The sequence below is a fragment of the Balaenoptera physalus genome (genome assembly GCF_965194825.1).
Source record: "Balaenoptera physalus genome assembly, chromosome: 13".
Lineage (NCBI taxonomy): Eukaryota > Metazoa > Chordata > Mammalia > Artiodactyla > Balaenopteridae > Balaenoptera > Balaenoptera physalus.
The window spans coordinates 11785642-11841154 of NC_138892.1; the positions used below are offsets into that span (position 1 = coordinate 11785642).

The following is a 55513-nucleotide window of genomic DNA, read 5'->3' on the forward strand; positions in this document are numbered from 1 at the left end:
ATAGAGGGGCTGTTAGCCACTCTCGGCCTCCAGCTTCGATTGCAGGGCAGCCTCGTTTCAAGAAACTTGAAAACCCCCTCGGAGCGTCGCCGGGTGTCCCATGACGTAACTGTAAACATCCTCCGGTGTCTTGCAGGCTAATCAGAACAGCTCGAAAAGAACAGTGACGAACTTTCCGGGTTGCCTTTGCTTTACGACTCGTGCGTTCTGCCGCCGAACCGGAAGGAAGCTGGGGAGCAGTTTACGACAGCGCCGGGCGTGTTTACGGCGCCGGCCGCTGCGCGCGCGTCTTTTCTCCTTTCCCAGTTCCTCGGACCGCAGGCGGTGCTGTGGTCTCCGGCCTGGACAATCTCTCGCCATCGGGCCCGGCTAAGGCCGTTGCAGGTGAGCAGTGTGTTTCGTAGGGTTCCGCGGACCTCCGGGGCCGAGTTGGGCGGCTCCTGGCCTTCGGGGGCCTACCGGAAGAAACCCCCGCACACCCCCTCCTGCCGCCGCTGTCCCTCCGCTGGGCGGGGCAGGACTCTGCCTTCGGGGTCCCAGGTCCGACCCCGTGCGGGGCAGAACCTTGTGGCTGAGGTCTGTGGCCCTAGACTCCGTTTAGCGGCCACGGGCTGGGCGAATGTGATCATGTCACTTAACCCAGCTGGGTCTCAGGGTCTTTTTAAAGCGGCCCACGGCTCCCTGAGCTGTTACTGAGCTGTTATGAGAGAGGTATTGGGGGTGCCAAGCTGAGCGGTGTTCGGCCCTCTCTGAGGAGTTCACGGTCCAAATGTTTCCTTTCCTTTTCTGTGAAATGGGAGGCTAGGGTGGAGTTGATTGATCTCTGATCTGAAACTCTCTACCCGCCAGGAATTGATGGGGAACGATCTGCAGTGGCTGCCATAACATACCCAGTACCGTGGCCTGCCAGCCGCAAGGCCCCTTCTGACTGCCCTGTTGGTGCCTCGTCATCCTGCCCCTGTAGCCAGTACAGCTGTCACTCCGTTTTAACTGAAAGGCTTAGTTTCTCCTATTGGTTCCATTGTGCTCACTCTTATTTTACATGCGTTGAAACCAGGTGACTTCCTCCCACTCCCACCTCCCCCAGAGAAATGCATGTCAAGCCTTGAGCCCGTTTACCTCCAGCTCTAACAAAACAAGTCGACTTTTTTAAAGTGTGTTTGGAGGTATCTTACTGTGTTATCAGTAGGGGCTGAAACCCCAGCTCTTTTCAGGCCACTGCCCAGCTTATAAAATAATGGGAAGAGTGTTGGACTTAGGGCAGGCAACCCTAGAAACCAAATCTATTTTGAAATGATGGGCAAGTCAACTGCTTGATTTGGCTGAACTGCACATTTTTAATCTCTAAAATGGGGGCAGGGGTGGGAGGGTTAGTGGTGTTGCATCTGACACGTGTAGGAGCCTGATAAACATTTAATGTGAATTGTTTTGAGACCACCACTACGCTTCCTGTAGTGTAACTTAAGTTCAAGTTGGAGGATGGAGCTCCCAGGTCATTACCTGTTGCTGTCACCCAAGTGTCCCCTCTGTAGGAAGCCTTAATCTCCCTATCATTGAACAATGAAGAGAGTTTCCTAAATTTAGTCCCCTGCACTCTTTGATTGCTGTCCAGACTCCAGAAATATTTGTGTAATGAACTTTCTCCTGGGAACTCAGCTTCTGAGCATTTTCAGGGGATTACAGTGGATGATAAATGTGTAAGTTTTTGATAGGACCTGTCAGGCGAACATCTGTCTGGAGCCCCTGGTTTTTACGCAGAGTGTGGACGCTGGAGCCAGTTTGCCTGGGTTCAAATTTTTCATCCATTAGTGTTGTGACTTTGGGCAATTTCTTGATTTCTCTGTGCCTCAGTTTTCCTATCTGGAAAGTGGGGCTAATACTGGCCCTACCTTGGGATTGTTGGGAGGAGTTAATGAATTTATGTGTGGTAAGCACTAAGAACATGCCTGGTACTCATAATGTTTATGAACATTGGTTGTATGGCCACTTTTATGAACTAAGGTTTCTGGTGGCCTCCTCAGCCTTCTGGCGGGCCATTTGCCTGACCCTGTGTCTACTTGCTCTGCATAAGGATTTTCATTGACAGAAAATCAGAAGAACAACAAAGGAAAGTTACATTTCAGGATATACTCACGGATCCTTGTTTTCTTCTCAGCACTGTGTGTAAATGTATTTTTGCAAGACTCAGGAGTAATTGTGCAGCGTTTTACAATGGAATCATTTCCAAATATGTTAATTAATACATACGGCTTTCACAATGATTCTCGGATAGAAATAAAACAAGGATCTTATGTATTTTACAGATGAAGAGACTGAGGCTTAGGGATTAAATATTGTGTGCCTGGTGAAGGTGAGAATGAGAACTACAGCATGCTTATTACACTCGAAAAAAAGTTACTACGTTTCATCAAATATGTGAGATACCACTCATTTTAAGAAGCACAATTATTTCATGTAACACCCAAGAAAGAAAAACTGCCAGTTATGATATGACACCCCATCAAGCAGAAGGTGCAGACTCATTTCAGAGGTGGTACAGTGGAAAAAATAAAAATCAATGACATATGGTACATCAGTTTTGTTAGCAGCCTTCTGAGTTTTAAGTATTCACGATATCATTTACAAGAAGACATTGAATGGGGAGTAGCTCAACAGTTGAGGGTTCTGTTTTGTGTTTTGCATTTTTAATTTTGTCATTCATGTCTTAGCTTACCTCAAATGGAAGGCTTTTTTTTAGTTTGAGGCTTTTCTTCATGGAGCTACTTATATTATTTGTATTTTTAAGGTTTTAGAAGATGGCAAAGTTCATGACACCCGTGATCCAGGACAACCCCTCAGGCTGGGGTCCCTGTGCGGTTCCCGAGCAGTTTCGGGATATGCCCTACCAGCCATTCAGCAAAGGAGACCGGCTAGGAAAGGTACTTGCCTATCAGCGGGGGTCTGAATCTTTTAACCTGTGGCTGCTACTCCAAGTTCGTTTCATTTTTATTCTCTCAAAAGCATCAGGGTTATAAGTATCCGTTATATAGTATATATAGTATCCATTATATAGTATCCACTTGGATACTTCCAGTGGTCATAGGAGAGCTGGGCTCTTAAAAAGCCATCCTGAGCCAGTCCTGACACTTCCCCACACTGTGGCCTCATTTTGGGGGGCGTTTCTGAGTGAACAGAAACCCACCTGGTTGACCTGTGCTCCATGTCTTCTTCCCTTGTTGCTCTTACTAGGTTGCAGACTGGACGGGGGCCACATACCAAGATAAGAGGTACACAAGTAAGTGTTCTCCGCCTTACTGCCCGGATCAGGGCCTTGGGGGATTGTTAGTTTTTCTGGTAACCTCCACCTGAAAGCATTCTAGGATGGGAACAAAATGCTGATAATAATTCATAGTATTTCAGGGCATATTCTGGACTGTGGAAACAATCCACATTCTTTTTGGAAATAGCCTCAACTTAGACTGTTCATTAAAGAGGTTTGGCCTATTATAGTGGGTTTTCCGCCCCCCCACTTTTGTGGAGCCATGGCCCCTTTTACAAATCTGGTGAACATGTTCCCATTTTTCACTTCATTGCAATTTATTGAACCTACGAGGCCAGTCAATGGATCCCAGTTTTAAAACTCCGGGTGTTAAGATCCTGATACAGTAAATTGGTTTCTTCCCTCTGTGCCAGTTGAGAGAGCTGGAAGTGGCTCCCTGGAATACTGAGTTAAGATTATCTGAGTCTGATGTCAGCAAGAACGTCAGTCGTAGCCCGTTAGCCACGTCTGCCTTGGGCACCTGATGATGACAGTGACGATACTTATACCGCATATTTGCCTCTCCTGAGAGAGTAGATTTTAACTCATATTCTTACAGAATAAGGCAGAGAGTGAAATGGGCTTGTCTTAAGTTCCTCAGACTCTGTCTTGACTTAGAAAGTTTTTTGGACCAGAGCTTTTCAAACTTGAATGTGCGTATGAATCAGCTGGGGATCTTATTAAAATGCTGATTCTGATTCAGTGGGTCTGGGGTGAGGCTGTGAGTCTGTACATCTAAGATGATCCCAGCCGATGGGTCAGGTCCTGAGACCACACTTTAAATAGCAGGGCTTTAGACCACCATGTATTTGTAGAGTCTGTAGGCAGTGTTGTTACACGCTGTCACCTTTGCCTCCAGATAAGTACTCCTCTCAGTTTGGAGGTGGAAGTCAGTATGCTTACTTCCATGAGGAGGATGAAACTAGTTTCCAGCTGGTGGATACAGCGCGCACACAGAAGACCGCCTACCAGCGGAATCGGATGCGATTTGCACAGGTAGGCCAAGAACCAGCAATCTGACCGTCTTGGGGCTGTCACCTGCTGCTAAAAATGCTACCGTGTGAGTACTGCTGAGAGGAGAGCATGTTATTGTGGGTCTTCTAGTGAATCCCAAGTAGCTATTCAGTGACAATTGTGCTAAAATAAACGGGTACTAAGTCCAGGGATGCATTTAAATAGTTTAGCTTTCTGTTGACCAGTAGCAAGGACATCTGTGCTAAGGATGGATGTTAGCGCTGGATTAACAAGGTGATCTGTGTCTGTTGCCTCACTTAATTGCTATGTCCAGGATTTATTAAATAGATCGTCCAGTTGGGCTGCATCTTCTTACATAAAGAGGCAAACTCAACAACTCTAATAAGAGCCAGTAAACCTACTTCATAAAAACTGTGTGTGGATATAAATCTAAGCTAATTCCAAGTACAAACATACCTCATTTTATTGTGCTTCGCCGATTTTTTTTTTTTTTTTTTTTTTTAACAAATTGAAGGTTTGTGGCAGCCCTGAATCGAGCAAGTCTTTTGGCGCCTTTTTTTCCAACAGCATTTCGCTCACTTCATGTCTCTGTGTCACATTTAAGTAATTCTCACAATATTTCAAACTTTTTCATTATTATTATATTTGTTATGGTGATCTATGATCCACGTTGGCTAATGTTACTACACTGAAGGCTCAGATGGTAGTTAACGTTTTTTAGCAATAAAGTGTTTTTTTTAATTAAGGTGTATACATTGGTTTTTTTAGAAATAGTGGTATCGCACACTAATAGCCTACAGTGTAGCGTAAACTGTATGTATAGCATAACTTTTATATGTACTGGGAAAGCAAAAAATTTGTGTGACCCGCTTTATTGTGAAACTTTATTATGGAGGTCTGGAACCAAACCCAAAGTATCTCTGAGGTATGCTTGTGCTTACTTGTAAACCCCCGGATGTTGATTCTATAAAAGCAGAGTAAAATGTGCAATTTGGGTTTGCATCCTAAACTAACTCTCATGGCCTGCCATTAGGCACTGCCAATTGTAAGCCAGATCTCCAAGATTTTAACATGGATGTTTTCTCCTGCTTCCCAGCGGAACCTCCGCAGAGACAAGGATCGACGGAACATGTTGCAGTTCAACCTGCAGACCCTGCCTAAGAGCGCCAAGCAGAAGGAGAGGTGAGGTGCCTATCCTGCCAGAACAAGATATTCTTCCAGGACCGACTGCACTCTGACAGCAGGAGGCCAGAGCAGGAGAATAGTCGTCTTCCCCACCATTGCGGGAAAACCAAAAAGTCTTCCCAGAGCCAATTAAGCCACTCTCTCAGCCCTGGTCTCATTCTCGAAGAGCTGTTAACAGCAGAGAGCATGGGCAGGAAACTGCTTGCAGAGGACGTGAGCACTGAAGGGAAACAAAGGCAGATAGGAAGCAATTTTGGAGTTTACCTGGACTCGGGTCTGCTGTGGCACGACTCCAGGGAGCCCCATTCACGCTGGGTCCTGTGAGTCCCTGGAGCTGTGTAGGACAGTAGCCCTGCCCAAGCTGGGGCTGCCAGTGGACAGCTGGATAGATGGAGTAAAATATATGCATAATACTGGTCAGTGGTGGGGGCAGTATGCCTCTCTAGCATGTCTAGTGTGCGCCCTGTTGGTCTGTTCTTTTTTTTAAGCCCCTGTTTTCCTTAAAAATCTGCACTGAAAGCACAGTTTTCCTGTCTTTCCAGAGAACGCATACGACTGCAGAAAAAATTCCAGAAACAATTTGGAGTGAGGCAGAAATGGGACCAAAAATCACAGGTAGTATATCCATATCAGAATTCTGTCCAGGAATTTGATTTTGTTTATTTGTTTGGTTTTATAACAGCTTTATTGAGGTATAGTGCACACACTATACAATTCACCCATTTAAAGTGTACATTTCAGTGATTTGTAGTGTATAGACAGAGTGCTACAACCGTTATTACAGTCCATGTCAGAAAGTTTTCATCACTCTAAAAAGAAGCCCTGTACCCTCTGCCAGTCAGCCCCTATCCTCCCCAGCCCTAGGCTGCCCCGTATCTTATTTCCTGTCTCCAGATTTGCCTGCCCCAGACATTTCATATAAATGAATCACAGCGGAATGACCTTGTGTGACTGGCTCCTTTCACCAGGCATCATGTTTTCAAGGCTAATCCATGTTGTAGCGCGTGTCAGCACTTCATTCCTTTTAATCGTCACATTCCGTTAGATGGATAGACCACATTTTGTTTATCCGTTCACCACTGATGGACATTGGGGTGGTTTTTACTTTGGGGCATTATGAATGATGCCACTGTGGACATTCCTGTACAAGTGTTTGTGTGGGCGTAGTGAGAGTAGAAGACATGTAAGCAAGCGTGAAGGTACAATTGTGGAAGTTACATTTTGCTGGACATGGTGCTTGCTGTAGCAGCAAGAATAAATAGCTGATACCCTGAGAGAAATATAAAGGAGCTGTTACAGCTCCTGTGTAAAACGTAGGAATATAGAAGAGCCGATGTTCCCAGGGTGGCATCGTTACTGGGGAGTAGAATTCCCATTTGTTTCTGAACTCTTGTCCCTTCAGTTCTCTTCTAGATTGTAAGCTCCTAAGAGTCAGGGACGCTGCTGGAAAACAGCCAGCACGTAGTAAATGTTCTGGATATATTTATTGAATAAAAGCCTTCATACTGTTAACCTGCCTTTTGCTTACGTTTTGCACTGGCTGTCATTTTTCCCCTCCAATGGTTTCCCCCAACAGAAGCCCCGAGACTCCTCAGTGGAAGTCCGCAGTGACTGGGAGGTGAAGGAGGAGATGGACTTTCCTCAGTTAATGAAGATGCGCTACTTGGAGGTGTCAGAGCCCCAGGACATGTAGGTGACATCTTTTACTACTGTCCACCACACTCTTATGTGTGTGGACCAGCTGGTGATGACTGTTGGCCTAAGCCCTAGTATTTCCAAAGGTGTTGCATAAGATTGACAAACAGGTTTTAAAAAGCAATGCCGAGAGGGGGAAAGCAGAAAGAAGTTTACTGATATTAAAACTTCATCTCCTTGGGAACTCCCTGGCGGTCCAGTGGTTAGGACTCCACACTTTCACTGCCAAGGGCACGGGTTCAATCCCTAGTCGGGGGACTAGAATCCCACAAGCTGTACGGCGCGGCCAAAAAGAAAAAAAAAACTTCAGCTCTCTTTGAACTTCCTGGCATTGTGAGCAAAAGAAGAATTAAGTTATAGAACTCTTGTTGGCAGAAAGAAATTTGCTGTTAAACTCCAGATTTCTTTCCACTTCCTGAAATCCTAAGCAAAAGAAAAAATTAAGTTCTATAGCTCTGAGGGCAGAAAGAGAAAGATAGCAGTTCTTCAAGAGTCATGAAGCTTTTGCTTAACATTTCAAAGAGCTCCTTACCTCAAAGGGCCAGTAGATGGAAATAACTCAGTGGGGAGCTGGAGCACCTGACCGGAGTCCGTGCGCCTGCTGGGGGCTCTGTAACTGCTCCTCTCCCTGTCCCGGCCTCAGCCTCCCTGCCTTTAAAATGCGGAGGCTGCGCAGAATCAGTGGTGTCCTCACTGTTCTGCGGAGCCACATCAGGAGCTGACGGGGCAGGGCCCGCAGCAGGCACCGAGAGTCTAGTCAGAGACTGTTTGCATCTCTCATACTCTAGACTTTGGGGTAAGACTTTGGATTCCGTGGCTTAACAGAAAAGAAGTAGGTGGTCTTCTTCCCCCTCACTTAGCGCGTGTTGCCTGCTCTCCCCTCAGCGAGTGCTGCGGGGCCCTGGAATACTATGACAAAGCCTTCGACCGCATCACCACGAGGAGCGAAAAGCCGCTGCGGAGCATCAAGCGCATCTTCCACACTGTCACCACCACGGACGACCCCGTCATCCGGAAGGTGGGCGCCCCCTGCCCCGCACCCGCCCGCCCATGGCGAGTGTCGAGGCCTCAGGACAGAGATGCGGGGATGCGTGTGAATCGGTTGGGCCTCGGAAGCCCCTGTAGATAAGACTCTTCTGAATCGACTTAGGATTAGATGAAAATAAGAGCACTTTGCTGGCCAGACCGTAAGTGTTGATGTTAGGTGAAGCTGGGCCCGGGTCCCAGCTCTGCCGTGCTTCCTGGCTTCACCTCTCTGAGGCCTTAGCTTTCTTACCTGTAAATCGGGGTAAATGTACTTACCTCGTGCCGCTGGGGTGGAAGCATCGGGCGGTGCCCTCCTGGGGTATAGCAGGTGCCCGGGGAGCTGCGGTTCCTCGGACCCCAGGACACAGGCTTGCTGGCTGGCTTGCTGCAGCCTTGCTCAGACACGGGTGTGGGTGTGAACGCGCCTTACAGCGGAGTCCTTCCCCCGCTGTGAATGGCCAGTTCAGCCCCAAAGTAGCCTCATGTCTCTTCTGTCCTCTGCAGCTGGCGAAGACTCAGGGGAACGTGTTTGCCACCGACGCCATCCTGGCCACACTGATGAGCTGCACCCGCTCCGTGTACTCCTGGGACATCGTCGTCCAGAGGGTCGGGTCCAAGCTCTTCTTTGACAAGAGGGACAACTCTGACTTTGGTAGGAAGCCTGTATGGGAACAACACAGAGGTGCTGAGTGTCCTTGTTGGTTCCGAGCCATCCCCTGGTCTGGAGAATGGGTAGGAGAGGGTCTGTCTCCTCACAGGCGTCAACAGCCGTGTCAGAATCCCCCTCAGCCTCCCCAGCGACAGGGGGAGGGACTGTCACCGCAGTCCCTCTTGGGGCGTCAGCCTTCGGAGTCCTCATGGTGCCCAAATACCATGCTTCTAGTTTTTATTCATTTGAATAGCACTTTCCTGACTTCTGTCATCTCTCTATACCACCTTTAGTACATACTTAATGTTTTTCTTTAGATTGATGCCTTTTTTACTTCAGCATATTTACGAAGGAAAACATACGTACGCATATATCTTACGCCATACATGTGTGTATGTGCGCACACACAATGAATGAAAACCACTCAAGAATAGCAGAGTGAAGCCAAACGTGATAATATTGCTTCTCTTTGTTGGAAAACTAATAAAATCAAACATTCTCTTGAGGAATCCAAAAAGAATGAAAAGGTTTGGCTTTCTTCCACATGATTGTGACTGAATTTAATGTTAGTGTCTCAAGTTATCCAGAAGCGCACCCTGCTCCTCCCCAGAGTGTCCCACACTCAGGGGACCCACGTTAGCAGATGGCGGTTCTTTGGAGGAAGGGTATGTGTCGTTTGGATCGCCACTGCTCCCCAAGGGGCCACGCACCTCTTCGGGGACTCTGTTTCGTGAGTGGTTGGCTATGTCACCGCTCTTGCAGACCTCCTGACGGTGAGCGAGACAGCCAACGAGCCCCCGCAAGATGAAGGCAACTCCTTCAACTCACCCCGCAACCTGGCCATGGAGGCAACCTACATCAACCACAACTTCTCCCAGCAGTGCTTGAGGATGGTGAGGCCCTGGGAGCATCTGGGAGTCCATTTTTAGCTTGTCGACTCCAGCTGCTGTTTATTGAGCATCTGCCGTGTCGTCAGCTCTGGGGTTGTGGGATTGGTTAGGACAGACGGGGTCCCTGCCTGTCACAGGAGATCCGAGCTTGGGCTTTCAGATCAGACAGCCTGACTTTGAACCCTAGATCCACCAGTTTTTAGCTTTGTGGTGTCGGGCATGTTTCTTCTCTGTAAAATTAAAATACCAATAATACTTGTTTCACATAGATACATTGTGACCTTTTCTTCAAATATCTGTGTACAAGTACACTCACTGTTTCGGAGCTGGGGTTACAGCAACCAGCCAAAGTTGCAGCCCTTCAGAAGCTTTGTTACAACGGAGGAGGAAAGATAGTAAACCCTGAGTACATATATGTTGTGACAAGTGGCTGTGTGTGCCATGGAGAAAAACTAAACAGGAGGGACGAGGTTGCTATTTAAATGAGACACCTACAGCGCGTGGGCGACAAACATAAGCACGGGGTGAACGCGAGCTGTCACATCCGTCGTGGTCTGCGGGCTGCTTGCTTGCGCTCGGAAGGGGTAAACAGATGCACAGCACGCAGTGATCCCAGAGCCCCCTCAGGAGCCAGGGACCCAGTCAGGGCTGTGACAAAGCAGAGGTGCAGGGTCTGGCTGACTGCCTCGGCGACAAGTTGCTGCCGTCTCATGACACCTCTGTCATCCTTGCAGGGGAAGGAAAGATACAACTTCCCGAACCCGAACCCGTTTGTGGAGGACGACATGGATAAGAATGAGATTGCCTCTGTGGCCTACCGGTATGTCACCTCCCTGGTGCCGTGCCCTGTGTGGGTGGTGCGTCTGAAACCCAGGATCTCAGCTGACCAAAGGAGCTCCTCCTTCCTTGCAGTTACCGCAGGTGGAAGCTCGGAGACGACATTGACCTCATTGTCCGCTGTGAGCACGACGGCGTCATGACCGGCGCCAACGGGGAGGTGTCGTTCATCAACATCAAGACCCTCAACGAGTGGGACTCCAGGGTGAGTACCATCCTATGTCTCTCCTCCCCTCGCCTCACTCAGAGAGCTACCGAGATTTTGTCTTCTGAGTTTTTCGCCTACTTACTGAGAAAGAGATCGTGTGTGTGAGGTAATTACCTTCTTCCGGTGCTTTCTGTCCCTCCGTTCCATTCCGACCTCCTGTTGATTTCTGCTCTCTGCAAGCGGGATTTTGATCTTTCCTTATGAGCCGGGCTGGCAGGTTTCCTGTAAGCCGCGCAGCTCTTCTTTTTGACCTGTTCTTTCGCTTAGCGTAGCCCCTGCCTGGTCTGCAACCTTCGGACGCCCTTTTTCCAACTCCTTCACTTACTGAAGTCAGAGATTCTCAGATAAGCTCAGATTTGGCTCTTCAGGGGGCATCTTGAAAGAATCATGTTCCCTTCGCTTTTCCTCCTCTTTCTGTTCTCTCTCAGGCTGGTGCGCCATGATTATTGGGCTGTCATCCTTTCTGAAAGTACCTGGGCTACGTGCCTGAATTTGAAATGGGTGGCAGAGCTCCTCGGTGCTGCTGTGTAGAATAAAGGATTCTCCGTGCAAGGACAGCAAGGCCGGGCCTGTGTTGAACGAGGGTCCAGTGAGATGGAGTTTGGGGGCCGTTGTGCTCTGCCTTCATTAGAGCCAAGGGATTAGCATTCCAGGCTGCTGAGTCTCACCCACAGATGCTCCTCAGCCTCCATCACCTGCTGAGAGCACACCGGAAGGTTTGCTGCGAACTTAGCTCTGGGCCAGCGGCCTTTTCTTAGACTTTCCACCATGCCCTCCCTGTAGCATTTGGTGTCGTCGTATTTTTATGGCTGTGCCCTCCGTGTTAGTACCTTCATCTAGTCTTACACGTTTCTCAACTTCCTTCACGTGTTTCCTTTGCTGGTTTCCCTCCTTTTTGACCCCCAGTGGAGCCTTCTGTTAGGGTCAGTCCCCTTTGCAAGTCATTTTGCCATAATCACTTCTTTATATAGCATGTATTCATCTTCTTTGGCTCCATAACAAAGTAACAGAAACTTGGAGGCTTAAAATGACATCCATTAGCTCATAGTTTGGTAGGTCAGAAGTCTAGCATCGTGTGGCTTGGTTCTCTGCTCAGAATATCCAAGAACTAAAGTTAAGGTTTCAGCAGAACTGAGTTCTCAGCTAGAGTTTCTGGAAGAAAATCCACTTCCAAGCTCATTCTAGTTGGCAGAATTCAGCTCCTTGCAGTTGTCAGATTGAGGTCCCCTGTTCTCTTGCCACATGTCAGCTGGGGCCGCTCAGCTTCTAGAGGCCACCCACATTTCTTTCCATGTGGTCCCCTCCACCTTCAAACCAGCAACATCAGATTCTTTTCGTGCTTGAAATCTCTGGCTTCCTCTGTGTCCAACCTCTACACCCAGATTTAAGAGACTTGCATGGTTAGGTGAGGCCCACCCAGATGGTCTTCCTGTCTTAAGGGACCTTAACTCCATCTGCAGAATCCCTTTTGACATGAGATAGCATGATCGTGGGTATTTCATCATACTCACACGTTCCATCCAGACTCCATGGTAGCAGATTCTGCAAGAGCAGGGTCACCAGGGGTCAGCTTAGAATTCTGCCTACCCCGAGCCTCATCCTTGAACTCTAAAAATGATTCCCGAAATCTATTCTGACTCCCATTCCATTGTTGGTTTTTTTCTTTTTTCTAAAATACCTTGTCCTTCCAATGTCCTTGTTTGTCGTTCCCTCTGGCTTGGCCGTCCATCAGCTTTGTCTCTCCTGCTCTCTTCAGCTCAGAGCCTCAAACGTCTCCTCCTTTGCACTCTTGAATCCTGCTGTCAGGTGCAGTCTGTCTTCTTGCTCAGCTCTGGGTCTCACTGACATCATCGCCCTAGTTTAGGGCCCTCCTCTCCTCGTGATGTCTATTATTAGCTGACCTCCCTAACTCGCTCCTCCCTCCCTTCAGTATCTCTGCCGGTTAATTGTCCGAAACACTGCTTCCTTGAGGAAGCACAGATTTGAGGAAAGGCCCTTAAAATGCCACCGCAAACTCACAAGGCTGCTGCAGGATAGTTTTAATTTTTGAAGAAAGCCCAGAGACATCTGTCAGAATACTGCCCCTAAGTGGTTTGGACCTAACTACTTAATAAAAGGAGCTCTTTAGTATTTTTTCTGGCCTAGGGTTGCCAGGAACCAAGAAAGTTCAGGAGTCTCTGCCGTGTGCCCTTCAGCCGGTCACTTCACTCTGAGGCCAGGTTCCCACATCTGCAGAAGAGGTGGTTGGAGAAGGTGGTCTCCGGGGTCTCTCTGCTTTTTGTCTGTCTCTATGCGTACACACAGTGCCAGATCCTGACCTCCTCGCTCTCTGCGGGCCTCCACGCCCACCGGGGCTAAACCGGCCCGTCTCTCCCCGCATCCCTCTCAGATCACTCCCCCTCCAGCTTCTGCCAGTGTCCTCCACGGGGGAGCTGCCAGGCTCCCATGCAAAACCCTTCCCCTCCGCACGGCAGGTGATAAACATGTGCCCTCACCACTTGTGTGGCGCTTGTTTTTTTAACTTGTGTGCGTGCGTGTCCCGGTCTGGGTGAGCTCTTGTGAAGGGAGGAGTTGCGCTCTGTTGCCTGCTGCGTGAGGGAGGGACCGAGGCCCTGCCTCTTAAAAGATAAGTCTGACCTCTGCTTTACCTGTGGGCTCGCCCCTCCCCAGCCAGGCCCACTAAGGAGTTTCTTCTCTGCCAGAAGTGGCAGCAGACCGTGGGCAGTGGGAGCCCGCCTTGGCCCCTGTAACCGGGGCTCCCCTCCTACAGCACTGTAATGGCGTTGACTGGCGTCAGAAGCTGGATTCTCAGCGAGGGGCCGTCATTGCCACCGAGCTGAAGAACAACAGCTACAAGTTGGCCCGCTGGACCTGCTGTGCTTTGCTGGCCGGATCCGAGTACCTCAAGCTTGGGTGAGATTCCCGTCCGGGAGCTCATCTTTGGAAGGGGGGGTCTGCAGGTTGGGAGACGAGGGCTGGCCTTTTCTCCTTTTTCTTGGGACAAGCATCAGGCCAGGTTGTCACCATTTAACTGATACTCGACCCCAGGCGTCGCTGTGTCTCTGTGCCCGCCTGCCCCCACCATAATACTCCTCTTCCCCTCAATAGTTACGTGTCCCGGTACCACGTGAAAGACTCCTCACGCCACGTCATCTTGGGCACCCAGCAGTTCAAGCCCAATGAGTTTGCCAGCCAGATCAACCTGAGCGTGGAGAACGCCTGGGGCATCCTGCGCTGCGTCATCGACATCTGCATGAAGCTGGAGGAGGGCAAGTACCTCATCCTCAAGGACCCCAACAAGCAGGTCATCCGCGTATATAGCCTGCCCGACGGCACCTTCAGCTCGGATGAGGACGACGAGGAGGAGGAGGAAGAGGAAGAGGAAGAAGAAGGTTTGTAGCAAGGCTCCCTCCGAAGTCTGGAGTGAGCCGTGTGCTGGCTGGGGCCCGAGCTCTGTATGCACAGTCCTCTCTAGCCTCGATGGAGACCTCTGGGAATTCCCTGAGATGTCACTTGGAGTAGCATTCAGTCTGGCTCCAGAAGCTGCTTCCAGAGCCTTTAGAGCACAAGACGGGGTCGGGGAGGAGAGTGGTCTTTTAGAGGCTAGGGCAAGGAAGAAGCATCTAGAGGAAGGCACCGGAAGTCCCTGATGTTAGCCAGTGGTCTGAGGGAGGAAAGATGCTCCAGGTGAGTTACATGGGCTTTAAGCTTTCTCACACCTGCTTCACCAGTAGGTGACTGAAGGAAATGTGAGGATCTGAAAGGTTTCACTTCTGAGTGGAGGTGTTGAAAATCATAAGCAATTCACCAGTTTGACGTGGCTTTTGTATCTTTCAGAGGAAGAAACCTAAACCAGACAGTGATGTGGAGCTGGATTCTGTGATTCTGCTGGGCCTAGGAGGGCCTTGGATACCTGGTGGAATGTTTGTCTGATTGTTGCTCTCTGCAGCTTGACAGTTGGAGTAAAGTATAAGTCTGTCTAGTCTCTTACCTTCATCGCGTGCCTATGTTATGATTGACAGCCCTTCTTCTCTGAGTAGCCCTTGGGAGAGGGAGGGTGAGATACAGCAGAGTCTCTCTGGAGTTCATAATCTGGGTTCCATCTTTTGTTCTTGAGCATTAGTAGTTTTACGTTCCTGTTAGGAGGTGAATGCCCTGGATTTTTTTGTTCTTGGAACCCCTTGAAATTATCCTTTCCTGGGGAGTGTTGTCCATTGTGAGGTCCCCGTAGGAAGTCCATTTCCACAAGCACGAGTGCCTGCTGGCTGTGTGCCAGACCCAGCTGCTGCCTTCAGAGACACACATCACTGGTGAAACATGAAGCAGGGCAGTCTTTGAAGGTTGAGGTGGGGTGGCTGCAGGTAAAGGAGATAGATTGCCTCGGAAGATTCTGATGGATGTTCCACTGTGTGGTGATCGTAGTGGTTCGTAAATTGTTTTCAAGCTTCCCTTGGGCTGGTGATGGGATCTCAAGCTGGCACCCTCAAAGAACCGTGTCACGAACAAATCAGAGCTACAGATGTTTAGTACTTGTAAACTTTTTATAAGCGGACAGTGTTCTGTCCAATGTACAGAACACTATGAAGTAATATACCGTGCCACGTGTTATACTGCATGTTCTATAAATATCTCATCGGACCCTGACACAGAACTGTAATGCTGGTGAAAGTCATACCATTATACAGATGAGAAAACTGGCTCAGCTTTTGGGTAACGGTCCTAAAGTTAACAATTTTAATCAAAATAATTGAGCCTCAGAAAGCAAGCAAAAACTTACTGGACTTTGTTGTCAGAGTTACTAGGAAAATAGAGCATAAGATGTGCTTCTTGGGGAGCTTTCATTGTAGGTGGAACGTTACAAAATGCACTTTAAAGTAGTGTGACAAGTGTCATGGGGTTTCAAGTTCCGGCTGGTACTCCCCAAGCTGCCTCCTGCAGACCCATGATGCAACCCAGCAGGATTAGCTGGAGCAAGTGGGCAGGTGGAAGTTAATTTCAGTCTCATTCTCTAAAAACATCTTACATCAGCCTCCACATGCCTCATGTCTCTCATCTATCCCCTACTTCCATCTGGTCTTGCTTGGGGCCACCAAGTTGACTGCTGTAAACAGTCCTGACTCTAAACTTTCAGTAGCATCCTGCGGCCTACAATCCAGGCTCAGCCTAGTCTGAAGGCCCTGCCGTACTTTATCAGTCCTAATTTCCCAATACAAAATACAACCAGCAGCTGTTTTAAGTACTTAATTGCCCACACCCATCCTCATAATCTTCACAGCTATTAAGTAGACCTCCCTAACTTCATTTTTGGTCTGTCTGGTTTCAATGTTTATTCAACAAATTATTATGGGCCTCCTCTATGTCAGATGCTGATGGAAGCTGTGAGGTCACTATAGTGAATAAGATCATTTCTGCTCTAATGGAGCTTTTCTCTGATGCTGATACAGACTAGGAAAAAAATAGATAAATGGCATTCCTTAGGGGGTACTTAGGTCTGCGAGCTCAAGGAAGACTTCTAGAGAAGTCCCAGTGATGATTTTTAATGAGAAGCTCCAGCCATGCAAAGCTGGAAGACCACAGGGTTTTTCCACACTAAGCACGGCTGCCTTCCCACCAGAACCCTCAGCCCCATCTCACAGGACTACTTTAACACCCCTTGAGGTTTCCTATACTTGTGCTGTGTTCTCCCCATGTAAATCTCATGCAGGATCCACATGCCACCTCTAGAAAGCCAGCCCTGGTCACCCAGTTCACTTGAATGGCAGTTCAGGGTCACCCTGTCCTCCTCCATGTTGCCTCCACTTTGGCCACCATTGCTGGGCATGAGCAGTGGATTTGTGTTTAAGTGTCTTTACACTGAGCTATCATAGGCCACTTTGTTTACGTTACCAATGATGAAATAAAAATTCACATTTTAAGGCAAGACAAGAAAAATTACAACATAAAACCTTTTCTCTGTCTTTCAACCTCCTTCCTCCCCTCTAGTGTGCATTGTGCATCCACATTATGCATTAGCCAGATCTCCCCTATGGCAGAAATGCCTGCTCAACCATAAAGATCAATTTTTCTTTTGGTGCCAGCAACTCCTTGGAAGAAAACATTCATTTCTCAATCCTGTAAGGGGTCACAGTGACCCTCCACTCGCCCTGTACTTGCAGACATCTTTGGTGAACTTTATGTACAATGCCAATATGCCATTTCCCTGAAAGACAGTGATGGGGGCAGAACAGACTGGTCAGGTGACCTGGGGAGATAAGTGGCTGCACCTAATTAAAAGTTCTTAGCTTAAATACTTATGAGTGTATTAATGTTGCTAGCTATATTACACATGTTCTGCCTATTTTATAAGAGTATTGTTTCTTGCACTACCAAATGCGTGACAGAGCCTCCAATAAAAATAATGATGACTAGGTGACTTGAAACAATTACAAACATACAATTCTATAAGATCAATGATTGTAATAGTCTAACTCTAGATATGGGAAGAAACAACAGGCGGGAACCATTTCCTGAACCATAACAGACTAGTAAGACAGGTGGTCCAGAGGCTTTTGGCTACTGTTAACAGGGCCTAGTCCAGTAACAGTACATGGAGTGGCCTATCAGTAAATTGTGCCTGGCCTGGGAATGTGCATTCCTAGCACCATGTGCCAAATCAGTCACAGAATGCCTCCCAAACCTTGGTCGAAATTAAGACTGAAAGGGAAGCAATTGTAAAATAAAGAATGTAACCTACTGCCCAGTTCTACAAGAATCAAGTCATTAGCCACTGCAGTTGCTGACCTACAATATACCCTGAAGGAATTCAGGATGAGGATTGGGAGGAGGAGCTTTTTACTCTAAGAAAAGTGGCAGAACCGGCCTTCAGGCAGATATTTATTTTCAAGAGAAAATCTTCTGAACCCAGTTTCTTGCATTTTCCCATAGAGAACTAAAACCATTAACTAAGCTGTTAATTCCTTGTGAACAGCAGCAACCTTCTACCAAGATGTGTGCTTGATTGCACATGCCCCTTCATCAAAATCACATATATGCCGGCCTCCCTCCCCTCCCGCTTCGTTACAGCCCTCGAGCTTTCTGGAAGAGCTCATAATTTGGAGTATAAATGGGGGTTTTAATGTCACACTCCACTTATTAACTGTGTGACCTTAAGCAAATCACCCCTAAATTCCATTTGGCCAGTCAGCTATTTACATTATATTGGAAACAATCCCTGGCCTTCCTGTTCTGGTGGAAGATCCAGTCAGTCCTGTTTCTTAGTAAACAATAGACAATCATTGTAGCGAACACGAGTTAATTTGTTTATCTGTCCTGGCTTCATTAACCTGGTTTCCGGTCCCAAAGTACTGACTACCCAACTAGTCTTTGGCTACCGTAATGGAGTGTAACAGCTGGGATTATCTCCAAAAGTCGTCTGCTCCCGTGCCTCCCTTACACGTGGAAAGACAGCTTTAAAGAGCCCCAAGCCACTTGCCAGATTTGATCTTCAGTCGGGCCACCACCTGCCAGCGCGCGCCGGCCGGCGGAGCAGCACGTGCGCGACTCTCGCGAGCTATCCGGAGCCCAGGACCCGGCAGCCCAGCCCGCATGACGCGCGCCGCCACGTGACCCCGCCCCTGCCATTGGCGGGGCGGGAGGGGCGGGGCCGCCGCCGTGGCGCGGGCAGGCCGAGCACGGCCTGACTTGGCTGCGGGCTGTCTACGGAGCGGCTGGGAGGTTCGAGCTCTGTGCCGGGGGTGGACTGGCGGGCCGGGGAGGCGGAAGCTGCGGGCGTGGGCACCGCGCACGCGTGGGGAGCGGCTCCCTGATTCAGCGCGCCCGAAGGAGGGTGGCCTCGCGCTGCTCCGCGAGCAGGTGTGCTGGGGCATCCCTGTCACGTGACCGAAGAGACCCGGGTGTGGGACGGGGGCCTGCAAACCACACCTCCTTCAGGCTGGAGGCCGGAGCGCGGGGGCGTGGCCAAAAAGACGTGACCCTCGAGGGTCTGGCCTTGGGAGGCCTTAGCGGGGTGTTGGGCATCCCTGGAATTAGGGGAAATTGGAGAAAACACCCAGCCTCTTATTACCATGGCAATAAGGAGTCTGGCGCCCTTGGGAACTAAGGTCCTGAGGGAGATGGAGGGGTTGGGGACTCCTGGGGGGAGCCCAGATCCGAGCTTGAAACGATGGAGTCGGGGCAAATGAATTCAGAGGTCCTTGGGTTCTGGTCCTGGCTGCGCCCCAAGTCGCAGTGAGCGCTCCGGCAAGCCCCTGCCTTTCTGGGCCCCCAGTTCCTGGCTCACGTCCGCGGGCCTCGAGGGGCCTTCGTGGTCCGAGGCCTCACCTCTCTGGTCTGCCGTAGGATGGGCCTCTCCGCCGCGGCCCTGCTGTGGGGCCTCCCAAGGCTGCTCCTGACCATCGCCCTGCACCTGGCTCTCTCCCCGTGCCCCGCCCAGGCCTCGGTGCCCACGCACCGGGACTACTGTGTCCTGGGTGCCGGGCCCGCGGGGCTGCAGATGGCCTACTTCCTGCAGCGGGCCGGCAGGGACTACGCCGTGTTCGAACGCGCCCCGGGACCGGGCAGCTTCTTCACGCGCTACCCCCGGCACCGCAAGCTCATCAGCATCAACAAGCGGTACACAGGCAAGGCCAACGCCGAGTTCAACCTCCGTCATGACTGGAACTCTCTGCTCAGCCACGACCCCCGGCTGCTCTTCAGACACTACTCCAACGCTTACTTCCCCGATGCCGGCGACATGGTGCGCTACCTGGGCGACTTCGCAGACCGGCTGGGGCTCCACGTGCTGTACAACACAACCATTGCTCACGTCACTCTGAACAAGGATCAGCGGGCCTGGAATGGCCATTACTTCATCCTGACCGACCAGAAGGGCCAGGCATACCAGTGTAGGTAAGGAACCAGGCTCCAGAGCTCACCTGCTGAAGCCAGTGCCTTCCCTGGAAGAAGGAAACCCATTGGTTGGCCCGTAGGTGTGGGAGAAATGGGAGAAAAGAGGCATTTCTGACCATCCTTGCTCCCACTGAAATCCAGTGCTAAGAGGTTCAGTTCAGCCGTCATTTCCCAAGTGTTTCCTAGAAATGTATGTACATACTTGAACATTCTGACCATTTCTTTCCTCCAGGGTTTTTCGGTCTTCAGTATCTTCACATTCACTGAAGGACTCCAACATTGGGTATTGAGCATTGTCTGAGCTTATGCACCCACAAAACCCTTTTTGTAGAGCATCTCCTAGAACTTGTGTTCCCCAAAATACATTCTGAGAAATGCTGGCAAGTGTCCAGCAAGTGTTAGACAGGCTCAGTAGGATTTCTGAACTGAATGAGAGGGAGGGCCAACAGGCAGTGCTGCCAGGATTCAGTTTTAGCTCGCTTTGACTTGGGAGAAAGCTTAGCATAGTGTAGAGAACCCAAATTCAGAGTTATATGCTATACTGTGTTCGTCTAATCCTCACAAGGACCCTTTGAAGGAGGTTCACTGATCCCCATTTTATGGATGAAGAACTGAGGCTCAGAGAAGTTAAGTAACCGGTGCTGTGTCACACAGCTAATAAGGGGCGCAGCTGCCACTTGAGCTCACATCTTCCTGACTCTGAAGCCTGTGTTCTTAACGCTGTGCCCGACTGCCTCTCCCTTCCCGGCCGTCAGCCTAGCACCTGGCTCCAGGCAGGTGCTCGATCACGGTTCATTTTCTCATGCCTTTTGCCAGAGGCTCAGCCTTGCTTCTTGCTTGTTACAGCCCAAGGAGAGAAGGGTTGGGGCAGTTTGGACCCTCGCATCTTAGGCAGCAGTGCTACGGTGTAGGGGATTCAGATGTGAGCAAGTGGACAGGCCAGAAAGCAAGGGGCCACAGAGGCTTCTCCAGGCCACCCGGTCCTGTTTTCGAAACTACCTTGTGATCAAACCGTTCCTCTGCAGGCCGACAGGGTCCAGCTCCCAGCTTGTCCACCACAGGATTGTAATCCCCACCAGCAGAAAGAGCAAGACTCTGGAATTAGGCTGACCTGTGGTCAGATTCTGGCTCTGCTGTCTAAGGAGCTGTGGAGGTCGTGGGCCCACGTGGAGCCTGCATCTCCTCGCCTGTAGAGCAGGCCGAATAACACCAATGCAGAGCTGCTTTGAGCAGTAAGATGAGGCAGAAAGCACTTAGTACAGGGCCTCGTACACAGTCACCACTCAGCAGATTCTGCATCTGCCAGGCAAGTAAGAAAGGGGGAAGCAGAACGTATAGTTTCATTTTCATGACTAGGGTGGTACTTGGTGAGGCTGCCATGTTCAAAATTAAGTGAATTATTCCATTTCTCATGGCGTCACTCTCTCCAAAGTCAGAAAGCAAAACTAATTCTCACGTTTGGTATAATCCCAGGAAGGTGTAAAGGAAACTGCACCCACTGGATCACTCAGTGAGAGGCCAGGGTAAAGTCTCCGATGCACTGGGACAGGTCAGGAGGTGGGTGAATAAATGAATGACCTGCTTTCTTTTAGGAGCCAGCAGTCTGGGTGAGGCGGGCGAGCCAGGCGGCAGGTCCAAAGAGGGATTTTCACTTCGTGGTCTCATAGCTAAGAGGCTAAGCCATCCTCCCTCTGTCCCCCACCTGCAGCGTCCTTCTCGTGGCCACCGGCTTGTCAGTCCCCAACCAGGTTGACTTCCCTGGCGCTGAATACGTGGATGGTTATGAGTCCGTGTCCGTGGATCCCAAGGACTTCGTGGGTCAGAATGTGCTGATCCTGGGCCGGGGAAACTCGGCCTTTGAGACGGCGGAGAACATCTTGGGTGTCACCAACTTTATCCACATGCTGAGCCGCTCCCGGGTCCGGCTCTCCTGGGCCACCCACTACGTCGGCGACCTCAGGTATGCTGGGCAGGTACTGTGTGTGCTGTGCTGCCAGCCCCTGACCCCCACCCTGGTCCCTGAGGCTCCCTTACCCGGCACAGACTTCTTTCTCTCTCCTGACATTCCCCTTGGGCCCCAGGGCCATCAACAATGGCCTGTTGGACACATACCAACTGAAGTCCCTGGACGGGCTGCTCGAGTCTGACCTGACGGATCTGGCCGTTGTGAAGGACCACGAGGGCAAGTTCCACGTCACCCTGAAATTCTTCCTGGAGGAAGGCAACCGGAGTGCCGACGCCGTCCCCCTCCCCCAGGACGATAACGACAACTTCGCCTTGCGCGTGGCCTACGACCGGGTCATCCGCTGCCTGGGCTGGAACTTCGACTTCTCCATTTTCAGCAAGTGAGTCCGAACGGAGGGGAGGAGCTGGATCTCTCAGCAAAGCCCTCTGGTCAAGGCCCAGGTGGACAAGGAGACGCCAGAGGGCTGGAGCAGATCCTCCTGTGCCATCAGGTCACACAGGGACCCAGAGCCCAGCCTCCAGTGCGGCTTGAATCCTGGCTCTGTCCCTGACCCACCACATCTTTAACGTGAACCTCAGTTACTCTGTCTGCTAAATGGCCATCGTCATACCCGCCTCCTAGGGTCATGGTGTGGTTAAAATTTGAGCAGGAATGTAAGCACTTAGCTCAGTGCCAAGCCTGTAAAAGGTGTTTCATACATAGCAGCGATTTTATTCACAGCCCTTTCCACTCACAGGTCCCTCCGACTCTCTGCAGGGGGTGAGCTCAGCAAGAAGTACCCCCTGGTCAAAGCCAGCTATGAGTCCAAAGGGAGCCGGGGCCTCTTTGTCCTGGGGACTGCCAGCCACTCCGTGGATTACCGGAAATCTGCTGGGGGCTTCATCCATGGATTCCGATACACAGGTGAGCCCGGCAGAGAGGGCCGCTGTCCCCAGACAGAACCGTCCCCAGGGTTTGTAAAGACACGCCTGATTCCCTTAAAGCAGCCTTAAAGGGATTACTTATCAGCAGTTGATTGTCACAAATTCCCTGTGGGGCAGGCGGCAGTGGGTTTTCTTGGTCTGAGGACACATCTAGAGAAGTACCAGATAGGGTGTAAAAGTAAGTACATCTGGGGGTGGCGTGTTACCCGCGTCACCATGATTGGCAAGGATGCTGAGCTTGGGGCTGCTAACCTGGGGAAGCAGCTGGGCGGTCTCAGGGGTGAGGCTTCATAACCTCCCTAAGCCTCTGCTGGCCCTCCCAGATGCCAGAGTTGTAAATGAGGTGAATTCTTCACCCCATAGAGCTGTTGTAAGGACTAAATAAGGTAATATCTGGAGACCGTGGAGCTGTAAAGCATTACGTACACATAGACTCTTTGGGTACCAACAAATTTCAATAAAAATTGCAACTAGATTATATCAGCTCTCTTTGAAAACTCTCGGTACTAAGGGTACCAATTTTCTGCGTTCTGGGTAGCCCGTTGGATGGGTGCTTTATTGCATGACGAGTGTTACATGGGCCAGTTAATTTGACCATGAAAACACCATAAGGGTCCTTCATCCTGATGTTTCTATATTTAATTTGATGCCTCACTTGCCTTAATGCTACTTTTTGCATTTCACTCTCCTTCCAGTTTGACAGGGAAAGATAATCATGCTTTGCTGTTGATTTCCAGATGATATGTTTATACCCCTTGCATGTGGTCAGGGAAAGAAACCGAGAACGTTAGCCGTCTGTTTACCAAAATATTTGCAAATGGAACACACACACACACACACAGAATGGGAAGAGTCATCTCTCCAGCTGTGTCCCCAGCAAGAAACACTCCTCACGTTCCCCTGCATGTCACCCTTCCTGCACCTGCTGTCCTGACAGGTACTGCCCCATCTCTCTTGCTTCCCTCTGTCCCCTCATCTTTCCCCAGCTCACATTCTTAATTCTCCCAACAGCCCCATAAGAGACATCCTGTTATTTCAATTCCATTTTTCATAGAAGGAAACTGGGGCACAGAGAAGTTAAGTCACTTACCCAAAGTCACCCAGCCAGTGGATGGCAGAGGTGGCATTTGAATCCACACCTGTCTGACTTTGAGGCTCCCAGCTGACCACTAAGCTTCAGGCAAGTGGGAAACAATCCTGGATAGACAGGCCACCAAGAGCTGTGGTGACTCCTACTAGCTGGGGACCCCACCAGAGGGAGGGGCAGTGTGACTGTACACAGTACATCCTGCCTGACCTTGCTCATCATTCAGTTGAAAAACAGGTCCCCAAGGGAGACAAGTAGAAAACAGCAAGCCAGAGTAAAGCAAGATGAAAGATGGTAACCTCAGAAGGTAGGGCCTGCTGGGAACCCTGCCCCTCCCCCTCCTGTCTCTCTCCAGTCCATCCCAGCCTCACTTGCCTGACTTGGGACCTCTTGGTCTCTCCTGACTGGTCTTCCTGCCATTGGTCCCTCTGGCTTCCCATCCAGCCACTCCGGTACCCACCAGAACACTGTTCTTTAAACAGAAGAACCTCCAGGAGCTCCCCAGCTAGGTCCTCGGCATGGCATCCAGAGTTTCGTGCAGCCGGCATCAGCTCGCCTGCCCAGCCTGGCCCTCGCCTCCTTTTCAGAATGTGCCAGTTTCTCAAGGTTTTATGTCTTTGCACCCATGCTGCTTTTGTCAGGCCCCCTTCCCACACTTCCCTAGCTGTGTAATTCCTCATCCTTTCACAAAACGCAGCATAACCTTGTTTCCTCCAGAGAACCAGATGTCTGTCTGTCTGTCTCGTGAGGCTGAACATCCTTTCCTGTGACCGTTGGTCGACCCAGTCTCCCAGCGCGTGAACTGTCTGTGTCCTCGCTGTTACCGGATTTGGGTGTTGTGTTGATTCATTTCGAGGAGCAGGCACCTGTGTGTGGTGCCCCGGTGTCACAGCTGTGTAAGGGCAGCCCCAGGTACACAGAAAATGTCCCCCTGTTGTTTGAGATGGCTGTTGCTTTTCTATCCTTCCAGAGATATACAGAGCATCTCAAAGTAGAACTTAGTAACAGATGTGGCTTTCGGCTGTGAAGGAGAGGGAGCAGTCAAAGCTTTTCCATTTGGGAGTCTCTGATAGACATGGGGACTGGGGGGAGGGGGAGAGGTTGCAGAGGAAGGCTCTAGGTCTGGTTTGGACGCATCACATGTGAGGTGACAGTGGCAGGACTTCCGTATGCAGATGGCCTAAAGCAGAAGCAGGCAGTCTCGGGCCTGGGGACCAAATCCAGCCGTGCCCGTTCATTTCGCGGTCTTCTATGGCTGCTTTCCCACCAGAGGCAGAATTGAGTCAAGTGAGAGAGACCGTCTGGGCTGCAAAGCCAGAAACTTCCCATCCAGCCCTTTTCAGAACACACGTGCAGACCCTGCTCTAAAGGCATCTTCTTGGAGCCGCGCATACAAGCGTGTCCTGAGTGCAGAGCTGGTGGGGCTCTGCGTCACCCCCCAACTCCCCGGAGGTGAAAGATAACATCTTAAGGGCAGCATGCCATTCCTCCCTCTGGCCATTTCAGTGCGTGCCGTCCACCGGCTGCTGGAGCAGCGTCATCACGGCGTCACCTGGCCCTCCACCCAGCACCCCATCACGCAGCTGGCCAGTGCCATCATCCGGCGCGTCAACGAGGCTTCTGGGCTCTACCAGATGTTCAGTGTGCTGGCCGACGTGGTCCTGTTGAAGGAGTGAGTAGTCCAGCCCTCGCCTTCCCACTGCCCCTCCCCCTCCCACCCCGTCTTGCTCTTCCCTTCCTGTTGCATGTGTGGAAGAGCCCAGTGGTTCTTTGCTAAGATGAAGATGGCTGGTGGGGTGGGCAGGGAGGGTGGGGATCAGTCTGTTCTGGGGAAATCAGTGAAATCAACACCACAAGCTCTACTGACGGACAGACAGACAGACACGTGGGTGTGCTGCAGCTTTGCCACTTTCCACCCATGTGATCTGGGGCAAGTTAGTTAGTCTCTCTGAGCCTTTCTCTCATCTGCAAAATAGAGCTAATAATACCTACCTTGCAGGACTGTAGGAAGGAGTAAAGGTAACTGGTAGAAAAGCGTCTGGTACCAAACAGATGAGCAGTGAACTGCAGTGATGACGGATCACCACCTGCGTGGGTGTAAGAGCTCCTTGGGCCAGACCATGTCGGCTCCTTATCAATCAAGTGATAAGCAGCAGATCACAGAGGACGCTCCCTGAGAAGGAAACCATGCAGAGCAGGGAAGGGAGAAGAGCTGAGGGTGGTGAGCGGTGGGGCTGGTTCTCAGAGGGAACAGCCTGGTCCAAAGCCAGTGAGTGCAGCAGCACATTAAGTTCAGGGACATGCAGGAAACTCAGCGGTGCTCAGAGCAAAACCCCCATCACCCTTGACTCCTCTCTCTTTCATACCCATTCACCGCATTCACAGCATCCGTAGGTCCCATCAGCTCTACCTTCAAACTGTGTCTAGAATCTGCCTCTCACTAGCGCCCCCACTGCCACCTTGGTCTGGACCATGAGCATCTCTCACCTGCACTGATACAGCAGCCTCTCACCTTTGACCCCATGGTCTGCTCTCAACATGGTGGCCGGAGTGATTCTTTTTTTTTTTTTTTTTGGCTGCTGGTGTGTGCAGGCTTTTTCTAGTTGCGGCGAGTTGGGGCTACTCTTCGTTGCGGAGCACGGGCTCTCAGCGTGCGGGCTTCAGTACTTGTGGCACGCAGGTTCAGCAGTTGTGGCTCGTGGGCTCTAGAGCACAGGCTCAGTAGTTGTGGCACACGGACTTAGTTGCTCCACGGCATGTGGAGTCTTCCCGGACCAGGGCTCGAACCCGTGTCCCCTGCATTGGTAGGCGGATTCTTAACCACTGTGCCACCAGGGAAGACCCAGAGTGATTCTTTTAAAACTTGAATCACTCGAATTCAGCTCTGTTCAATATCCTCCCAAGGCCCGTAGCTTCCCTTCTCAGCCCAGATGACACCCGACATTCCCATCGTGGCACACACGGCCCTCCTTGACCCGCCCCCGCCGACTTCCCCTCCCCTCCCCCTCGGCTCCACTCCAGCCACACAGGCCTTCTTCCTGTCCCTTGAACATGCCAAGGTGTTCGCTCCCTCCTAGGGCTTCTCCCTCACTGGTCTCTCAGCCTGGCTCCCCCTCTCCCCAGATACCCACTCAGGTTACTCAGCGTCTTGTCTTCTCTCCCCCGTGTAAGTCAGGGCTCAGCTGTAACAGTAATATTCAAGTGAGACGCGCAGGCCTGATGAGTGTCTGTACGCCGTTTGACGGGCGCTTCTAGGCAGGAGAGGCAGGCGCACGCACACACCACACACGCACGCACACACCACACACGCACGCACACACCACGCACACGCCACACACGCACGCACACGCCACACACGCACGCACACGCCACACGCACGCACACGCCACACACACGCCACACACGCACGCACACGCCACACACGCACACACCACACACGCACGCACACTCCTGTCACCTCTGCCGCAGCACTGAGGGTCTTACCCCCGCCGTGTTGCCCCTGTCCCCAGGAATGCCACTGCTTTTGAGTACCTGGAGGAGTTCCCCATGCAGATGCTGGCCCAGCTGGAGACAATCACAGGAAGAAGGGCCAGGCACGGGCTCTTCGTCATCAATATGGAGTACGGCCGGAACTTCTCTGGGCCCGACAAGGACGTCTTCTTTTATGACCGCTCTGTGGGGCACACGGAAGACGCCTGGCTGTCTAACTTCCTCCATCCTGTCATCTACTACTACAGGCATCTCCCCACTGGTGAGCTGGGTCTCCGCTCTCCCCCAAGCGAGGGCACTCCTCGGACCCCAGCGCCATTAAGCTGTCATGCAGCACCCTCAGCTGACAGAAGGGGGGCCGCTAGGGGCTCTGCCTAGAGCCTAAATGGGGCAGATGGTCCAAGAACGATAAATGCTATTCCCAGATTCTGGCCCACACGTCGACCTGGGCAGGCCACGTGTGGAGCGGCGTGATCACCTCCAGGCACCACGTCGTCAGAGGGGCACTGTTGTTGCTGTCTCCAAAGGAGGCTGACCGTGGAGTGGGGAGCGGGGATCTGGGGACTGACTCTTAGAAGGAACAGGGAAGGGAAGGGGAACTGGTTAGCACAGAAGGGGAGCAGGAGAGCTGGGCAGTGTCCCAGGGCCGTCCTTTCCTCGCTGTGTAACCTTGGACCATTACTTCACCCCACTGAGCTTCAGCTTGCTCGGGTGTGACATGGGGGTGGCCATGGCACCCTCCTTGTAGGATGAGGGTTAATGAGATGATACAGCACAACGCCAGCATGGTGCCCGGCACGGAGTAGCTACCGAATGATGACCAACCTGGGGAACACGACTCCTGCTTCCAAACTTGAAGGGATGTCCCCTGGAAGAGGATGATCTAAAAATAGAGGCCGTTCCAAGGGGCAGAGGTAGTGTCCACAGGTAGAAGTGACAGGAGCGCAGGTTTACGTTCACGCTAAGGAGCAGCTAATTGCAGAAGCTGCCGAGGGTGGGATGGGCCACCTCCCAGAGTTTCCCGAGGCAGGGGTGGTCATGGCTTGGTGCCCTGTGGCAGGGACACACGGAAGGGCACCCACCAGGTAGGAAACTGCACTAGAGGGGCCCTAAGACCCCTTGGATGCAGGACCCCGAGTCTCCTCACAGAAAGGCCAGTTTCAAAGCAGCCACAATAGACCTCAGTCCACGACAGTCTTAGAAGCAAACCAAGTTCAAGTGACTGGTCTTAGTTGTGCCCACTGACAGTGCAGGGGATGAGTCTGGTCTCGTCCCTCTCCCTCACGTCCACCTTCCAGACATTCGGAAGGACAGCTGAACGGGCTGACCGTGGCCCATGCAGAGGTGCATCAGGAAGGCTGAGCGCGAGGGGCTGGGGGGCAGGCACCCGGGACGTGGCCCCGGGAATGGAAGCCCCGCGCTCGGCTCTGACATGACGCCCCTTCTCCTCCCCACAGAGCAGGAGGTGAGGTTCCGCCCCGCAGGCTGGCCTCTGCCGCGGCCCACGGCCATCCACCACATCGTGGAAGATTTCCTGACGGACTGGACGGCCCCGGTGGGGCACATTCTGCCTCTGAGGCGCTTCCTGGAGAACTGCTTGGACACCGATCTCCGGAGCTTCTATGCAGGTAACTTAAGTTTCCGGAAGGACAAAGGGGCTGAGCTGGAGGGTGAAGAAGACCGGGTAGATCCGTGCCCTGTGGAACTTTAGGATGCACGTCTAGAAACCCAGACCCAAGACTTCCATCTCCTACAATGGGAGGACTCGGTGTTCACAGAAACCCCCTCCCAGTACAGCACACCTGCAAACACTGAATAAAATGTCTTTTTTAAAAAACTGGCAGGAAAATAAGGGAACTCCCCAGAGGCCAAACACCAAGAAAAGCACAAACCCACCGCTGGATGAGGGATACCTGCTGACTGTCAGTGGCCTAGAGCCCGGGTAACTGACCAGCACTTGGAGCTGGGAAGACGAGGCTGGAGCAGGGTAGGATGTCTGTACAGAGACCTTTAAATAGAGCTGGGATCTCAGTGGGTAAAGCAGAAGGCAGAAAGCACTCCCAAGAGAGTTAGAGGAGACGCACGCTTTTTGGCTCTGGGTAGGGGCGGGGGGGAATCTCCCCTGAGAATTTCCATCCACTAGGCCTCACTCATGAGTTTGGGGCCAAAGTTCACACTATCGTTGTGGTGCAGAAATCACAGAAGTCGATGTGAGTCTTCTGTGAGGACACATACCTTAAAACTAGGCCTCAAAGAATTCCCCCAGATAAAGTTCCCAGGAACATGAACTCCCAAGCAGAAATCACTTAACACGTAAGGATACAAACTACCATGAGGGAGTGTCAGCAGAAGCAACACAAAAGTAAAGTATGTCCAAAATCTGTAAGTAAATAAAATAGAGATTACTGAAAATAGAATGAAAGGGTAGGACTACCAAAATGGACTGGGCAGATTTGAGAAAGGTCCAAATAGAACTTCTGGAAATTAAAATATAAATTTGTAATTAGAAACTCAATGTCAAGGTTAGTAGCACATTAGACAGAGATGAAGGGAAAATTGGTGAACTGGATGGAAGATAGCTCTGACAGTCAAACCCAAAGAGGGACCTGGGGAGAGAAGTCTCACGATCCAGAGGGAGAACTGACCAAAACAAGCCAAATTTTTGTCTTTTTTTTTTTTAACCCCCTGAATTACCAGGATACCCACTCTTTATTTCTGTCCAGCAAACATCTGTTGAACAGTGATTGTATATCACGCACTATTCATATCAAACCAGGTTAGAGACAGTCAGTCCTTGGCCTACGGGGCAGAGAGCAAGTGTCCTTCTTTCATCCCTCAGTCTACCTTGAAATAAAAATGTATATATTAAGGGAGATGGCTTAAAACAATACTTTAAGTTAATAGTCTAAATGTATGTAGATGCTCAAACAGGGGTAATTCATAGAGCAGAGCTAAGCAGCTTTGAAGTACTAGCATTCTGCAGACATAAACTGACCATACACTTACACATGAAATTACCCACTATAGGCCTAGAGACCTCAGCTGCAAAACCTCTGTCTGTTTCTCGAGGTTTCAGGATACACAGAAATGCCAGTGCCTGTTAGGGAGTGTATTCCTACCCTGAGTTATGGCTCCTGCCGACCCATCATCACAGGCCCTGCAGCCTCCTGGCTCCTACTCCCTAGATACACTCACCAGTATAAGCCACTAAGTGTCACTGCCTTGAACTTGAAGGAATCCTCTCCACAAAGGGCCAGCTGGCAGAGGGTGGGCTTTCCCTCCACCCGGTTAGTGGGTGTGCAGCTGCTAGTTCTGGACCCAGATCTGCTGGGCTTCTCCACGCCCTGGCCCCTGCAGAAGGGGTGACGTATGTCATAGGAGGAGGTGCTTGCCGAAAGGCCACCTCACTGCCCCTCTCCGTCCTCTCCCACATCTGCTATCTTCCCTGCTCAGAGAGGATGGTCATGGACCATTCTGGCAGGGGCCCTTTGTACTGTGAGTCAGAGGTAAGGTAGGAAATAGTTTTCCTGTGGCACCTCACAGCCTGGTCACTCGTGTGAGCCTTACAGCATCCTTTTGTAATGTGCCCATTCACTGAGGCGAGAGACTCAAGATGGTTTTCTGACACTCACTCCATCTTCCCATCCTGTCTCTAAATCCCTTAGAAGATTGAGCCCACCTCTGTTTCATCCTTTCTATTCTTTAAGTCAAAGTTATATAAGTACTTGGCTAAAAGGCTTTTTTACCCACTTCCATTCCCATTCCCCAGAAGGAATGACTTCTAGCTCTTCTGGTTGTCTCTTAATATTTTTAAATAACACGTATCCACAGCTCTTTCTTCATTGATCAGATTTGACCTACACACCAACTTTCTGCTGTGGCACAGACGAGGGTTTAGCAGTTTTATCTTTATGTCCCCCACAGTGCTTAGAATCGTGCTTTACACACAGTATTTGCAGCTCAGACATTGTTGAGGGAATAAATCTTTGCAGGGAACTCTGAGCTCAAAATGGAACTGACCACCAAGTTCCCAGCCCCCCCGGGGTGGCTCCTGGAAGAGAAGGCTGAGGGGCTGCTCCCGGGTGGCTGAGCGCCCACCCCGCTGGCGCCATGCACAGCAGCATGCGGGCCTCCCACCTCTGGGAGCTGAGCCATCTCTTTGGTTTGCTTTCCTCTGGAGCCTTGTTTTTCCAAAATGTTGAGGTAGCCTCCCAGTCTTGGAACCTCAGGGAGGGATGAGATCCACGGCTACCCAGGTCAGACGTGAGATACCCAGAAAAGTCAGCTCCCAGGCTCAGGGGATGGAGGGAACCAGGTGAGGCCCCTGGGGCATTGGCACCCCCTCCCTTTGCACCTCTCCCCACACCTCTCAGCCCGACCTCCTTTTGCTTTTGTGCAGAGTCCTGTTTCCTGTTCGCCCTAACACGCCAGAAGCTGCCACCCTTTTGCCAGCAGGGGTACCTGAGAACACAGGGGCTTGTGGGAACCGAGAGCCTCCGCCAGCGCGGCGTGGAGAGCGGGCTCCTGTGGGACTATGCCACTGTGGGCCGGGGAGACAGCGGCCAGCAACCTGGCGACCACGGGCCAGGACAGCACCCTCTGGCTCCAGGGCCTCCGGTCTCGCCCTTCGACAGCAACAAAGAGGAGCTCTGATAGCCAGGTTTCTTCCGCCCAGGCCCACAGTCAGCCCTGCTCTTTCCCCACGGTTCAGTGCTCCCATCGACGTGATTGCCAGAGACACCTCAGATCATCGCAGTGACCGCACCAAAGCCACACGGAGGGCACGTAAGGGCTGAAGGGCGGCCACTCGGTGGTCTCCCCTCCTGTTCGGTTCAGGGGTGCCTGGGAAGTGGGGTCCAGGGAAAGCATCTTCTGCCAGATGGAAGGGAGCCGCCTTCCACACCGGACTTGTCTGCAAATGAGCTGTCACGGAGCACCAGGCTGGCCTCAGTTCTGTCCCCATCAAGTGCCCAGTGGTTCCTTTTCCTTCCAGTTGTCGACTTAAAAAATATTCACAACCTAAAAGTTGAGAGTTATGTTTTATTCAGCGGGAATTTTTAAGACTTCAAACCCAGGAGGCAGCATCTCAAATAACCCTGAAAGAACTGCTCCGAGGAGGTGAGGGGGGAGCCAGGTTATATAGAAGTTTTGCAACAAAGGGCAGGTGGTCTGAACATCAAAAGATTATTGTTAATTAAAGAAAACCAGATATCCCAAGTTCAGGAATTTAGCGCTTTTCTACATATGGGAAGATGCAAGAGTCTGGGCTCACTGAAATCTTTCCTTTGAAATGCACCTCAGCTGTCTGGGGCCAATATCCTATGTTTTCACATCCTGAGTTTCCTCAGGGCTCACCATAGGCAGTGGCCTCTGATGGCTGCTGGATGGCAGGTATTCTTTCCTTCCTGAGTTCCCTCAGAGCTCACCAGCTCACATCAGTGGTGGCTGCAATCGCTGATGAGTGTGACATCCTTTGTTTACTGATATAGCGGGAAATAACTCCATTTCTCAGATCCTCCTCTTGGTTGGAAATTTGACCAATATTTGGGAGACATTTCATGACCAAATTTTGTCCCACGGCACTGGGAGGCGCATCCCAGATCAGGTGAAAATTTTTGTTGATGTGTCACTCCAGGTGCTAGTTTCCAGATTAGGCCCTGTTGATATGATACTTAAAGATTCTCTGGATCGTCTGTCTTACTAGTCTACTATGATCCAGGAAATGTTTTCCCTTGTTGCTCCTTCCCGTACCTAGAATCACACTATTACAATTATTCTATAAGAGCCATAAATATTCTATAAGAGTCATTACAATTATTCTATAAGGGTCATAAAAGTCATCTGTTTCCTCAAGATGTTTAGCCATCATCAATTTTGTTGGAGGCCTGGTTACACACTGGGGACTGTAAGAGACAACAATGTTATGAAACAGACAGGATATAAGTAATGCAGCTAGTAATACTGACAAAGTCATAGTGCAGCAGGGAGACATGAAGTATAAACAATTTGGAAACAAAGAACAAATTAAAACAATTACTAGTATAACTAGTTGTAATCCAGTTGCAATAAACCATCAAGTCCACAGGAGGGCCAGCTGGAGAGGCCAAATTTTGGCAGGAACAGGTAGAGAGAAAAAGAAATATGTTTCATCTTTGTTTACAAAGGTATACCTTATCAACTTGTTGTACATCATAGCATAAGAGAAAAGGTTTTTCTGAAAAACAGATTAAAGATGGTATATTTCCCAAAGTCATAAAGTTATAAATCATATTCATCAGTTCCTTCAGTCCCATGTAATTGATTCCTGTTGATCTGGATGAAGTAATCAGGTTTTGAGTTTTGTCATTTGTTACAGAGTTCAGTGGTATTATCTAAAGGCAATCAGAAACTTATATTTGGGGACTTCCCTCCCTGGTGGCGCAGTGGTTAAGAATACACCTGCCAATGCCGAGGACATGGGTTCGAGCCCTGGTCCGGGAAGATTCCACATGCCGCAGAGCAGCTAAGCCCACGCACCACAACTACTGAGCCTGTGCTCTAGAGCCTGCAAGCCACAAATACTGAGCCTATGTGTTGCCAACTACTGAAGCCTGTGCACCTAGAACCCGTGCTCCACAGCAAGAGAAGCCACCGCAATGAGAAGCCCACGCACCGCAACGAAGAGTAGCCCCTGCTCGCTGCAACTAGAGAAAGCCCGCGCGCAGCAACAAAGACCCAACACAGCCAAAAATAAATTAATTTTTTTAAAAAAAAGAAACTTGTATTTGTTTTTTATGAGTCTTAAAAATCTTCATTTTGTAAAAGCATCAGGACAAAACTTAAAATAGTATGGTTAAAGATTTGAGTACAATGCAATTGGCAGGAAACTTGGATATTTCTGTGACATAACATTTTAGGATAATAACTAGAATTATGACTGATAACATTGTATCAGGGCATATCAGATGTTAGGGATTCCATATAAATTTTGGAATATCTATATTAATGACATTTATCCATACACTGTAACCTACGGTTCATCTCCAATCACTTGACAATGTCTCTGAAGTATTTAAACATACCAGATAAACTTAATTAGTTTAATATTCATCTCTGAGATGTCTCAGGATGTTCCTTCAAAGCATCCCAGAGTCAGCTGGAGGCTAAAAGAGCTTTAGTTGGATTTTAATATTTGGGAAGTTTGTTAAAAATATCAAAAATGTTTTAAAACACAACAGGAAAATAGGTCACTGTGAATCAGTACTTATTTAACCAAAGTCACAAAAAGATTAAAAAGAAAACAAATACAGATCACTTAAGGGCACAGAAACTCACACAATCTGTTATCAAAAAGGAGTACTCTAGGAGAGAAATCAAATTGCAGTCTTGTATTAGCTTACTTAACAAAATCCATTTACTTAGTTAACTTCAATCTAAATTTAGTTAATCCTGACCACACATAAGCTTTCTCAGGGTTTCTTTCCACAACGTTTTATCACTTTCTGTATCCATATCATCCTGTCCCTTATTTTTCCATCTAAATAAAACCAACCGGCTCTGAGGTATACTACTTTTTCCTCAATAAAACGTAATCCCATTCCTCATACCTTCTTTACTGAAAACACACATTCTACTTTCCTACTGTACACTGAAATGTTTCCGTATTACTCCTATTAGCTTTAATTATATGTTTAAATTAGAATTCTCAACTCTTAAAAACCTTAATTTCTAGGGAAAACTAAAAAGCAATTCTGAACTGTCTTTTATGTTAGCATTCTGTAGATTGGTGAAAAATACCAGTGATAATTTCTAAAAACATTCATTTTCTTACAGAGAACATCTCAGGGTGGCACCATTTTTACTAATAGTCCTAAATGCCTTTAGTTTCCCTATTTAGTAATTGATGTCTCAGTATCTTTTTTTTTTTTTTTTGAAATTAGCTATTCAAAAAACTTCCATCACTTAAATTAGCACAACTCTAGAACTTCAAGTTACCAAATATCTGGAAAGATCATCTTAAGTAGACATTTCTAAAATATAATTATTTTTGAAGAGTTTACCCAAAAGCTCTTATCTCATTTACATTTAAAGTCTCATCACATCCAGTTATTTTTCTTGTAACAGATATAATAATGTCTTATTTGACTTCTATTGAACCTAGGTACCATACAGTATTATACTTAATGTTGGTGACTCTAAAGCAGCGGTCCCCAAATTTTTTGGCACCAGGGACCAGTTTCGTGGAAGACAATTTTTCCACCAACTGGGGGTGGGGGGGGGATGAGCGCAAAGGGGAGCAGCAGATGAAGCTTCGCTCGTTCGCCCGCCACTCACCTCCTACTGTGTGCCACTCACCTCCGGTTCCTAATACGCCGCGGACTGGTACTGGTCTGTGGCCCCGGGCGTTGGGGACCCCTGCTCTAAAGACATGTCTATATTGATTACATCAACAAACAAACTTTAATACCAGGTATCAACTTAATATTGAATATTTCCTAGTTCACGTGAACCTGAGAGTCATTTTGGCTGCTTCCTCTGTAAGCGCTTTCTTTTAAATTAGAGCTCTTTATAAATTCAATTTTTTTTTAATTTATTTAATTTATTTATTTATTTATTTTTGGCTGTGTTGGGTCTTCGTTTCTGTGCGAGGGCTTTCTCCAGTTGCGGCGAGCGGGGTCTACTCTTCATCGCGGTGCGCGGGCCTCTCACTGTCGCGGCCTTTCCCGTTGCGGAGCACAGGCTCCAGACGCGCAGGCTCAGTAGTTGTGGCTCACGGGCTTAGTTGCTTCGCGGCATGTGGGATCTTCCCAGACCAGGGCTCGAACCCGTGTCACCTGCATTGGCAGGCAGATTCCCAACCACTGCGCCACCAGGGAAGTCCTATAAATTCAATTTTGATAATACTTTCCAGAGGTAGATATCTCATATGTATAATGTGTACACAGACATATGATATAGAAAGGCAAAACGAGATTTCATGGCTTTACTTAAAAACTTAGTTATGAATCAGGTATTACAATATAAACTTACTAGTTTGCAAAGAACAGTTGGAATACATTAAAGTTGCTTACTTAGATGACCAAGGCTTTACTATTTGTAAAGTTTGGCTGAGGGCGCATTCCCAGCGGTTTGAATTTTTAAATTGCCAGTTTGTCAGTTTTTTCTTCCTTGGTTTCAGGTCTTGCCATGAGGCAGGTGATAGATGGGCTCCAGGATAGACATTTACAACTGGCCTTCTGTTTACATTCCATAGGGCAGGAAAAGTGGGCTTCAGGCGGACGCTTAAAACTAGCCTCCTGTTTGCATTTCCTGAGACAGGAGATAGGTGGGTTCCAGGTTAGGCATTTACGATCAGCCTCCTGTTTGCCCTCCGAAATGGAAGTAACAACAGAAACAGGGTAAATAGCCAGGCTTTGTCTCTTGTGGACGCCTCAAGACAACAGTCATGGCAGGAACAAAGAGGGACAAAACCTTGTCTGAGTAAAAGATCAAGAGATCACGTATCCCGCCCCCGCCCCCGCCCGAGGCAAGGGAGACATTACACATGTGCAGAAAGGCTCCTTGGGGGTCAAAAGTCAGGGGACAATGCCATGCCATAATGAGCCTTGCTTCTCCCAGACGCCTTTGCATCAAGATCCATCTTGGCTGAGAGGTGCGTTTGCACCTGGGGGGAGGGGTCTGAAACAAATTAGCCGGGGCGGGGGGGGGGGGGGGAACAAGACGATTGGCCAGAAGGAAGACAAACACCCGGAAGAACTCCCGACATTAATGACTTTACCGCCTCTTTACTGCACTCCTCCTCCTTAGGGGGTCGCCCACACCTTCTCTCCGGGTGTGCAGCTCTGCCTTGCTTCTATCTTAACTAAACTGTTTCTCTGTGTGCTCTCCCACTTGTGCTATGTCTCTAATAATAAACTTTGTACCTGTTTTTACAGTTTTTGCCTCCGTGAGAAATACATTTCTCACTGGAGGCAAGAGCCAGGGAAAAATAGCTTCTAGCCTCTAGCCCTTGCTGGTCTGGTGGCTAGAATTAGCGGTTTTCATCCACGCTCTCCAGGATCAATTTCTGGGCAGGGAATCAAGATTTTGCTTCACGCCACTGCCTCTGGGAGAGCAGCCAGATTGAGCTAATTAGGCTCAGTCATCCTTGTGGCCTATATTTACATTTCTGGTTTGTAGTGATTTGCAAGCGAAAGACCTGTTCCCCAAAGAACGAGGTCTGTCAGCTAAACTATACTAAAAGATTTTATCAGAGACAAGATTTCTAACTAAACATTTATTTTACGAGTTCTGTGTTCTAGAACTTGAGTTTAATTTATCATGCTTTCAAAGGTTTGTATAAGGCATTCAGCAAAGACCTTCATTTTGAGTTTACAAGTTAAACCCAGAGCAAAATCACTGTATTTTTATTAGCCCTTGAATGTTAGTTCCCAGCTTTTACTTATTTGTATGACTCAGGTAACCCTACTGGTTTCCTTTAGTATGTTTAATATTTCCTGAGGGGCAATCTATATGCCTTGTCTTATAATACCAGGCAGGGGAAGTATCAGTATTTCCTACTGAAACATGTCTATCCTGTAATATAATTAAAAGAGATGTAACCATCTCATAGAAAGCATTTAAATATACCAATTTTATACACTTTCATCTCAATTCTGTCAACTTTTATACCTTTAACTTTAGCTTTCATTAGGAGCCAATCAACAAGCTTTGATCTTTTTTTCTTTTTAATTTTATTATTTATTTATTTATTTTTGGCTGCGTTGGGTCTTTGTTGCTGCGCGCGGGTTTTCTCTAGTTGCAGTGAGCGGGGGCTACTCTTTGTTGCGGTGCGCGGGCTTCTCATTGTGGTGGCTTCTCTTGTTGTGGAGCACGGGCTCTAGGCGTGCAGGCTTCAGTAGTTGTGGCACACGGGCTCAGTAGTTGTGGCTTGCGGGCTCTAGAGCGCAGGCTCAGTAGTTGTGGCACATGGGCTCAGTTGCTCCGCGGCATGTGGGAATCTTCCCGGACCAGGGCTCGAACCCATGTCCCCTGCTTTCGCAGGTGGATTCTTAACCACTGCACCACCAGGGAAGCCCCAAGCTTTGATCTTATAGGAGGAGGTCTAGAAGTTTTTCGTTTTATTTCCTGTCCATTTTATCTATTTTTATATAAAAGGCTCTGGGATTTGCAGAGGGGAGTTGAGCCAAGAACGCAGGCCCTTTGGCCTAACTGTTGCCCCAAATAATTGCTGGTCAGGTATCTCAGTGTAAATTTTTTTTTCTAGCCCCTTAAATGTATACTTAAAACTAGGGTAAATAGAATGGACTTGTTTGGCTTTTACTACTGGGGACCAGTAGAGAGTCCCTTTTGGCCCATTTAACCTTAGGTGGTGTAGTAATATCAAAATCTTGTGTTTTGATCACATAAATCTCCATTTTATTTATCCCATTTTAAATAACCATCCAAAGATTTCTTTATTCATTTGAGATAATTCCTTTTAAAATTTCTACCTTGTTGGAAATAGTATCTAGACTTTCCTTAAAGGATTTTTGCTGTTAACATTAATTATTCTAATGCTTTTATTAGCATCTGTAAGACCCATTGAGGGAAAGCAAAGACCACAAATGAAGCTTCCCAAACCAGTTTTTCTTGTTTTAAACTAGACATTCATAGGTTAATCATTAGATATAACTTTTTTTACCTTTAATTTGATTTTTTATAGGTACCAATAAAACAGCTGTTTCTAATGAGAGCATCCTAGATTCACCAATTTGTTAGTTTCTCCAATTTAAAAGGATCCATCATTTGGCCATTAATAAAATATATTGATTCAAACCAATAAGACGCAAGAGGCTTCCACATAACAGTGGGGGAAGATGTAACCTAAGTAAAATCCAGAGGGTTTACTCTCAAAAAATAGCATGGCAGAGGTCAAGTTTTCAAAACACATAGACACACTCACACACACAGGACATCCTAGGAAGATCAGGTAGAACATTTACATCTCAAAGACACAGAGAAATGCAAGTTTCCCCCAGAAAGCCTTTGTTTAAAGTCAGAGTTCTGAAAAGATACTTTAATTAAGCCAGCTTTTTAAACTTAACTGCATACACAATAAAAGAGCCCCTTCATTTTTAGGGCGAGATTTCCTTTAATTTCTAATTAAGTAGATACTTGTAAGTTTTGTACATACATAAACCTGTCTGGAGTATTAGCTGGAGGCCGGCAATCCGTTCTTTTTTTGTTCTGAAACCTTTTTTTACCATTCTGAGGTCAGTTTGTCAAAATAAAATTGCTAGTGACGATCGTGTGGTGGGCCAATGTGCTGCTTGAAAGCTTGTTGCCAAAAAAACCTTGGCTCTGTGCTCTGATGCCAAACAGAAATACAGAGAAAGAGTTTTTGGAGGAAAAGAAAGTTAGCTTTAATTCTTTGCCAGGCAAAGGGGAAAACACAGCAGACTAGCGCCTCAAGAACTGTGCCATCTATCTCCTACTTCAAATCCCCCCCCCCGAGAGACGTGAACCCCAAGAAATCTTTATTGGGAGGATGAGGGACTACAGTATGTCTCCTGTAGTTTCTTAAGGCTGGCAAGGGACTCGTAGATCCCACCTATTTGGGGTCATGGAGCTCTCACCCTGTTTTATTTAGGGGCTCCAGGGTGACTTCTACTCTTATTTTGGCAGGATCTATCCTGAGAAGTGGCTGGAATCTCTGCATCACCATTATCTTCATGTGAACCTGTTGTAATCTGGAAGAGATAAAACTTAACAAGTAGGTTTAAAAAAAAACAGGCAGAGGCCAAAGATCAGTAAAAGAATGATTTTAACCAGGGGCCAAAGCAGGAGTAAGAGCCAAGTTACGTTTGATAACAATTTTGATTGTGGTCCAGATAGAGTCAGTTCTTGGGTTATCCTGTCCAGAGGAATGAAGGCATTTGGTGTGGTCATATATATTTTTGATGTCCTTTTTTTTTTTTTAATTTTATTTATTTATGGCTGTGTTGGGTCTTCGTTTCTGTGCGAGGGCTTTCTCTAGTTGCGGCAAGCAGGGGCCACTCTTCATCGCGGGGCACGGGCCTCTCACTATTGCGGCCTCTCTTGTTGCGGAGCACAGGCTCCAGGTGTGCAGGCTCAGTAATTGTGGCTCACAGGCCTAGCTGCTCCATGGCATGTGGGATCCTCCCAGACCAGGGCTCGAACCCGTGTCCCCTGCATTGGCAGGCAGATTCTCAACCACTGCGCCACCAGGGAAGCCCCTTTGATGTCCTTTTTATTAGCCCAGTGTGACTGATGTCAGTGTAACAGACTCAGAAGTAATTGGAGGAGTGACAACCTGAACATTAATAGACAAAATAGATCTTATTTCTTTTAGGAGAATAACCCTGAATCCTAATCTAGACCTGACACTTCGAGGAGAATTGTAGCCTGGTAGCCAGTTGTCTAGGTTTATCCAAGTAGGTTTTAACCTTTGATGTGGTATTAACATATAAACCAAAGCAGTTGTCACCGTTAACAACTTTAGTGTTTTTCTAGGTATGAGAAGATACAAGAATTTGAGCTCATGAAAATCTTTTTCTGAAAATATCTATCTGAAGGCCTGTTCTGCCAGTTTTTCCCAGAGCACAGAGGGCCTCATTCCTGATCTCCACCCTGAACTGCTTTCAGGGGGTATTGAAGGCCACTAGCTGCAGTGGCCATGATTTAATCTTTGTAGAGGTAGATGGCAAGTGCTAATTTCTAGTCAGCAGGGCCCCTTCATGGTCATAAATTTGACCATGGTTTTGGGGCAGCATTTCATGACAATTTCATCCCATGGTGCTAGGAACGCTCATTCCTAGGTCTAGCGAAGATTTTTCTGATAGGCCACTCGATGTGCTATTACGGGACTAGGCCTTTACTAGCATCCAAAAGTCTCTTATGGCCCAGGAAAATATTCCCTCTTGTCGCTTCTTCCCATATCTAGAGTTACACTATTTCAATCATTGATCTCATATGGAACCATATATCATCGTTTTATCAGAGGCTCAGTCACACATTTGGTAATGTAAGAGACAACAATTTTGTAAAACAGGCAATATAAAAAATATAGCTAGCAGATTAGTAAGGTAATAAGTAAGAATTTAAGTCAAGAACTTTCATTAGGTGTGACCCAGTATATCCCAGGTCGCCTGACTTAGTCTGTTCTGTACCAATCCTTATATTTTAGGGAAATTATATATTGGCATTGTCCACAAGGCACCCAGTCCAGCTTTCTAGTGTTACTAGACTGACTATCCTTAGTATGATTTAATTGTTCCCAGCATAGAGGAGCCTTTAAACTTAAATTACCATAGCCTGGTGTTAACTACATAAATCCATCCCATAATTGTGGGAGGTTTTATTTCTTGGCTGAAATTTTGCTTGTTGCTCTGATTGTACTTGAGTAATAGAGGAAAATTTATCTTTATGGCCAAGGTCAGAACAGGTATTATAAATTGGCCAGGTGAGGGGATCTTATCTAGTAATATCAATAGTGGCCTGAACATGACTATAATTTTTCTTTAAATAAATTTCCTAAGAGTCAACCAATTAGAGCCTTGGAGTGGAGAAATTCACTCAGGTAAACCAGAAGTACTAGACACAGGTAATTGGCCACAAACCCAACAACTGGATTGATTTCAAAATTAGCATAGCATCATGCCTATGATAGAAAAACATCTGATTCATATGCAAAGGTCCAAGAAGTCAAGAAAACATTATAAATGATCATACGAGTCAGGTCGGGGATCTTGGGCAAGCTGTCTACTTCTGATTGTCATCTTCTTTTCATCCTGGTGTGAGTATAGTTTCCTCGTTTGAGCATCGTTTTAAGGTGATTTTGAGATCAGGCATCCTCTCCAAAGGCCAGTCCAGTACAGGGGCACTTTGTGAGTGAAAATTAATCCAAGCGTTAATTCCCTTTAGTTACACTGTGAATGAGCTAGTTAAAACTACCTGATGAGGGTCTTTCCATCCAGGTTGGAGATAGTCCTTTAAATTATGTCTTTTCCAATATGCATAATCCCCTGATTATAGGTCGTGGGGCATCTGATCTTCATCCAAAGATGGATTACTGAGATAAGCTGTAGAAACAAACTTAGAGTGTCCTTTAATAATTCTGTTAAACTTTTTAGCAGTATAACATAACAGCAAGGAACTATCAGAAAGTGAGTCTTGGTAAACACAGACCTTAATTAACAAAACTAGAATTTAATATTCAGTGAAGCATAATTCTTTTGTTTCCATTGTGAGGGCATTAACTCTGCAGCCAGGGAAGGCTTTAACCCATCACATAAAAATGAGGTTTGTCATGGAGCTGGAAAAAGCCAAGCAGCTGTCTTGGATTTTCCATAGCCCTGATTGTTTGATTTTACAGCTATTTTTAACTCATTTTAAATTCTCTGACTTAGGAGTAGACCACTGCCATGTTACAAAGACATCAGGATAGCAAAAGTCTGACAATGAGGGGTTAATTTTTGTAGATGCAGGATGAACTTTATCTATGTGTGCCAAAATCTTCATAGATCATTGTGAAATAATACTTATTTACTTTACCAAAGTAACAAACGATTTTAAAAGCAAATACAAATCACTTAAAGGCAAAGAAATTTACATAGTCTGTTATTAAAAGCAGCATTCCAAGAAAATTTTGTTCTCTTAACAGAGAGAGAGAACCAAATTTCAGTCTAGTCTCAATAAACATGGCCTGATGGTTTATATATAATTGTAATTGATCATACAGACTTTTTGCTCACTGAAATTTTTATAAGGAGTCTCAGACTGAACTTTTAAAAGACCTCTCAGGACTAGGAAAGTCACACCAAGGGCTTGTCACAGATTTTGCTTACCAGATCTAGGTGAATTCCTTCCTTTTCAAGGTCCCCAAAATAACTTGAGATTTCTGTACCTGTTAGTGATGTAGCCTTCCTAATTTATCTGATAAAGCTGTTGGGAACCTAAGAGTTTCCAATCTCTGGAGGGAGCAGGCAGAGAGAAAAGATAAATGTTTCAATTCCGCTTACAAAAGTATAATTTACCAAATTACTGTAAGCCATAATTTGCTTGATGGGGAGGTTTTCCTCACACCTGGAAAACATAGATTCAAACCAGTAATTTTTCAGATAGAAACCATAAAATTATAACCATATTCACCAGTTCATTTAGTCCTTTTGTTAACTTTTTATGAAGCCATCATGTTTTTTCTAGAATTTTTCTACTTCTTACCCAGTTCAGTACAAGTCAGAAGCTTGTATTTATCTAAAAGTCCTTTCTATAAATCTTCTTGAAGAGGAAGCATTTTTGCAAAGGCATCAGAATAAAACCATAACTGTCTATAATGATAAAAGACTTAAGAAGACACATTTAAAATCTGATTACAATGTAATGTAATTTGACAAGGTAACTTGGCTACTGCTGTGACATACAACACCTTAAGATAATAACTGGATTTATGACTGATAACATTTTACCAGGACATATCAGAACTTTAGGAATCCCATATAATTTCTAGAGTATCTATATTAGTAACATTTACCATACAATATAACCTAAGAAGATTTATTACTCATTTGACAATACTTCCCATGTAATTTAACATACCCAATGAACCTAATTAGTTTAATATCTCCCCTTGGGATGTTTCAGTATTTTATTTGGAAATGGCCTAGTTATTCAATAAACTTCCATCATTTAACTTAATTTAGCACAACTCTAAATTTTCAAGTTGTCGAGCATCTGGAAGGATTATTCTTAAATTGACATTCCTAAAACATACTTATTCCTAAAAAGTTTACCCAGAGCTCTTATCTCATTTGTATTTTTTTCTTAAAAATTTCTTCACATCAAGTTACTTTCATTGCTGACAAATTTGCAACAGATATAATAGGATCTTATTTAGTTTATATTAAACCTAGGCACAATAAAAGTATTATACTTGATGACTCTAAAGACATGTCTATATTAATTTCATCAAGAAACATTAATACCAGGTATTAATTTAATACTGAATATTTCCCAGTTCACGAGAACCTAGAATTCGGTTAGCTTAATTTCTCTTGTATTTAGAATTGTTTGATTTGTAAGCGCTTACTTTTCTTTTAACCAATGAAATAGAGCTCATTTACAAATTAACCTCAGCAGTATTATCCAAAGACAAAGACACATACTGAGATATACACATGTATCCAGACAAACACAGATCTCATAGTTTTCCACTTGGGGCTTAAAATGTCTCTGCCCCTTTTTTTCCCCTCGCTTGAAGTTCTACTAATTAACCCAAAGCTGAAGTCTCAGGCAAAGTGGGCTGTGTTTGTATCTCAAGGACACGATAAGAATTAACTTCAAGCTTTCTCCTAGGCATATTTGTGTTCTCTCAGGGTCAGGATTCTGAAAAAAAAAGTATTTCAACAAGCTAGCTTTTTCTCATTGCACATGCCAAAAGAACTGGTTTTGCAATTTCAAAAAAAGTTTTACTTTAACCAATTTTCTCCGGAGTCTAAAGAATATTGTGGCCAAACTGTGAAAAATCATCTTTCTCTTTCTGTAGGCATAGTTTCATAGCTAAAATATAGACCAAATAGTGCTCAAATTGACCCTAATAACAGGGGCAGACTGGCTGATAAAATGTCCTAGCAGGGCTTGTTTCTCTGGGGAGGTGGGGTCTTAGTTTGATCAGAAGACTCTGGAGGAGTGAGGGAACTTGCAGGAGTTGCAGAAGCTTCGTTCCCTCCTGAGAGTTGCTTGAAGTTGGAAGGGGATCATTTAGAATGTTAGGTGAGATTTTTTTTGATTCCTCAGGCTTTTGATTGTGGAGCCACCTAAAGCAGGATTATAATAAAGGGAAAAATAAAGTCCTGAACATAAGGGAACCTCGGTCCATTTTCCCCATCCCGTGGCAATAAAGATCTAATTATAAGAGACCCATTTTTTTTCCCCCCATTGGATCATAGCTATAGGTCGACCAGTCATTTAAATTTTTCTCCAAGCGTTCCCAGGTGGGTGTGGAACCTTAGAGGAAGCGCTTCCCATTTTAGCTCAAAAAGTTAGTCACAGATGTCTGTGCGCTCAAACCAAAGTAAACAAACCAAACCAAAACCGCGCTAGCGGGAAGTCACAAAGTAAAACAACGAGCAAAGAGATATCCCAAAAGGATGGCAAAGAGATGCCCAGAAATCAAAAGCCAAACGGCAAAATGCCCCAAACGTGACTTCCAAGCGACATTTGTCCAAAACGGTGCCTTACAAACAATTTCCCTTCACAGCGAGAATTCCCCAAATTGGAACCAAAGTTCCCCAAATGGACAAAGTCAAAAGGCCTCAGCTGTGCGCCCTGGGGGACTTACCAAAATGCTGGCGGGTGTGTCGCGACTTAACAAATGCCCTCTCTCTGATCCTCCAAGAGGATCAAAGTCTTCTCGGAGTAGAAGTCCGGGCTGGTGCGGGGAAGGGAAGAGAAGGTGTCCTTAAGGCAAAAAAATAAATAAATAAATAAGCCTCGGCAGCTGCTAGGGCAAAGTCCCCCCTGTTCTCCGCCACAGTTTTGGAGTTCTGCAGCCATGACGGCTGGTAGGGTGAGGTGGGGCACGGCCCCGCAGCAGAGAGTCCCTGGCGATCTGGCCTCAGAGAAATCCCCCAACCGTCCGCTCTCCTGAAGGAGGCTGGCAGGCTGGCATGGAGAGAGATCCCCGAGCATCCAACCAAGCCAAGGGGCCCTGCGGGGCTGCCTGCCCGCGAGCATATCCTGGATGAGCCCCCAAATTTTGTTGCCAAAAAAAACCGCCTTGGCTCTCTGCACCAATGCCGAACAGAAATACAGAGATAGAGTTTATGGAGGAAAAAGAAAGATAGCTTTAATTCTTTGCCAGGCAAAGGGGAAAACATAGCAGGCTAGTGCCTCAAGAACTGTGCCCCCCTTCTCTGGGGAATAGGGCAAGGTTATAGAGCTGGGACTCGTGGTCTGCGATAGGTGATAAGGCTCAAAGTAATTAAGGTTTTGCATTTCTTTCTTTTTTTTCTGCAAATTTATGGCCAAAGCTGGCGTCAGGCGGCTCAGCAACCGGGTCTGGTGTCCCTGAGGTTATCTGCCGGTGACCTTTCTGAAATGAAGAATGTTACAAGGGAGAGTAGAGGGAGAAGAATGCCAGGTGCGGAGTGTAATTCATGTGGAGTAATTAGCTTTGCGAAGGACAAGTCTAGCTACAAGTGTTTGTTAGTGTAACAGCTAAAAAATAACCAAGATTGCTTAACTCTTTCAGGCCTGTTTAAGTTGCTTCCCTAGCCTCTTCATTGTTCCCTTGTTTTCTTTGTTTATCAGAAAAGAAAACTCTCATTTCTATTTTTGCTGCAACAAGGGTCCCAGCCAGGAGTCCCCGTCTGGGTAGCCCTTAAGCCTGTCCGGCTTCACCGCACTGCCTCTCTCCGCCCCCATCTCTGCTTTCAGAATCCCAGTGAGGCAGCCGGGTTGTCCTAGGCCCTCGGGCTGTTGTCAGGCAGAGATAGGACAGCTCCCTGCAGGGCTGTCTTATCTAATCAGGTCTCTCCCAAGCTGCTCTCTCTCCAGGACTGCCCTCCCTCACTTGCCTTCCACCTCTGTGTTCTCTTCTCTTTCATCCTACTCCCCTTCCCTCTGGCATCCTGCACAGCGCCTCGCCTCTGCCCTGCCCCATCAAGTTTTGTAAAATTGTCACCGTGCTGTCTTTCAGTGGGGGATTCTTTCGGAGGTGATTCACCCCACTGTTCGTACAGAGACCGGCTCAGCATGTATAAGGAATCATTTATAAATGCATTTGTAAGATAACAGTGATGAATTTAGTTTCTGGTTCCCTGAGTTGTTCTGGCTCTTTTATTGTCCTTCCTCACCAGCAATCTGTCCCTTCTTACTCTCCCGTCAGACATTTTAGTCCCACTGATGAGTAAGCCATGGGAAAGCAGTTGTACATGAAATAATCATGGTGGTTTTTCAAAGCCCAGGATCACAGGTGATTGCTTTCTCACTGGTTCTTTTTTTTTTGACAGTGTTGGGTCTTCATTGCTGCGCGGGCTTTTCTCTAGTTGCGGCGAGTGCGGGCTACTCTTTGTTGTGGTGCACAGGCTGCTCATTGCGGTGGCTTCTCTTGTTGCGGAGCACGGGCTCTAGGTGCACGGGCTTCAGTAGTTGTGGCACGTCGGCTCAGAGAAAGCCCGCGTGCAGCAACGAAGACCCGACACAGCCAAAAATAAAATAAATAATTTTTAAAAATACATAAATAAATCTCTTAATTAGGACCATACCCATAATATCAAACCCTGTTACACACATCTCACCTACCCAGTTACCGAAGGCTGCCTGACCCCCTGGTTCCAATAAACTTTCGAGGTGCTGTAAGAAATAGTTTACTGACGCCTAACTACGTGACATCTGCTGCTTTTTCCCGTCATGTGCCAAATTGTTACTTCCATCAACATATCACCAGCCTTATCGTGTTTAATAAGACACGATTCAGCTCTTGCTCAGCTGATGAGAGATACACGTTCCCTGGTATTCTTCCTGCAGATGAATAGTTGGCTTCAAACAAAGAACTACTTTTTCCTGTGAAGATCGTTGCTGCATTTGCTGGAGTCCTGTCCTGTCTAGATCTTCACTTCTAGCAACTGCCCCACCCCCAGCCTCTTTCATAAATCCTGGCCCCCCGCGTGCCCATGGCCTTACGCATGCCATCTTTGGTGTCTGCTGTCTCCCCACTGTCTTGTATGAACTCACATTTCCTACTTCATTGCCTCAGTTCCTTTTCTTGTCAAGTCAGGACAGCCCTCTAGCAGATCTCGTTGTTTCCAGCCAGAACAAGTTCCTCTTCTAGCCAAGGTCTGACTTCATTCATTCCTTCTTTTTTCAATATTATAAAGCTACTCATGCAAAACAGACAAATCAGTGAAACAATAGGCCAGAAGTAGAGCCTATTCTAAGTAAGATGGAGGTGATTTTAAAAGGGAATCAGAAAGGTAGGTGGTGTGGAAAAAAAAAAAAGGGGAATCACAGGACTTCCCTGGTGGCAGTGGTTAAGAATTGCCTGCCAATGCAGGAGACTCGGGTTTGAGCCCTGGTCTGGGAAGATCCCACATGCCATGGAGCAACTAAGCCTGTGCACCACAACTACTGAGCCTGTGCTTTAGAGCCTGGGAGCCACAACTACTGAGCCCACGTGCCACAACTACTGAAGCCTGCGTGCCTAGAGCTCGTGCTCCGCAACAAGAGAAGCCACCGCAATGAGAAGCCCGTGCACCGCAACAAAGAGTAGCCCCCGCTCTCTGCAACTAAAGAAAGCCCGCAGGCAGCAACGAAGATCCAACATAGCCAAAAATAAATACATAAATAAATTAATTTAAAAAAAAAGAGAAATTAAAAAAAAATTTTTAAAGTTAAAAAAAGGGAATCACAAACCAGTAGGAAAGATTGTATAGGACCGTGCAATAAGTGATGTTGGACCAATGGGTTAGTAATTGTGGGAAAGAAAATAAATCTCATTTTAGACCCCTATTTCATACTTCAACATTAATTACAGGTGAATTTTTCAAAGCCATATAGAAACTGGAGGTGAAGAGGGGGTACTATAAAAAAAAAGAAAGGGCTTTCCAAGTTTAGAAGCAACAGAGTAATTCCCCAGGAGAAAAGTTTTAATATTTCTAGGTATACCATCTAGCCTGTACCAAATTAATGACTAATGTGTCTATTTTAAAGAAAATGGTAAAAATTAAAAGGCAAAAGGTAAAATAATTATGGCAGAATACAACACACATAAAAATAATAAATAAGCAAATATCTATTATATTAAGAACTGATTGAAATAAATGAGAAAAATGGAGAATAGTTAAGTAAACTATGGTACATTCAGCCAATGAATATTATACAGCCCTCAAGAACTCTAAAAAGTGGTAAAAGACTGTATAATACAAGTACATGTGTGACAAAGTTAAGTGAAAACAGTCAGGATATAAAGTTGTAGTTGCAACTGCTTATAACTATATAAAAATGGAAAACGATATACAAGGGAAACCGAAAAGAGAATATCATAAAATGTGGTGGTATTAGGTTTGTAGAGGTCTTTTTTTTTTTCCTTTTTCCTCTTTTGCCTAAATTTGGGTTTATACTCTATGGTGAAATAAATTCCTTTATTTTTAAAAATCATCTGTTTTTGGAATGTAAAGTCGCTGGGGGCAAGAGGGCCTGGAAGCCCTTCCCAGAGGGTACGCTCTGCCCCCTGGGTCCAGGTGGTCCCCGTGGTATTGTCCGTTGGCCCCAGTTGGGAAGACACTGCACTGAGCGCCAGGGGAGAAAATGTGCTTGGTCCAGAGAAGTGAATTTTTTAAGTGGTGTGTGTTCCTCTCCTAGACTCTTTGGACTGACAGACCAGTACAACAGAGATCTCTGGAAGAGTTTTTCCTCCCAAGTGACAAGAAAATTAATGTCATCTCAGGGTTAATATGAGCCCCAAATTCCTTTTGCTTGATAAAAGTGGGGTGTCCCTAACGTCTGCCTGGAAGTCAACTCACCAAGATGTGAAATTGTCTGCTAAGCTCATCATAACATCTAATCATTGACTGAGTATCTACTACGTGCCCAGAACTGTGCTGTGGTGGTTTTAAAGATATGTCCACAAATTCTTGGATACTTCTCCCCCAAAGAGGTGGAGCTTAATCCCCTCCTGTTAGGTGTGGGTTGGACTTAGTGATTCACTTCTAGCAACTAAAATACGGCAGAAGTGACAGGATGTCATTTTCAAGATTAGGGTATAAAAAAGACTGTGGCATTCATCTACCAAGAGGCTGTGCTTTCCCTCTCTCTCTCTGGAGTCCCTCACTCTGGGGGAGGCCACCTGTCATGTTGAATTTGAAAGGATATCCAGTATGGAGAGGCCCACATGGCAAGGAGCTAAGCCCTGCCACCAACCACAGGAGTGAGCCTGGAAGCAGATCGTACTCCAGTCCAGCCTTTGAATAACTGCAGCTCTGGTCACCACCTCACACACAGCCTCATGAGAGACCCTGAGCCAGAGCCACCCAGCTAAGCAGCTCCCTGATTCATGATCCACAGAAACTTCGAGATAAATTTGTTGTTTTGAGCTGCTGAATTTGGGGGGGTTATTTGTTACACAGCAATAGATAACTAATACATGCATGAAATATCTTGCCTACATTAATTATCACCACAACCCTAAGAGGTACTAGATATTACTCTCCCCATTTTACAGATGAGGAACCTGAGGCTGAAAACGATGACACAGCAAGTCAGTGGTGTGGTGCTTTGAAAATCCACCTCCTTTGAGCCATCCTCTAAATATTAAATCATTAAAGCAACCATCTCCTCATCACCATCCCTATGAATTTCCTTCATGTGAACGCTGGGTTACAAGAAATTAAGAGACCGAGCAATTGCCAAACCTAAGAAAGTGTGTGGTTCCCACAGGAAGGCAGAGAAGTGTTGAGATGCTTTTTCCACAAAAGGTACCCTCAAAAGGAGTATTAATCCACTCCACCAAACCAGACATCTTGTGATACAGGTAGGGTGGGATGACTCAAGATGAGAAGAGGAAAGCTCTGGAGTCTGGAGTATCAGCCCTGATGAGGCTTCAGCCTCAATTAGGATCCTCAGTTCTCTGACCAATTACAACATCATCCCCAATAGCCAAGTTAGATTCTTCCCTAGAAAAGAAACCAGAGCCTGCATCATTTCACTGCAAACACTTATTTTTTTAAATATGGTAAAAATGCTGACTGGGGAAAGGTTTTTGTTAGGCTGTAGGCTTTAAAAAAGCATTGAAGTCAATCTGGCATCCCAGATGGAATGTAAATCTGCTACAAAGTGAAGTTGATGGGCAAATATATGAGATGCTTTCGCCCAAGTATTTAATCCAAGTACATCATAAAACCGATCCATCAACCCTGAAATAAAAAATAGCATGCAACAGATGTATTTAAGCGGGGAAGAAAGGATCAACAGACCGTCTCGCTCCTCTCTCAATTCTGCATGAATAAAACGGATTTGCCTGCTCTTCTGGAGAAAGCCCCAAGCTTAGTGGCCAACTACAAAATCTTTCAAAAGTCTGTCACCTGCTTTTTCATTCTCTTTGAGATATTCCATCTCAGAGCAGTCTCTCAAGGCATTCCAAATCATGTAAATTAATTAGATGCAAAGAGTCCCACCAACAGAAAAAAAAAAAAAAATGGCAATGCAGTGTCAAAATATTCAGTGTGTTATAATCCACCATTGTAGTTTAGAAATAAAGCAACTACAAAAATGTATGAGATGATCCCCTTAACACCAGCCATGTTTAAGTTTTAAATAAGTCAGCCTATCAGGAGAAGAGGTGCCCAGCAGCCTCCGCTGTGAGACACTGTGGTAGAATAAAGATGACCAAAAATTCTACAACAACTCCTATCAAGATATGAGGTCTGGGGGACTTCCCTGGCGGTCCATTGGTTAGAATTTGGCTCTTTCACTGCTGCACCCGGTTCAATCCCTGGTCGGGGAAGTAAGACCCCACAAGCCATGCGATGCGGCCAAAAAAAAAGGAAAAAAGTGAGGTCTGTGTCACCTCCCCTTGAATTAGAGTGGCCTCTGGGACTGCTTTGAGCAAACGAACATGGTGGAAGTGATGTCACACCAGTTTCTGTGTACAGAACAGTAACAGTAAAGTGTCTGTGCTGGGCATCTGGAGGCTAAAATGGAGAATAAGAGAATCAGAATCTCTTTCCTCCTGGAACTTCCAGTCCAGTAGAGAACATAGACATTAGACAAGCAATAAGTCCTCAGGACATAAAAAGGAGAAGTGTTGAGGGATCATATAAGGGCCGTATCCTGGTCTACTCCCCTCTATTCCCACCTGTGACGTTGTGATTTATAATAAAATATATATATATTGGTCTTCATCCCTGTTTCTAGCACAGAGTACCCAAAACCCTTGGAATTTCCTAAGAGAGAAGAGTGACAAAGGTGTCTGTATTAAGAAAAAAAAAAAAAAAAAGCCAATTTCTTTTCCTCCTGTGTGTCTTCTTTACTACTCACACCGAACCCTTCACCCCACCAAGCAATCCTCTACGACCCCAGGTGGTGTCCTACAATTTAACCCAATTCTGACACAATATGCCTGGAGATGGCGTCAGATCCCACGGGTTAAGGGCTCAGTCCCACAAGACTGCTCCCGCCCCACTTTAGAGGCCAAGCGCAAGGCCAGGCTATCACCTGTGCTTCTGACCAATTGGCTGTCAATCAGAGGTCCCCAGGATTTCTCCTTAGGTTTGATTAATTTGCTAGAGTGGCTCACAGTTCTCAGGAAAACTGTTACTTACATTTACCAGTTTTTAAAGGATGTGATAAAGGATACAGATGAACAGCCAGATGGAGAGACACAAAGGACAAGGTATGTGGGGAGGGTGTGGAGCTTCCGTGCTCTCTCTGGGCACACCAATCTCCCAGCATTTCCACGCATTCACCAACCTGGAAGATGAACACATAGATGAATTCACTTGTATTTTCTGGTTTATATATGCACAAGGCATAGCTATTAAATTTTACTAAATAAATAAAAAAGAGCTCTTTCAATAAGCATAAAATAAAAATTGTAAGTGATAAAAAGATTGTGTCATAGTGTAATCATTGACAATTTTTGTTATCCTAAGTTCCATCAGAAAAACAGAAGCCACACAACATATTTCAAACGAGGAAATTTAACGTAAAGAATTTGTTATACAGGTATTGGAGGACTAAAAAGGCACAGGGGATGCTGAGATAACTCAGAGATAATAAATGCAAAAACCAGCAGCACCTCTAGGATTGTGCGGAATGTTGAGAGTGGCTGGGACCCAGACTTTGAAGAGGAGGCATTGCTTTGCTGGTGCTGGCACCTCTTGAGGGGTATGATGAGTCTGGTTTTGGAGGGTGGAATCAACAGCTGCTGCCCGGTTGAGGAGCCCTTGCTTCTGGACGGTCGTAAGAACAAATAGGAAGCAAATAGGAAGGAGCAAGGCCCTTCTCCTTCCTCCTGCCTACTGGTCTCCCTCGAATGACCCTTATTGGCAGAACCTAGCCAGCAGGCAAAGGCCAAGTGCAGTTCACAGATTTCTAGCCCTGTTATCGTAAAGCGGAGTATAGAAGAGTGGACCTGGGGCCGAGAAACAAGAGCTCAATAATTAGCACAGCGGTGTTTTTATTTCTTAGTGACACGTAAAATAACAGTGCAACTTATATTTGATGGTCTTGTAGGTTCTATGAAATAAGATAGTTAAGCTATTAATATGGCTGCTGTGACGATGCCCAAAATACTAGTGACTTATACGAGATACGTTTAGTCCTCTCCCATGGACCAGTCTGGGCATGAGCAGTCTGGGGTGGGTATGCTGGCTCCACAGGGTCAGGGACTCAAACTTCTACCTTATTGCTCTGCCATTTTCAACTCTGTGATCCAAAATAGTTACTCCAGTTCCAGCCAACACATCTACATTCCAGCTAGAGGGAAAGGGATGGTATTCTCCATCCTTTTAAAGCAGAGGCAGGCAAACTACCACCCAGGGACCAAATCTGACCTTCTGCCTGTTTGTGTAAATAAAGTTTTATTGGAACACAGCCATACCCATTTATTCATGTATTGTCTATTTCTGCTTTCTTACTGCAACGGTGGAGGTGAGTAGTTGCAATGGAGGCCTCAGAGCCTGCAAAGCCTGAAGTATTTACTATCTGGACCTCTATTATTTTTTTTTAATATTTATTTATTTATTTATTTGGCTGCCCTGGGTCCTAGTTGCAGGCCCCCTGCACTGGGAACACAGAATCTTAACCGCTGGACTACCAGGGAAGTCCCTTCACTATCTGGCCCTTTAAAGAAAAATTTTGCCTACACTTACTTTAAAGGAACAGCCTGGAAGTTGAACAGATGATTTCCATTCCCACAACTTAGTTACATGGTCAGAGAAAACTGCAAGGGAGGCTGGAAAATGTACTCTTTAGCTGTTGAGCCTGGGCTCAACAAAAATTCTATCACTCGGGCTTCCCTGGTGGTGCAGTGGTTAAGAATCCACCTGCCAATGCAGGGGACATGGGTTTGAGCCCTGGTCTGGGAAGGTTCCACGTGCTGTGGAGCAACTAAGCCCATGCGCCACAACTTGAGCCTGTGCTCTAGAGCCTGCAAGCCACAACTACTGAGCCCACGTGCTACAACTCCTGAAGCCTGGGCACCTAGAGCTCGTGCTCTGCAACAAGAGAAGCCACCACAATGAGAACCCTGTGCACCGCAGGGAAGAGTAGCCCCCGCTCACAGCAACTAGAGAAAGCCCGCGCACAGCAACAAAGACCCAACAAAGCCAAAAATAAATAAAATAAATAAATTTAAAAAAAAAACACCTTAAAAAAAATTTATTACCCTGTAAAGCAATAGTGTCCATAATACAACCCTTCCACAAAGTTCTGCCACTGGCTTTCCTCTCTTCCAACCTCCCGATCAACTGAACCACGGAGTACTCTGAACCTCTCATTTGCTGCATAGTAGGTGTAGTTTATTTCCTGTTTTCTATAAATTTCCAGCATTTCTAGCTAATTATAATTGCAGCTACCTACTCAGTAGTCATTCCCCTACTCCTTCCTTGCTAGCAGCGTCCTGAGTTTGTTCAGAATGCGTGTGGCAGGAAGAGCTCAGGGAAGGTGGTCCAGGCTCTGGAGAATTAACCCAGGTTTGACAAAAAGGATGTTTTGGCCAGTTATTGGTTTAGAAGTGGCTGTAGCACCCAGTTCTGGCCATGGAGAAGTAAGAGGGATTTCAGGAAAAGATTGTCATGTCTGGTTTTTAAATATATCCCATATAATATGGAATGAGAAATCCACTTGCTTTGGGAGGACTTGATGGGAGGTTATGATGCTTGTAGCCATAGAAACCATTCTGTGACCATGAGAGTGGGAGAAAGACAAGAAAGTTGCAGAAAAGCTGACCCAGAGCCCTACCATCACTGAACTCTGAATTAATCACCCTGAAACTACCTACCTTCAGATTTCTCATTCTGTAAGATAATAAACCCCTGATATTTAAGCCATTTTTGGTTAGGTATTCTGTTACTTATAGACAAAAGCATCCTTTCTGAAATTTCCTTTAGTGAGTGCCTACTATGTGCCAAGGACTTTCGCCTTTCAATGCTCATGATTGTATAAGATTTAAATTATATACTCTTTCCGTGCAGTTAAAGAAATAAGGTTTAGAAAGGTAAATAATCTACTCAAAGATCTCCCAGTCAAAAACATGATAGAGTTAAGACTTTTACCAACTCCAATGGCTAGATATTTTTAATAGCACAGTATCCTGTCTCAAAAAATATATACCATTTTGCTATTGGTGGATATCTTAGTCAGCTCAGGCTGCCATAACAAAATACCATAGACTGAGTGGCTTAAACAAAAGGCATTTAGG

General features: G+C 47.0%; 2 protein-coding genes and 2 long non-coding RNA genes across 7 annotated transcripts in view; 2 read left to right on the forward strand and 2 right to left on the reverse strand.

Annotated features, from left to right (window-relative positions):
* Positions 1 to 227: 227 nt before the first annotated feature.
* EIF3D (eukaryotic translation initiation factor 3 subunit D) lies at positions 228 to 14753 on the forward strand. The gene is made up of 15 exons (XM_082420786.1): positions 228 to 384; positions 2786 to 2918; positions 3229 to 3274; positions 4158 to 4294; positions 5370 to 5455; positions 6001 to 6073; positions 7035 to 7147; positions 8039 to 8171; positions 8684 to 8831; positions 9591 to 9721; positions 10453 to 10538; positions 10631 to 10760; positions 13534 to 13676; positions 13872 to 14155; positions 14601 to 14753. The coding sequence occupies exons 2-15, from the start codon at positions 2796 to 2798 to the stop codon at positions 14612 to 14614; spliced, it is 1647 nt and encodes a 548-aa protein (XP_082276912.1). The 5' UTR covers positions 228 to 384; positions 2786 to 2795; the 3' UTR covers positions 14615 to 14753.
* A 3605-nt stretch (positions 14754 to 18358) lies between these two features.
* FOXRED2 (FAD dependent oxidoreductase domain containing 2) lies at positions 18359 to 32331 on the forward strand. Of its 3 annotated transcripts, none has more exons than XM_082420783.1 (9): positions 18359 to 18476; positions 19101 to 19649; positions 21358 to 21609; positions 21731 to 21994; positions 22352 to 22518; positions 25132 to 25297; positions 27135 to 27376; positions 28572 to 28742; positions 31514 to 32331. In XM_082420783.1, exons 2-9 carry the CDS (start codon positions 19102 to 19104, stop codon positions 31765 to 31767), a joined length of 2064 nt encoding a protein of 687 aa, XP_082276909.1. In that variant the 5' UTR covers positions 18359 to 18476; position 19101; the 3' UTR covers positions 31768 to 32331. The 3 variants fall into 3 exon arrangements, with proteins under 3 accessions (XP_082276909.1, XP_082276910.1, XP_082276911.1); XM_082420785.1 differs by having other exon boundaries at positions 18398 to 18614; XM_082420784.1 differs by lacking the exon at positions 21731 to 21994 and having other exon boundaries at positions 18392 to 19649.
* An 8739-nt stretch (positions 32332 to 41070) lies between these two features.
* On the reverse strand, positions 41071 to 47322 carry LOC309641118. Its single transcript, XR_014252527.1, has 2 exons — positions 45434 to 47322; positions 41071 to 44909 (listed from the first exon to the last, which is right to left on the reverse strand). It is a non-coding gene; the product is annotated as an uncharacterized lncRNA (long non-coding RNA).
* Positions 47323 to 52488: 5166 nt separating this feature from the next.
* LOC309641122 overlaps positions 52489 to 55513 on the reverse strand; it is a 12953-nt gene continuing 9928 nt past the window's right edge. Inside the window, exon 3 of one of the 2 annotated variants that reach the window (XR_014252533.1) lies at positions 52489 to 52560. This is a non-coding gene — a long non-coding RNA (uncharacterized lncRNA). Of the gene's footprint in view, positions 52561 to 53869 lie in introns of those variants that run through there. The other variant, XR_014252534.1, reaches the window with a different exon arrangement.

What these genes read in the sequence shown, in the direction of transcription:
- EIF3D (XM_082420786.1), top strand. Translation starts at nt 2,796, where the DNA reads ATGGCAAAGTTCATGACACCCGTGATCCAGGACAACCCCTCAGGCTGG. An exon ending in GAGGGACAACTCTGACTTTG is followed by an intron (nt 8,832 to 9,590) that starts GTAGGAAGCCTG and finishes CCGCTCTTGCAG; the next exon opens with ACCTCCTGACGGTGAGCGAG. An exon ending in TCCGAGTACCTCAAGCTTGG is followed by an intron (nt 13,677 to 13,871) that starts GTGAGATTCCCG and finishes TCCCCTCAATAG; the next exon opens with TTACGTGTCCCGGTACCACG.
- FOXRED2 (XM_082420783.1), top strand. Translation starts at nt 19,102, where the DNA reads ATGGGCCTCTCCGCCGCGGCCCTGCTGTGGGGCCTCCCAAGGCTGCTC. An exon ending in GGCCAGGCATACCAGTGTAG is followed by an intron (nt 19,650 to 21,357) that starts GTAAGGAACCAG and finishes CCCCACCTGCAG; the next exon opens with CGTCCTTCTCGTGGCCACCG. An exon ending in GACTTCTCCATTTTCAGCAA is followed by an intron (nt 21,995 to 22,351) that starts GTGAGTCCGAAC and finishes TTCCACTCACAG; the next exon opens with GTCCCTCCGACTCTCTGCAG.